The sequence below is a fragment of the Onychomys torridus genome, chromosome 3 (assembly GCF_903995425.1).
Source record: "Onychomys torridus chromosome 3, mOncTor1.1, whole genome shotgun sequence".
In the NCBI taxonomy this organism is placed as follows: Eukaryota; Metazoa; Chordata; class Mammalia; order Rodentia; family Cricetidae; genus Onychomys; species Onychomys torridus.
Genome location: NC_050445.1, coordinates 132,842,868 through 132,903,815, shown reverse-complemented (window position 1 = coordinate 132,903,815; position 60,948 = coordinate 132,842,868). Strand labels below are relative to the sequence as shown.

The 60,948-nt window shown below is 50.0% G+C and overlaps 1 protein-coding gene across 1 annotated transcript; it reads right to left on the bottom strand.

Moving 5' to 3' along the window:
- Window positions 1-2,341: 2,341 nt before the first annotated feature.
- Window positions 2,342-35,659, bottom strand: Rasgef1a (RasGEF domain family member 1A). Its single transcript, XM_036180937.1, is given in 14 exon segments — window positions 2,342-4,021; window positions 4,215-4,287; window positions 6,630-6,753; window positions 7,612-7,803; window positions 8,647-8,726; window positions 8,805-8,907; window positions 9,338-9,430; window positions 9,783-9,857; window positions 10,226-10,429; window positions 10,431-10,448; window positions 11,213-11,350; window positions 13,097-13,219; window positions 15,536-15,742; window positions 35,383-35,659. Coding segments are annotated over 14 exon segments (1,515 nt in total). The 5' UTR covers window positions 35,443-35,659; the 3' UTR covers window positions 2,342-3,996.
- Window positions 35,660-60,948: the final 25,289 nt, after the last annotated feature.

Here is a 60,948-nt window from a genome sequence, read left to right as displayed (position 1 = left end):
ATTGGACCATTTGTTTACTCGATTCCTTGTTTTTGAGACTCTGCATATTTTAGTATATTGTATTCAATGTTTTGCATATACAGTTACTAATCTGAATGTCTAATTTAAGAAACATTTTCTTATTCCAAAACGTAAAAGAATTTTTTATTTTCCTTTTAGACTATTGCAATGATTTTCAAGCTTACATTGGTAGTCCATCTGGAAATTATTTTTACATGTAGACTATGTTAAAGGTTAAGACTCCTTCTTTGGAGTTTCTTTTGATGAAGATCTGCTGATAGCAAACTCCATTTTAGTTTGTATCTTATTTTCTCTGGTTTAAAAACACAGTTTTAAAGGGTAGGCAATTCTAGGCTTCACTTTTTCTTCAGCCACATGAATATTGTTCTCTGTGTGCTGGTTTTAGTTCCCTCTGTTGTGAACTGCCAACTTAAGGGTGCCCCCCACCCCAGTCCCCAGCCCCGATACTCACCAGCTCTTCCCTGGCTTTCTTCAGATCTGTTCTCCATCTCTGTTCTCTGTCTTTCTCATCTTCTACACACAGATATGCTTTTTTTCCTGACCGTGTATGAGCTTCTTTAGACTCCTTGGGTTTTTGTCTTTTATCAGGTGTGAAAAATTCAAGCATGATCTTTGCCCCATCCTCTCCTCCTATGATTCTGCTAGCCTGTGCTAAAATAACCTCTGCGTCTCATGACCTTATTCTCCAACTTTGTCCTCTCTGAGTTGGATTCTGCTAATTCCCTCAAAGTTATGGCCAAACCAATTTGAAAAAGAGCCAAATAGAGCATCTAGACGTGGGACTGTTGCTCAGTGGTGGAGCACACACACGGCCCTGGGGTCAGTCTCCAGGGCTACAAGATAAACTCAAATAAGGCATCCAGCAACGAAAGCTACAATAATCAAATGCACAAAATAACCAAAAGGCACATCTAGCAGAGGTTTAAATAAAGGTTAAAAGTGAGCTTAAAAACCGAGTGTATGTCAATGGTTTGGGTCTTTGGCATGGCGCCATTTGAGGGCCACATTAAAACTACATTCTCGGCAGAAAATTCATTGGACTGGTGTGATTTGTACTGCAGAACTTGGGAAAGTTCACTGAGGTGTAATTATAAATTATCAGCAGAAAGTTTTCCCTGGCTCCACTTAGTGACAAGCCTCAAAACAGTTTTCCTTGACTCCCTTGATCAGGGTAGAACACTGTTTCAAGGCCAATATTACACGGCAGGGTGATTTTTGTCTGTTTTGGCAGGCCAGTCATATAGGCTAAGGTCACACGTGCCTTGAGTTTTCTTCACCCTCCCATGCACCTGAGCATGAGGTCCCTATCTTCAAGGCAAAATCTGGCTTCAACATCATCCTGTCTTCTCCTGAATCCACTTGGATTTATGGCTTTTCTATAACTTTATTAGTCATTTTCAGCAGGCAAGAGCTTCACTTACCATGCTGCTAGAAACAGAAAAGGACATAATCTGCCTTCTTATCCCCTCTACAGAATCGTTTGCCCAACTTTGTTGACAATCCATACCGAGTGTCCTGGTTATATTGGGGTTGATACTTCTGGAATTTTTTTCTTGCTGATGGGGTGGGAGAGGACATCCTCACCTTACTTACAGTATCATGGGTTCCCTTTAGAGAACAGTGATAGAATTATGTTAACATGGTCTAAACCGACCTACAGATGGGTTACAGAAGTGTGTTTTAAATTCTCCCCATAGGCTGTACAGTGGTGGGGCTTAACAATGGAGAGGCTTCTTCATAGTGTGCTTTTGTTGGGCAGTGCTGGTCGTGTGGGAATGAACAGAGTTGGTACTGAAGGTGCAGGGTGAGGCTCTTTGAGAGCTGTAGAGAGTCCCTCATCCAGCCTGGGTTGTGTTCTCAGTGGGAGCAGGCAGGCTGGGGAAACAGGGGCTCGGCTTCCCATTCAGGACCCACGTTCTTCTCTGCCCTCCAGTGTAATCACTACAACAAAAGGTCCCACCTGAACGTGCCTGGCAAAGTGCTTCACAGGAAGGCAGGGCAGGTGCCTGCAGGACATGGCAGCCCCACAGACAACAGATTAGATTATGGTTAATATTATTAACGAGAAGTCCTTAACTTACACGATCATACACTACATCCTTGGGCATGTTATTGCGGAAAAAAAAGCAGGACGTCGCTGCTCATCCTGATCATCTTTTCCCTGTCTCACATTAACCACCTGAAAAGTCATTTGTCAGAATGTGATTCAGCTGCAAACAAAACTTACTGGGGTCCCCTGCTTGGAAGTCCCCATGGTGTCCTCCTCCCCTGCCCCACGCCACCAACTCCAGGCTCCTTAGCACACAAGACAGGCAAGGGAGAAGATCAACATGTTCTTTTATTGATGCAAGTACATCCAGTCACACCACAACTGACATCCTGCATATGGTACAGCGTTATACTCAGAGATCAGCTCCAAATACCAAAACATCAAATGAAGGATGTATCCAATGGGGGCAATGAAATAGCAATGTAGACACTTTCTCAAAAAGGTACTAGAACCGGTGACCCCAAAGCACACGTGGACTGAAGGCCCTTAACACATGTACAGAAAATGTTCTAACATTATATTCCAAATATATATTCTCAAGTGTCCAGCCTTTATCTCAAAGACATAAACAAATCAATATGTACTATCAATATACAATCTGTACTAGCTAGAAGGTCTGAAAAGTGCAAGCACACTGTGACAATACAGTGTAACTACTCTGTTCCCCAAGGCTGAGGGTGGCCACCTAGCCCACCTCCCTATGGCCTGGCTGGCCATCTCCAGGCTGTCCACAGAAGCTCTGGGAGTGGGACCAAGCATTCCATACCGGGCTTCTTGACAGACGCTCCCACCCAAGCCAAACAAATCAGTGCAGATATCTCCAGCTGTCGGAGGGACAGAGTCATCCCACCCATGACCAGTAAGATCCAGAGTTCACGCCAGGGAATCAGACATGGAAGATGAACCACACTCCCCTGTTTGGATCAGAACTACACCGCTCCGTGTTGGACAGGTTGATCTGGAAGTGCTCCAGCATGGGGGGCTGCCTGGCTAACTGTCTGAGTTTCAGATTACCCATGGGGGGCCTCCTACCAGAGGGGGGGCGTCTGCCACACACTCACTTTGCTTTCCTTGCCTTTGTGTGGCAGCTTCAGATGCCGCCTTCTTCACCGCAGCACCGCGGCTCAGGTGCAGCCCGGGAGACTCACGATGCTATGGTACCCTCCCTATACAGTCATAGATTTTTCTCTCTTCTAAAACACAATTGAAGAACAATTTGCCAAACATATTCTCACGGAAAATATGCTGTCAGGCATCCCCTTGCCCCTCCCAACCCCATAAATCCCTGATAAAGGAAAATGAAAATGTAAACTTTGGAAAGCCCGTATGTAAAGGTTCCCTTCCAGAAGTGTGCACACGAGACCTCCTGGCCACTCCAGCCCTTCCTGTGGGAACCTGGTGGCCCAGGCTGCTGAGGGTGGGCTCCTTGCGGCACAGGACAGAGCTGGCTGCAGCTCCGACAATGGAACAGGAAGACTGGACCCCCAGCACCCTGTAAGGCACTAACCCCAACATCAGAGACACTGGCTGGAAAGGCGTCCGAGCAGGCAGGGCTCACATTGGTTTTGGTTGGGTTATTTTAAATTTTTTTTCATAGGATGTTAATCATCAAAAGTAGAAAATAAAAATCTACATTTCATTAGAATAAGATGTTACCATGGTTACCATCTCCCATGATACTCTTTCCCGCCCCTCCCCGAAAACAGGGCCCTGCCCTGTTTAAAATAAATAACAACAACGAAAGAAAAAAAACTTCGTAAGTGCCAAAGGCTGATGCATGGAATAATTACCATTTTCTTTTTCATAAAAGTTATATACAAAATGGACCCCAACCAGTGAGGCCTCCTCCTCTCTCATCCCACATCTATCACCACTTGAACTTGGTTCGTTTGTTATGTTTCATCCAGCATCTGCAGGCTGTATCCTCAGGCTCTGTTAAGGAGAGTGGTCCTGCAGATGGGCAGAAGGGGCTGCATCAGGCTCCCTGAGCAGGCAGAGGGCAGGCCCATATCTCTGGGAGAAGAGAGCCCAAGTCCAGCCCAGTCATCAGCATCCTACCAAACCATCCACTGGGAAGGCCAGCTCTGTCCTTGTCATGCCCACCCTCTCCCTCCCAGGCCCAGATGTAACTAGCACACCCTACCTGAGCGCCTTCCAGCTGTCCTTCTCCATGTGGTTCTCAGGACCTTCGCTTTCAAAGGAGGCGATGAAGAGAGCTGAGGGATGGAGAGCCCCTGAGAGCCAGCATCCCCACAGGTGGGTTATAACAAGTTACCCCTTCCAGGGTCACAGTGAGGCCAGGGACAAAAGGACTAGAAACTCTAACTGGGCCCTGACTGCCTCCTAGGGCCACCTTAAGAGGTCAAGGGATGAGTATGAGAACAACTGCTATGTACCCGGGGAGATGGGTATGCTATGCAGTGGGGAGATGGGTATGCTGTGCACTGGAGGATGGGTATGCTGTGCAGTGGGGAGATGGGTATGCTGTGCAGTTGGGAGATGGGTATGCTGTGCAGTGGGGAGATGGGTATGCTGTGCAGTGGGGAGATGGGTATGTTATGCACTGGGGAGATGGGTATGCTGTGCACTGGAGGATGGGTATGCTGTGCAGTGGGGAGATGGGTATGCTGTGCAGTGGGGGAGATGGGTATGCTGTGTGTACACTGGGGAGATGGGTATGCTGTGCAGTGGGGAGATGGGTATGCTGTGGCAGTGGGGAGATGGGTATGCTGTGCAGTTGGGAGATGGGGTATGGCCTGTGCAGTGGGGAGATGGGTAGCTGTGCAGTGGGGAGATGGGTATGCTGTGTGTGCACTGGGGAGATGGGTATGCTGTGCAGTGGGGAGATGAGTATGCTGTGCACTGGGAGATGGGTATGCTGTGCAGTGGGGAGATGGGTATGCTGTGCAGTGGTGAGATGGGTAATGCTGTGCACTGGGAGATGGGTATGCTGTGCAGTGGGGAGATGGGTATGCTGTGCACTGGGAGATGGGTATGCTGTGCAGTTGGGAGATGGGTATGCTGTGCAGTGGTGAGATGGGTATGCTGTGCACTGGAGGATGGGTATGCTGTGCAGTGGGGAGATGGGTATGCTGTGTGTGCACTGGGGAGATGGGTATGCTGTGCAGTGGGGAGATGGGTATGCTGTGCAGTTGGGAGATGGGTATGCTGTGCAGTGGGGAGATGGGTATGCTGTGCAGTGGGGAGATGGGTATGCTGTGTGTGCACTGGGGAGATGGGTATGCTGTGCACTGGGAGATGGGTATGCTGTGCACTGGGGAGATGGGTATGCTGTGCAGTGGGGAGATGAGTATGCTGTGCAGTGGGGAGATGGGTATGCTGTGCACTGGGAGATGGGTATGCTGTGCACTGGGAGATGGGTATGCTGTGCACTGGGAGATGGGTATGCTGTGCAGTTGGGAGATGGGTATGCTGTGCAGTGGGGAGATGGGTATGCTGTGCAAGTGGGGAGATGAGTATGCTGTGCACTGGGAGATGGGTATGCTGTGCAGTGGGGAGATGGGTATGCTGTGCTCTGGGAGATGGGTATGCTGTGCACTGGGAGATGGGTATGCTGTGCAGTTGGGAGATGGGTATGCTGTGCAGTGGGGAGATGGGTATGCTGTGCAGTGGGGAGATGAGTATGCTGTGCACTGGGAGATGGGTATGCTGTGCAGTGGGGAGATGGGTATGCTGTGCAGTGGGGAGATGGGTATGCTGTGCACTGGGAGATGGGTATGCTGTGCAGTGGGGAGATGGGTATGCTGTGCAGTGGGAGATGAGATGCTGTGCAGTGGGGAGATGGGTATGCTGTGCACTGGGAGATGGGTATGCTGTGCACTGGGAGATGGGTATGCTGTGCAGTGGGGAGATGGGTATGCTGTGCACTGGGAGATGGGTATGCTGTGCAGTGGGGAGGTGGGTATGCTGTGCAGTGGGGAGATGGGTATGTTGTGCACTGGAGATGGGTATGCTGTGACTGGAAGATGGGTATGCTGTGCACTGGGGAATGGTATGCTGTGCAGTGGGGAGATGAGTATGCTGTGCACTGGGAGATGGGTATGCTGTGCAGTGGGGAGATGGGTATGCTGTGCTCTGGGAGATGGGTATGCTGTGCACTGGGAGATGGGTATGCTGTGCAGTTGGGAGATGGGTATGCTGTGCAGTGGGGAGATGGGTATGCTATGCAGTGGGGAGATGAGTATGCTGTGCACTGGGAGATGGGTATGCTGTGCAGTGGGGAGATGGGTATGCTGTGCAGTGGGGAGATGGGTATGCTGTGCACTGGGAGATTGGTATGCTGTGCAGTGGGGAGATGGGTATGCTGTGCAGTGGGGAGATGAGTATGCTGTGCAGTGGTGAGATGGGTATGCTGTGCACTGGGAGATGGGTATGCTGTGCACTGGGAGATGGGTATGCTGTGCAGTGGGGAGATGGGTATGCTGTGCAGTGGGGAGATGGGTATGCTGTGCAGTGGGGAGGTGGGTATGCTGTGCAGTGGGGAGATGGGTATGTTGTGCACTGGGAGATGGGTATGCTGTTAAAGAGATACCCTTACCTTCCTCGCTGTAGATGGGTGCCGTGAGCAGGTAACTCTGAATCTTCTTATCCTTCTCAAAGGGACACTCTACCTGTGTCCATGTCATGAACTCGTGGATCTGTCTGGAAATTTCCCAAAATTTCTGAAAGGACAAAAACACCAACAAGATGTTCTCTATGTCACCTGAATGAACTTAAAGCCAACTGTCAGAGCCAGAGATGTGGTTCCATATCTGTGTAACTGCTTATGTTGTTAGTCCAAGCAGGAGGAAGATAACAGTGCCAGCCTGGCAGAGACCATGGCAGTTTGTAGAGCATCAGAGATGGCAGAAATCCCGGAAGCCACTCTGCCTTGCCCTCTGCATAGGCAATCAGGCTACATACCTCTGTACAGGCCTATACCTCTCCTGCCCAGGGACCTAGGAGGCTCCATCTGTGACTCCAACCTGAGGCATCCCCTAGCCACAGGGGCACCAGCAGGACAAGCTACTGTCTTCCTTACCATGGCATTGGTATGAATGCACAGGACCCGGTTACCCCTTACTTATATACCTTACACTTCCCCGACTTCCTCTGTTCTGCTCCCCACCCTTGGCCAGGTACCCTCAGCCCACTAGGCTGGTTCCTCACTTTCTCTGAAAGTTTGCTCAAGTCCCTTCTTACATAAATCCCTCTTCACCCCCAAGTCCCTAGGGATGGCTCCTCCTCTGCCTCCTTAGTGGAGTCAGCACTGGTACCAGGATCCTGGGTAATACAGGCGGTGTGGCAGCAAGCTCCACCATCTGATGGTGCCCCCCAGAAAGACAGGAGCTGCACCTTACATCTTAAGGCTGAACAGCAGCCCTGACCCACCTAGTGCATCCAGCCCTGAAGGACCTTCTAGACCTTGGGCAAGGCTTGAACACCAGCCCCTGCTACAAAGCCACTGTCTTGTAGCTGTAGAAGCCCAGGAAGGCTCTGCCTGCCCCACCCATGCTGGGACCTCTAGGGGCTGGGCTCACTTTGAAGTTAATATGCCCATCGGGCATGTGGTTGGTGTGGATTTTGTGCAGAAAGTAGATGTCCTTCACAAAGAGGTTGAACACAGGTATGACAATCTTCTCGCGACTGCTGTTGGCTGTCTGGGACCTCTGTGTCGCCCCCTGCAGGGCTGTCCGGTAGTTGCAGAAGTTGCTGGAGGGGTCCATATGATGCTGCAGGCACAGGGAAGACAGAGTGAGCCCCTCAACCCGGTGCACGGTGCCCCTCTGTAAGTAGGAGACGAAATGGAGAAGGCATGGTCCTGAGGGCGCAGCAGTCAACATGAGGAAGAAAGGCCCGAAGCAGCCCTCGGCCCCCAGGCCTTGGACGGCTACACAGGAGTGTCACAGCCCTGCCTGCCCGGCTGGTTTCATGGTCCTGCCATTAAAGCAGTGCTTTAAAGTCACGACCCCCGAAGGGAGTCAAATGAGCCTTTCACAGGGGTCGCGTAAGACCATCAGAAAACACAGATAGTTACGTTGCAATTCCTAACAGTAGTAAAACTACAGTTAGGAAGTAGCGATGGAATTAGTGTTATGGTTGGGGGTCACCACACCATGAGGAACTGTATTAAAGGGTGCAGCCTTAGGAAGGCTGAGAACCACTGCCTGAAAGTCTTCCTTGGCTCCACTACCCAAATGGACACCACTTAGACCTCACCGCTCCACAGGCCACAGGACTGGTGCCTTCTAAACACAAAGTAGTCTGTGACCAAATACATCAATGGAAAGCTTCAGATGGTGTGTCTGCCAGCCACCGGGGTCCCAGATGACCCAGGGTCAGGAGATATTGACGACTCAGTGGACAGTGTCACTTGGTTCAAACTTTTGCTATCACTCTCCAGGGCTCACTTTAGGTGCTGACCCCACCCAAGGCAACAAGGGCAAAGGAGAGCTCAGGTGCCCACCACCAGCAAGGCCGGTCCCATGTGTGTGAACGACAGGGAAGATGCCACCCCCCGCTGCTGAGGACCCTCTGGACAAACCCGAGCTGAGAGAGGGGTCAGACGCCAGTACCTCCAAGACATCAAACTTGGCTGTCTTGACTTTGGACCACGTTTTCTTCAGCCGTGCCACTGGACTGAGGTTCATGCCAGCTGGGGGGACATGGAGCACAGGTCAGGGCAGGGAGAAGCAGGTGGTACAAGCAAGCCCACCTGCACCTGGGCACTCACATATGATGGCCATCATGGAGTTGAAGTTGCCGATGTTGAAGCATTCTCGGGCCACGTCAATGAAGAACTCCAGCATGCGGGTCCGGTGTTTCTTCTTTACCACCTGGAAACAATGAGTCTGCCTCGGCATGGGGCCACCAAGGGGCCAGTGGGCAAAGATGCGGGGAGGCCATTGGATTGGGCTGCCAGAGACCTGAGGCTGCATCTTCGGGGGCTAGATCTATGGCTTAACACTGCTTCGTCCTTAGCCACAAAAGGAATGAAGCCATCTGCCTCAGGCTGAGGATGATGGGACCCACCATAACTGACTCAGGAGTTCTTGGTACAGGGCGAGCACCCCAGGGATGGGGTCTTTTTGGTCATGCAAACCAATCCTTGTTGTATGTGTGATTCTGCTGCCAGGGGCAGGCTGAGGTCCAGGCAGCTGAGCATCACATGCATTTACTTGGGACTGCGAGGGTAGGAGTTGGTCAGCCTTGCAGAGACGGTGGGAGAGGCCATCTTAGCCAGATCTGCTATGGTTAAAAACTTACCCGGCACACCTCTGTAGCCACCAGCATGCTCAAGCAGTTGAACCAGTTGTCATAGGCCTCTAGACTGTAGGTCTTAGTCATGTCTCCTCGGCACTAGAAACACAAAGCATGTCACAGGGAGCCCTGGGGTCCCTGCCTGGACAAGCCAGCCACTGTGGTTGGCCAGGTCCCAAGACCAAGGCATACCTGGACCATGCCTGCCTGCTCCTTAGCTGTTCTGACAGGCTAACCCATCAGTCCAGTGACATACCGCCCTATATAGTCATCACTAACCCCCGTGTTAAATCCCTGGAAAGCCACACTCATACCTATTGGATGGCATGGTTCAGTACGCCAAAGCGCATACCACATACTAAGTGAGACCTGCACCCAACCTGTGGGGGGAGGGGAGGGTGCAAGTGTCAGGCCAACCACCAGCCATGGCTCCCATGTGCTGCCCACTCACCCTGTGGTTGTCCAAGGAGTCCATGTGGCTGATGATCTGCATCAGGTCCTCAGGGCGGATGCTGTTGACCCTCTCCTTCAGCGGGAGACAAGGAGAGGGGTCAGAGCTTCCAAGGAGTGTGACAGAGACTGCAGGAGCAGGAAGAGCCTCCTCCCAGGACTCTCTTGTATCCTGGGGCCACCACAGGCCAGTGTTACCTTCCCCTTCCACTCATACAAGGTTGCCACACTCTTACAAACCCAACACCAGACATAGAAATACCCATTGCTCTAGAGGATACACAACTAGCCTATGGCAGTAGTGGCAAGAACTAACAAACCAGCTTCCCTATCACACCCCAGACTGACCAGCAGGGAGGCATCTTTGCAGTACCTGCTGGCTAAGCAATGCCAAGTACGACCCAACCCCACCCTATACCATGCAGAGCATGCAGCAGCACTGACCAGTTCGATGTGAGTCAGCTGCTGGGCCAGCACCAGGGGGTCACTGCACACACCCAGGATGTCTTTCTGGGCGGCTGGTGGCTTGGCCTTGAGGATAGGCCCTTTGTCCACAACTGGTGACCGGAGCTTCTCTCGAAGCTCCTGGAGCTGGCTTCGGGCAGCCAGGGACAGCAGCAAGCTTTGTATCATTTGGGCAATGGCCTTTCTTCACTGTGCCATTCTCCTGTGGGGGTCGGGGCTTCATCAAGGTGCTGGAGTGGGTTGATACCATGGCCACCACCACCACCACAGACAGCCCATCTCCCTTCTAGGGTTACGTCTGACCTTCAGCTCCCACCCTCCTATCCAAGCCTGCATCTCCCTTAGGGCCCTGGATGGCAATGTAGGCCACAGAGTGGCTCCTTGGGGCTGCAGGGACTTTGTAGGCTGTCCTGCTAGGGGAGGGGCAGAAGGTGGGGCTTGGTTTGTAGGTCTGAAAGCAACTCTCCCAGAGGTTGACAACATAGCTGTTGGTCCTTGCCTCCCATAGCAGGAAGAACCCAGAAGGAACCAGGAAGGGTTTTGTCCCTAGGTAGGGTGTCCTAGGTGCATTGGCTTCTCAGGAGTCTCTCCCCAGGCTTGTCTACCCAGAAAACAGGAACTGTTAAGCATGGGGTTCTCCATTTTGGGGAGAGGCCATACAACTCCTCGGCCTTGTCTCTATTAAGGCCAAGACACGTTCTGGGATCCAGGAAGAGCAGACAGGTTCCTAGAGCTGCCCATAGATCCCACCCAGGCATGAGGGTTCTGAAGGCCAGGATATAGAGTCAGGCAACTGTTAGGATGACGCGGGTCCATCCAGCCCACTGCTGGGCTGCCAAGCTGCTGTACTACCCTCTTGGAGGTCACAGGGAAAGGGGCCTCATATGAGCACATTCCTGTACAAACTGTTTCCCCACCACCAAAAATACCCAAGAAGCCTGGCAAAGGGCCAAGGGAGGACCTCACCTCGTCACACTGAGTCACACGGTGTGTGATGGCCTTTAGCTCAGCCATGGCCTTTTCATCCTGGAAGTCATAAGGGAAGGCCTCTGTCCACTCCTTCAGCAGCTGCACAATCTTGGCAGAGAAGGACTTCAGCTTGGCCTGGGGGAATACGGAAGACTCACGAGTCAGAGGGGCCCGGAAGGTGGTGATGGTACAAGTTACCCTTTGCTTAGGGCCATGCCCCTCCCCAGGGCCTGGGCTAGGCACGCGGCCCCCGGGGGCATCCACATGTTTGCCGTAGCTACACTACAATGTGTGGCTCTCGTTTCTTATTTCTCGGAATTCATCTTAAAAAACAAAAACAACAACAACAACAAAAATACACTACTACCACAACAGGAAAGTAGTTCTACTTACTGTAGTTAAACATCACCCACATAAAACACACAACCAAGAAGCATCACACTGGATGCAAAACTGCCCTACCCCTCTCTGCCAAAGGCGAGTTTGGCAAGTACCAGGAGGGGGTGCAGCCCTGAGGAGGAAGCCAAGTGGACCCTGCACCCAGCACTGGGGCTGAGGTGGGTGTGTGTGTGTGTGTGTGTGTGTGTGTGTGTGTGTGTGTGTGTGTTCTGGTGTGCTGCACAAGGCTATTTCTTTTGTTCAAAATGCCTGTGTAACCTCCGCCCCAGGGAGGAGATCAGAGGGACTCAAGATAATCAACTGTGCCCACACGGGCCAAAGCCCTCTGGCACTGCCATGGCTTCTCCCAGGCCCTCACTGGCTTACCATCATCAGCACTGCCCAAAACAAGCCGTAGTATTGGCTTCAAGATCCCGATTGCTATTAGGACTCACTCTCCTCAGACCCAGCTCAGCCTAGCCTGGTACCTGTCGGGACACTGGAGCTAGCAAATACTCTAGGCTGGGCTTACCAGGCCAGAGACTCTGACAAGCCTGATGGGATGTATAGGATGTTGAAGGGCTCCCTTCACAAACTTCCAGCAGGAGAAGGCTGGACCACAGAATATGGGTCAGGCTGCAATCTGATGCAGACCTCCCAGCTCCTACACAACAAACATACTACCCTTTCTTCTGTACTAGACCCTGAACGGGACCAGGCACCAGGGCATCGGAGTGATGATGACTTCCTAACCAATTTCTCAATCCTGAAGGGCCAAACAGTTCTACTGTGACTACTGAATGTTCCCATGTGAGCAGTTGCTATCCTGAGGGAACAGCTACCTGACGCCCACAGAGGTGGCAGTGACTAAGACCCCTCTGATGTTTTTGTTATAAGACCTCATAGAATCGGGCACTGACCAGGAGGCTAGCTATCTGTGGGGCCCTGCCCCATGAGGAGGCATATAATGGGTAGCTGTTGCAGCTTTGACCTTGAAGCACTGCCTCTAGTGAGGCAGCAGGTAACTGCCACACCTGCCTATGACCTGCCCGAGGCGTGGCCAAGATGGGACCCCTTAAGACCCAAGATGCATATGTGCCAGCTCTCTTGGCTCCTCGTGATTCTGGATGCTGGATTGCAGACCAAGTCAGAGTTCTCCAGAGAACCACACTGGACTGTACCTCATCTCTCCCGGACCCTGTAACTGACTCCTGTATTGGTTGTAAGTTACCCTGAAATAAACCTCTTTTAATTACCAGATAAACTACGTGGAGTTGCCTTGTTAACTGCCGCAGTGGGTACAAGCACTGTACCAGCTATCAGTCCCAGCAGCTCTAGGCTACACCTCTAGATCTGAGGGGCCACTCCTCAGGGCTGCAGCAGGGCCAAGCAGCTCTGCCCACACTAGGCCTGACCCATACTCTACCCTGCCTACTTTCTCTGCTCACTGACTCTCCCCAAACTAGGAGACAAATCTATGAAGCCACCCCTTCAGCGGCTTACCTTCTCAGGCCCAGCCTCCAGCTGTTGCCTCTGCTCCAGGCAGATCTGCCCAACTCGAGCCAGGAGGTCATGAGGGGGCATGAAGACTCGAGAACTCAGGAGAAATGTGAAGATGTATGTCCTCTGCAGGAAGGAGACGGGGTGAATGACGATCAGATCGCTTCCATGGGTGTGCTCAGTTGTACTTGGCCTGGCTTCTCCCAGCCCATCACCCTGCACCTTTGCTTACATGGTTTCCTTTATCTCACACAACCCTGTTTCTTTCAACCTATGTCCACACACCTAGGAGACACAGTTCTGCCGGAATTCTCCAGTACCTGCTGTCCCACCCCATGATGGGGGCCTTTGGGCCTGATTCCAGGTTCATGATGCCTAGTCCATTAAAAGGCTTAGGGGACACAGCCTGTGGCCAATGGCTCTCACATCTTGTGTCCCATGGATCAGTTGCTTCAGGATCTTCATAGGCTCCTGCCTGTGGGCAGCTGACACTGTAGGTTGGGATGCCCTATGGGACTCTACCCCACTTGGACTTGGTTCACCCCCATGTGGTTGCTGTAGGTTGGGCTGCCTAGGTCCTTGGCCCCAACTCCAAGCCCGCAGGGCAGGAATTTACCTGCTCTAGCTTGAGGCCAGCAGGGAGTGCATGCAGCCTGAAACAGGACATGTTCGTGCCATAGGAGCACGCAAGGCTACTAGATGTAGCTCTCCCTGGGACACTGAGTGTTCCTCTGACCCCGTAAACTTCCTGTGACCTGTCCCCCACCTGTTCAGCATGAGTGCTCAGGTATCCCAACCAAAAGGTGAGACTCTCAGGGTCCTCCTTACGAGCAGATGACTCAGACATGTAAGGAAAAGCATATTAATGTCACACCAGGGGTTCCTAGCCATCTCCAAGGAGTGGGGATCTTCTGGTGTGTTTTCATGGTATGTGTGCGCTCAGCATGCACGTGGGAGGGAAGAACAGGAACTCTGAAGAGGAGCTAATTAATGCACTGCGGGCCTCCCTTCTCTACTTCCTGACCTGCTAGAACCCCCCTTCCTGGGAACCTGTTGCGGGGGGCATCCCGGGGCACAGTGTCCTGAGAACTGGGTGACAGCATGCTGAGATCCTCCGTGATAGCCCATAAGGGGATCTTTCCTCGCTCTGGCACAAGACTATGGCTCCATAGCATAGTCAGGGTTGAGGGACTGTGGCCCTGCCCTGGGTTTCTTCAGGATCTAGGACTGTTCCTCTCAGCTCTGTCCCAGCCTCTCAGCAGCCATTTCTGTACCACCAACGCCATCATCAGCCCTAACTAGACGGAGGGAAGGACAGGGAAGGTTTGTCTTCACAGAGCCCAGCAGGGATGGCCTTGCAGGTGGAGAAGCCAGGCTGGCCCAAGCTTCAGAGGCAGCTGGAGGGGCTGGAGCAATGACCAGCATTTAGAGCACCAGCTCTTCTTCTAGAGGACCCAAGTTCAACTCCTAGCACCCACTTGGCAGCTCATAACTGTCTCTAACTCCAGTACCAGGAGTTCAAGACATACATGCAGACAAAATACCCATATACATAATTTTTTTTTTTTCAAAAAGATAGTCGGGCATAGTGGCACACACCTTTAACCCCAGCACTTGGGAGGCAGAGGCAGGTGGATCTCCATGAGTTCAAGGCCAGTCTGGTCTACAGAGTGAGTCCAGGACATCCAGACCCACATGATGAGACCCTAATTTAAAAGACTAAAAACAGAAAAAGAAAAAAGAAAAAAGAGGCAGCAAGAGAGCACCTATGCCTCCTGTCCTGTATCTGACCACCAGGAGCCTGAATATCTGTCCTGGGACAGACAGACAGGGGCTGCTCAGCTGGGACTAGCCTGCTGAGCCACTCTTGCTAAGAGATGTCACTCATCAGAGGTGGAAGGAAAGCCAAACATGACGAGATACTGTCTTCTCTGTTCCCAGAATGCCCGATGTCACTTCCAAACGGCAAAGAAGGCTTTGAACTACTGATGAGCAGAGAAAGGGCTCTGGCGTTCACACGCCTCAGAGAAGGGTGGGTCTTCTTCCTTTGGAACTCATGCTTCAGCTCAGGGATAGGCTTTAAGAAGTAGTCCTGGCTACCAGGTCACAGGACCTACGCTGGCCTTACCCTTCCAACTCTCCCTCCAGGGGTAGTCCTTTGTATGTCTCTGTTTCCAATGTGCCTTCCCTTAGTCCCCCCTGCTTGGGGCAGCAGGGTAGTCACTGTAGCTTCCTCCAGACAAGACTTCCATTGCAAAGTAGAAGGTAATGAAGGCCCAGGAGGCAGAGCTGGCCCTGCTGCCCATCCATTCCCAGCTGCTCTGTCCAACTCTACAGCCCCGTCCGGGCCTCCCTCTCCTCCCAGAAGCAGTCATCCTTGGAGCCCAGGCTACCCCTCCCTGTTACTTGCCACTCCATCTCCCCCAGACCCAAGTCACTCACATCAGGATAATAGTCCACCGTTGGGACCAGGTGCTCCATCAGGGCCTCCAAGGATCCAGAAGTGAGGCGTCCATCTTGGAAAATGAGGTCCCTGGAGCCGCTGCTGGCTCCACCTCCTCTTTCCCCCATGCCGGGCTGCACCTGTCTGTTACAGTTGGGCCCAAGGATGCTGGAGAAGACCACAGATGTCTGGGGCATAGCTTCTTCCTGGGGAAGAAGAACAAGCATGTGAGCTCTGTCCTAGGTGGCCTGCGGCCTCTGCACATCTGTCTAGTCCATGTGCATACAAGGCTGACGAGAAGTCCCAAGGAGAGATTGTTGGGCAGCTGGGTAGTCCCCCAGGCATGGCAGCTCTGATGAGAATTTCTTCAACACCTGCTCCGCGCACACCAGATCTCACTCCAGGGACCCTGACTCAGTGTAGGTTCTCTGTGTCCTAATCATGGGCCTCCTGGGAGTATATCCAGGAGGAAAATAAACTCTAGAGCAAGTACAGGGAGCCTGTGGTCAAGACAGCCTGAGCGATGAAGTGTGAATGACAGATGTGGTTTGGCTGTTGGTCATTAGCTGTGCAACTCCTGAGGATAACCAAGGAGCATCCTTCGGGGCAGCAGATGCCAACTTCCATGATGCATGTGGAGGTTAATGGATTAGTAGGGACAGTGGTCTGAGAACTGGGCTAATCAATGCGTGCTGTAGGACCTGGGTACTGTGTGCTGCTGCTGGAGCTGAGAGGGGCCTTTGGAAGCTGATTGTCTGGTTTCGTTGGAACCCTGGGGGTGGGGGGGAGGCCGGGTGTCTGGTCAAGAAGCAGCAGGGAGGAGGGGAGTGGAACCAACCTTGGACACTGTGAAGAACTGCCAAGCCTATGTCTTGTAACAGTGCAACACAGAACAACAGACAGGGTCTGGGGAAACACCGGTAACTTGCTTTTGGACACATGAAATCAGATGCTGAAGCAGGCAGAGCAGCATGCTGGTAGGATTGCTGTAGCCTAGGACTGCTTACTATGGATGGCCTGCCTGACAAGATCCCTACCTCATAAGCAGCTAAGTCTCTGCTGAGGCAGTGACCAATCAAAAGCCCCTGAACTTCATTCTCCCCATTGTCCAGAGAAGCCAGCTGTGGCAGTTTGAATGAAAATGGCCCCCATAGGCTCATATGTTTGAATACTTGAACCCCATTTGGTGGAACTGTTTGGGGAGGATGAGGAGGCATGGCCTTGTTCAAGGAGGTGTGTCCTGGGAGTGGGCTTTGAGGTTTCAAAAGCCCACACCATTCCCAGTTGGCTTTCTTTGCCTTGAGGTTGAGTCTCAAGATGACCTCTCAACTACTACCCCAGCACCATATCTGCCTGCCTAAGGCCATGCTCCCCACCATAGTGGTCATGGACTCACCCTCTGAAACTGTGAGCCCAAATAAACTCTCTCTTCTCTAAGTTGCCTTGGTCATGGTGTCTCTTCACAGCAATAGAAGAGTAGTAAGCACACCAGTCAAACAGAGACCAGGACAGTGCAGTATCTGCCTGTGAGGTGCGTGTGAGGCCTGATCCTGAAGGCATAACCTCCCTAGGTCCGCTAGATGGCGCTATCCATAGTGCTAGCCTCTTCTCTCATCCCAGGGGGCAGGTGGACACAGGTGCTGGCAGCTGTGGACAGAGGCAGGCGTCAGATCAACCAGTCATAGTGGAAACCTGCAGAGTTGGGAGGTGAGGCTGCCTCCACTCCAGCCCCAAAGCCCCTCCCTTGACCAGGGGGTCCTCATGCTGAAAGGAAGCCTGTTCAGAAAGCAGTATAAAAGAACCCCTTCTTTTCCCTTGCATAGCCCAAACACAGGGCTCAGCACCTGCAGTACAAGCACATTACTCTGCAGAGCCACACTTGCCTCAGTTTCTCCACTATGCAAAGCAGATAATAACCATGACTTCCATTAAACCGTTAGCTTTACAGAGGGCTGCCGACCCCCCATCTCTCTCTCTCTCTCTCTCTCTCTCTCTCTCTCTCTCTCTCTCTCTCACACACACACACACACACACACACACACACACACCACTGTACAGCAATAACCTCTCCCAAGGGGCAGCGGGAAGTGGGCAGTAACCCCAGCTAACCTGATAGAGAAACCTGAGGTTTCCTTGGAATTCTTAAGAAGAAAAAAAAAAATCTTTTGCCACACACAAGTGTAGGAACTCAAGCAAAGAAAGCCCCAAGACCAGGGGAGAGGAGCCCATACCAGAATGTACCCCTTAAGTTTTAGCTAGCCAGCAGCCCCATGGCTGGGCTACCTCACACACGTTAGGTGCATATTATTTTCTGGCCCAGCCTGGCTCCGCTGCATCAGATATTTTGCCAGGGATCCCTGGGTCGAGTCTGTGGACCCCTGACTTGAGAAAAGCCTTCAAAACAGAGGCCATCTGAGGTAGAGTGCAAGGAAAGAAATCCCAAGATCTCCAGTGCAGCCTGGGTGCTCCGGCTCCGAAGCCTCCCTGCCTTCTCCCCCAGCCCACCCATGAGGCCAGGAGAGGCTGGACGTTGGCTTTTGTGTCCTCCCACGGGTCCAGCATGGTACTCAGTGACCATCTGTACAATCAAACAATGCTGGTGGGCTCTTGTCACCTGCAGTGGCCCTGCGGGCCTCAGGGTCCCACAGAGGACTGGGTGGACCTCAAGTTCATACAGTTCTGAATGATCAAAGGTGACTGGCAGGTGGTAGGTAGAATCGGCCAATAGCACCTCCATCCCCCACACCAGGGGCTCTGGACAGGAGGTGTTGGTGAGGGTAGGTTGAGGAATGCATAAGCTCTACCTTCCTGTAACTCACATGGCCCCTGTTGAGCCCCTTCGGCAAGGCTGCTACATTCAGCCTGCTGGGAGAACCAGAGCCAGGGGTGGGGGCTGCCTGGGTCTCCCTTTACTGTGATTCTGCTCTTACGGAGGGGACAGTGAGATTTGCTGCCTTTAAAGAGAGAAGTCAGAGGAACCGTAGGCGTCCCTGGGGCAGCCACAGTTCCCAAAAGGCCGAGACTCCGCACTCTGGGGATCTGAACTCTGCAGGAATCACTTGGAAGGAAACTCGAGGTTGAGCAAATGACAGTGAGTGGTGGCACCAAATCAGCTCATTTATTCTGTCACACCACTCTTCCCTGAACGCTCGCACAGGGGTCAAGTCCCCACAGATCCCCAGACAAGTGAAAGGGTACGCTGCAGAGACAGCTAGCAGTAATGCAGGAGGAGACAGGCCCGAGTTGGGGTTCTCAGCCCCTGGGAGGCACCAGGCAGAGGAAGCGCACTTCTGAGGTCTGCTAGGAAGCCAAAGAGCCCCTTAGAGGGGGCCCGCACTAAGCCCCCATTACCTGCACCACAGGTGCCACTGATTGGTACCACTTGCAGGCCACGTGTGCACCAACGACACAGACAGCCCACCCTGCACGCATCCTTTCTAACGTCAGACACGGTCCCCCACAGCAAGAAGAGCACCCCTGGTCTTGTTAACATGCAAGATCTCATTCCAGGCCTGGCCTGCGGGTTGAATCCGGCTCAATCAAGACACGTGACTCTGTGCGAGGAAACAGAAGGCCGGGGAATCTGCCCCCTGAACATTCCAGCCTCCAGTGCCTTGCGCCGGCTAAGGGAGGTTCCCGCCTCCGTGGCTGCACACTAGCATAGCCCAGGGACTTTTCAAAGCCATCTTGCTCAACTCTCACCCCATCTGGGGGCAAGCTTGGCACAGGCATTTCCTGAGGGTTTCCAGATACAAAGGAGTCTCAGGAAGTCCCCTGCAAGGTTCCCGGCTGCACCCAGACTCCTGTGAGGCTATCGCCATTGCCAAGGGCCCAAGAAGCCCATGGGCCAGCCAAAGGAGCTCTAGGACAGACCTGGACTGGGCTGGCTTCTGAGGCCCACCTTTGCCTTTGCCCCTAGTCCAAAAGAAGTTAGTCTGGACCTCACTCCAGTCCCTACATGCATGGGGAATAGGTGTACCTAGCTAGTTCCACCCTTCCTCACCCTTCTCCATTCAAGCAAGAAAACAAACACCTTCTAATTACAGACCTAATCAACTTAGCAAAGCGCCTGCCTCGCAGCCAGACAGAGCAAGTGACTCACTGTCTCCTCTCAGCCTGCCCTTGAAAGCTTCTCAATTCCCACGTCAAGCCAGGTGGTGTGAGGGCAGGCCCAGGGATCCAAGCTGCAAGTCTACTGGAAGGTTCTCTCCTGCCCAGAGGGGAGAGAAACTATTTCCATGCCTGGCTTTCTGTGGAGCCACCTGTGAGGAGTTCTCCTGGCCTGAAAGGAATTGAAGTTGTGTAAGCAGACCATACCCACTGCCTTCAGAGCTATCAAGACCTTCAGGGTGAGGGTGGGCATGGAGGGCTGCCTGGCAGAGGTGAGCCCCAGAAGCCCTTTGCCAGCCACTTAAATGGATAAGTTTCAGGCTGGCCAACTGGCCAGAGGTGAGACAGCCAGAGTGACCATGTGTAGGAGCTCCCCTGCCACTGCACCTCACCACAGCCTTACCCTTCCCTCGAGGCTCAGCCACGGTGTCCACTCAGCATTCTTCTGTTTCTGACTATGCAGTGCCTCATCCTGCTGCCAGATTCACACTGTCTGTCCCTCCCGGGCCCAGCACAGATGGCACTGCCTTGGGATGTTCCCATGATGTGTCTATACCCCACCTATGACCATCCAGGCCCCATTTCCCTAGGTTCTCTCCCGTGGCTGCAGGTCCTAGGTCCAGGACATGGGAGACAGCTTGGGATGTGGATTCAAGAATATGCTCTGTCTCCCATCCATAACAAAGCTCCTAGGCTTCTCTAAGCCCATTCCCTCAGCCATAACCAGGTGGGTTTCTTCTCCCTCCTCCCTGTAAGGTTGTGTCAGGACTAAGTAAGATGGAAACACTAATATGTGTTCATTCCTGGAGCAGTACCAGATATGGCCATGTGACCTGTGACGTACCCCTGCCAAATGGTTCAGTGGTGGTCCCTGATTCTGACCATGGTCTCCGACCTAAGGCTGCAGAGCCAACAGCACACACTAAAGCTCTTGCTGAGGTGTGACACAAGCAGACACCAGAGTCTGGGGCTGTGACAGGTGACACCGGGCAACTTTCACACCTTGTGTGCACATTTCGATCGGGGGGGGGGGGGGGACACAGAGAAAATTCCAGCCCCTCATTCCAGCTAGTCAAACACTTCACAGAGCTCTGCCAAAGACACCGTGTGGTGTGCAAACACATTCTCTTATCTATACACTCAGCCTGCTGTTCCCCTTGGGACCATACTCCCCCAATGAAGTGTTCACACGCAGGCTTCCATTTCAGCTTTGATCTCTGGGGAATCTGGGCCCAGAGGAGAGAAGTCATTGTTTCGCTTCTGTGCCCCTCCAACATCCAGAACATGCTCATGTTGACAGCTCCAGAGTGTCAGGAGGGAGGGGTGAGGAGCCCCACACCTAGCCAAGAGCCAGCTCCCCTCCAGCTGTTGATAGGAGCAACCATTCCGTCTTTGTAAGCCTCGGGACCACAACTGCAGACTGCAACATGGACACCTGGCTGTAGGAAATGTAGGAGGATGCATGGGGGTGGGGGCTTCAAGCTCAGAACAAGAGCGTGAAGATGCGAGCCAGGTGGACTGCGGAACAGAAAACGATAATGGACCTGGATGTGGAGATGCCTCCAGCAGGATGTGCTGGAGTTTGGCCTCAGCATAACACAAGAGCAGTGGCAGGCAGCCAGGCTGAGAGGCTCTGGGGATCTGACATAGTTGAGAGAATAAGATATTTAGCAAGTTGCCTATGGCTGCAAGACACCCTGGGAAAGGACAAGAGGGTCGGCAGATTTGGCAGATGATCATGAAGAAGGCCCCCTCTTCCAGTCCCTGCAGGGAGTTTGGTGCCACTGTATGCGTCCGGTAGCACCAACAGCGCTGGTTCTTGCCACTATGGCGTCCTGGCTACTTTCCTGTCGCTCTGATACAATGTCTGAGAAGAGCAACCAAAATGAGAAAGGGCTTTCTTGGCTCACAGTTGGAGCGCAAAGTCCATCACGGCAGAGAAGACAAGGAGGGCATCAGGGGCTTGAAGCAACAGGTCACATTTCGTCCACAGCAGAGAGGCAGTGCTTGCAGAATACTGCCCTCCACTTACAAACTCCAGACCCCCACCCGGAAGTCCCGGCACTGAGAATGGCCTGCTGCAAAGGAGAGAGGCTCCAGACCTGCGGCTTTGCCTCACCGCACTCTGCATGCCGTGTGGGTCTCCACGTCCACTCCTGCACTTGTGCAGGCCAGGGCCACTGCTCTGTCCTTTCCCGCTCTTGTGTGCCTCTCGTGCCCTGTTCTGGCAGTGCCCAGGGAGGACAAGAGCGAGGTGGAGCGGCGACGCTGGGGTGTGGTTTGGTCCTACAGTGGTCCCCTTAAAGACTCAGGCCCTGGGTGCCAACATCAGCCTACCAGGTCTGGGATAGATGCTGGCTGCAGAGCAGGGGTCAAGTCACTGCACTATCCATGAGCAGCTGGGCTCTCAGGAAATGCACCCTCCTCATTTTCCTGTCAGGCTCTAACTTAATGCCTCAGAGGCGCTAGACAGCAAAGCGGGGTGGGGACGGGAGAGCAGAGCGAGGTTCCAAATGGTCAGCTGGGACGGGAACCTTATCCTTCAGGGGCCAAGGGGGACAGTGAAGCCTGTTCCAATGGACAGAACCAGATCCTCAGACGTCTGAGCCCAGCTACCTGCTCCCAGCACCAGCTCTCTGGAGTTGGCTCCTACCCAAAGAAGGGGCAGGGGTCAGAAGAATTTCTCACCCCAGTACACCTTGACCCAAAGGGACTCTAAAGCATAACTCTCCATCCCAGAGACACTAAGTGGGGAACTTGGATGACAGTCCCAGAGGGTCAACTGGCCAACCCTTCCCAGCAGAGCACAAGACTATCTGTTCCCGAGGAGGGAACAGTCTCATGCACAGCTGGGAAGCAAGAGTCAGGCATCCTCTCTATAACTCTCAAGGAGAGAGCTATCTCGGACAGGATCGCCAAGCACAGAATTCTAGGGCCCTTCCCAGATTCTGGAGTCCATAGTTCTAGGGATTTCTGAAGAACGCAAAAGTAGCTTTCAACTAACCTTGCTGAACTTTAAATGTTTGTTATTAGAAATCAGAGGAAGCCACAGGCTAGGCATCAATGTAACTCGACTCATGTAAGCCTGGCTCTCCTATAATACAGAATGCTCCTTTCTCAGATGAGGATACCAAGTCCTGATCCCCGGGACCTGCATTCAACACTCAGGCTGGCAGCGATGTGCAGGTGAGCCCCGGCCTGCCTTCCCCCACAGCCCTCCAACATCCTCTCTAAGTGTTCTAGCAGGAACAAGACCCCCTCAAGAGCATGAAGGACAGGATGAAGGCTGACCCTCTGCCCACATGGACACGTGGGCAAAGGTACGTTCCCGAAGCCGTCTGCACATGGTTTTAAAGGCTTGGGGACTCGCAGAGGGTTGTCCACGGTCCCCAGGCAGACAGACCAGGACTTCTGAAAAACTAGGACAAAAATGGCCCCTGGGGGTGCATTTTGCATAAGTACCCAGGGTTCTGTCAGAAGGTGTAGGGGAGGCATCAGCCGGCTCCCTGCCTCTGCCAGTTTGGGGAGAGGGGTCTGCTTTCTGAGCAGTACCAGGCTTCTATTTTTTAACCTACTCAACAAAAACGGAGTCTATTTTTAGCTCAGCAAGCTGCAGGACATCACAATTAGCAACTGAAAATTACACATCCTGCCTGTCTCTCCTCTGCCGGCTGGGCAGGAATGCTCCAGGATGGAGCTGGGGCCCAGCCCTGTGCCCCTACCCTCAAGAGCACAAAGCCAAAAGGGAAGATTCAGAGGCCACAGTCGGGGCTATGCTGGCTGCTTGGACTTAGGTAGAGGGCACAGGAGTCCAGCTCTGCCAGCCACCCGACGAGATGGCTCCCAATTGCTCTTCCCAGAAATCGTTTGCTCTGGGCTGGGGCAGGGAGGGAGGTGTTAGAGCCTTTACTCCTTGCTCAATAATGAAAGGCTTGCTTGAATGCTCACTGCATACACAAGCAGCTTCCTGGTGCCAGTACAGACCTTTCTGTAAGCCTTCAGTGGGCCAGAGAATTTGCATCAGAGGCCTTGGGCCTCTGTCACATCTCCCAGAAGGCTGCCATCAGGGTGCTGGCAGGGCCACCACTCTCTAGAATACAGTGGCTCTAAATTATAACTAGGAATCTGAGCTGGGCACTGTGAATGCGCCAGGAATAAAAGGCTTGGTGTGTCGGGTAAGGCAAGGAGCACACCTCACCTACAGGCTCTGCCACTCAGCCTTGAAGGGAGGGGCTAAGAGCCAAGCATCTCCTGGTTTAGAAACTACTGGGCACTCACTGGGGACAGTCAGCCCCCAACACGCACACACCCTTCCCCACCTTCTGCCTATCTTTAGGGTCAGTTCCTTCCTGCCAACAGGAGGCAAAAATGAGCCTTATGCTGCCAGGCGGGGGTGGGGCACACCTTTAATCCCAGCACTCAGGAGGCAGAGGCAGGTAGGTCTCAGTTCTGAGTTCCAGACAACCTAGTCTACAGAGCGACGCCCAGAGCTACACAGAGAAACCTTGTCTCGAAAAACCAAACAAACAAATGAGCCTCACACCTACTCTCCAGCCAGAGATCCCTCAGGACAGTGCAGAGGCAGGGCCTCTCCATCATCTCACCTGTCCCTCATTGTCATTTACTATTCCCTGACTGGGTTCACAGACCAGAAGAATTAGGGAAAGGAGGCACTGGTCACAGAGAGATCACTCCATCATGGTCTGAGGTACCATTTGCATTGAGAGGCAGTGGGAATCTGACTGGCAGAGAGAGGCCCCATGTGTGCAGGGTAGGAGCTGGGGAATCTGCTGAGGGCAAACAATCCACACAGGGCTTGGGCTACCTCCTGCTGCCCTGTGCTAACAACAGCTTTCTCATCAGTTCCCTGCCCCTCAACAGGCACATCCTCATTTCCCACTGGCTGAAGTTCCCATCTCCACTGGAAGCAGTGGCACCTGGGGAGCCTAGCCCAAGTCCTGAGTGAAGAACCCAGTCCTCAGCCTCTCAGGGTGTTACACAAGCTACTGGTAAGCTATAGCTACCTGAGAGTCTTCGCCTCAGGCTCTACCCAGCCCAACAGACTCCCTGACTCAGTTTCCCCTGAAGACTCTCTTCCCTCCTTCAAGCTCCAGCCCCAGCTCAGGGTCCCTAAATTTGAGATGAAATGTCTCCCTTAAGCTCTCTTATTTTCTGATTTGTTTTTCTTTTACTGTTTAAGTGTATGCGTGTTCTGCCTGCGTGTACATATGTGCACTTCCTGTGTGTTCATGGAGGTCCGAAGAGGACATTGGATCCCCTGGAACTGGAGGTACAGACAGTTGTGAACCATCATGCGGGTGCTGAGAACCAAGCCCAGGTCCTCTGCAAGAGCTTTTAAGGATCCTTAACTGCCTAGCAGAGCCAGCTCCCCAGCCCCTCCCTCCCTTGAGCTCCTAACTGCTGTGATCCACAGGGCAGACGGGCAAGGTCTAGCTACAAGCACAGCCTGGGCCTGAGCTAGCTAGGAGGAAGCAAACACCCCACTCTGCTAGGAGTCAGCACCTCCCCTTGTGACATGTGACAGTGAAGTGATGCTCAGGCTGCACCTGGCTGCTTTAACAAGAACAGTACACAGACATGGTTGCGGTACTACAGACCGAGAGCTGGTACTCCCCTCCCCCTGGCCACACCTCCTGACACCCTGTGTGGAAGGCAGCCAGTTGGCCTATGATGCAGATGGAGAGAACAGAGGTCGCCTCTGATTCCTGGCAGGTGGGCCCCTTGACCTGTTAGACATTCTGTCCCAGGCATGGGGCTCAGAGTGGCTGTGGCCTAGGGTAACCACTTGGCTCCTGTCCGAGTCAGGAGTACAGAAACAACACATCTCCTTCTCTGCTCACAGGCCTCTCAAGTTATCACCTTCTAACTTTGACCCCCTGTGGTCGCGACGGCAAGGAAGTTCTTGGAAGAACAAGTCTGGCCCTCAATCCGGTGACTGGGCTGTGGGAACTCCATGTCCAGTGGACATGAGATAGCTGTGGGCCAGGCACTGGTTCTCACGTAAGCCAAGCTTCAAGTAGTCATATTCACAATGCCATAAAGAAATGTTGCATTTGGGGCTGGTGAGATGGCTCAGCAGGTAAAGGCACTTCTGCCAAGCCCAAGGACCTGAGTTTGGTCCCCGGGACCCACACAGCAGAAATAGAGAACCAACTCTCGCTAGTGTCTGACCTCCACATGTGTGCCATGACACGTGTGCCTCATACATGCACACAAAAATAAATAAACGTCATTAATTTGTTTTTTTAAAAAAGAAGGGTCACATTTGCCTTCACATGCTCTTAGAACAGGCCAGGGCCTGGCACAGGGGCACAGGCTGGGTTCCCACAAGGAGGCGGCTGCCATGGGAACCAGAGTGCCAGCCGCAGCACCCAGTGCCTTCTCCACACAGGCAGGGCCTGAGCACAACACTGGTAGTTAAAGCTTTGTTACAGGCACATGGTTCGTTTTTCCTCCTGGAATCCTGTCTATTACCATATTTACTATGAATTAACTACAAGACTCCTACCGTCTCCACACTCCTAACCACAGAGTCTGCTACGTCAGAGATTCTCCTCTCCTTTCTCTCCCCCGCTTGTTCTTTGTGTCCATCAGCTTCTTTTGGTGGCCGCTCAGGGGACAGAATGTCATTGTCCACAAATAACTACCTCATTGTTGAGGTTTGAGAGGCGTAGGGTGGGAGCAGGTGGGATTTCAGAGAATCTCTGGCCTTTCCCAGCAGGCGGGGTGGCTGCAAGCTTGCCTCCCACTACCTGGGGCTTGAACAGTAGCAATTCTTGGCCTAGGACCTCATCTCCTCTTCAGCCGAATCTGCAGGATTTAACTCCGTCCCTTGCATGAAGTTTGGCTTCCAGGACTCGGAGTTCTGGAGCCAAACTGGCCAAGACATGGACAACAGGCAAGCAGGGAATCTTAACAACTGGCTGTTCTCTCTCTAGGCGTTTTTTCCAGGGGGCTATGGAAGAGGGAAGAGAAATGATGGGCGGGGCATCCGTATTGAGTCCTCTTTCCTAAACAGTGTCCTCTGAGGAGTGCTGGAACAGGATGCCCTGCTGCTGGTCTGAGCCTAGCGTGGTGGCTAGACTCTTGCCTGGATCCAACAGGAAGATGCCCGTGCACACTACTGACAGCTTGGCCCAGACCACAGCCCTGAACAAGGATCATGGGTGGCATAAGAGAGAGGCAATAAGCTGCCTGGGTCAGAGGTAGGAGCCCTAGGGAGGCTAGGCCAGAAGGATGGATGGGGTGGGGTAGGGCAGGTGCTTCTGGGAGCTGTTAACCACCCTCGATGACTGCCTGTGAATTCTGGATATGTAGAAAAGGAATAGGGGGTCCTTCCCATTTTAAATGACACATAATTAGACTGAGGAAAGATTCTTTCCCTTTGTGTTTAAAAACAAATCATTCCACTCACTTCCATTTTCATCTTGGCAGATGTCCAGAGACACATCCCTGAGACCCATATGGCTTGGGAACAGGGAGCGTTCTGTGTGTCGGTGAGTGGGAAGGGTGCTGGAGGGGCACCCACCTCTCTGCTGGGCCCTTGTCCAGAGGCTGTAGACTCTGAAACACATCCAGAACACGTGTCCAAGTCTCCCCATGCGGCACACACAGCAGCATTCCTGTGTGTCCAGGCCCTGGGGGGTTTATCTGGGGCCAGTGGCACAGCCGCCTCTGTCCTTCCCTAGGGCAGCTCACATCTTGGTTTCCAAGAAAAAGAACAAATGTCCAAAGGGCTGAAACCATCAACCTAGGACTTACAGCTCACAGGCGATGCACAGGGTGTTTAAGACTTGTGAGTGTGACTACCAGAATCAGGCACCCCTCACCTGGCCAAAACTCGTGGGAAGGGTAGGGCAGCCTGAGGAGAAAGCAAGATGGAGTGGTCAGATCCTGGGAGGCAAACCAGGTTGGGCAGCCCTCCCTCATAGAAATTCTAAATAAAACGTAATTACGTCAAAGGAAACCATGGGAAGGACTTGCCAAAAGGTAAATAAATAGATTTAATTGAAGGGAGCAGAACTTCTTAAATCCAAGAGCTAACTCTTTGGAACACAACTGAAAAGGGAAATCTTGCAACGGGGCACAGTGGTCCACACCTATAATTCCAACACTTGGGGGAGGAGGCTGAAGCCCCCCAGGAGGGTTCTGAGTTCCAGGTCAGCCTGGGCCACACAATGAGACTCAAGTCAACAAAAACAACAAACCAACTTTCCTGGGACTAGGGTGGAAGTACAGATCAGTGGCCAGTACTTGCCTAACATGTACAAGGCCCTGGACAGGGAGAGAGCTCATCCACCCCCTGAAAATTCTAATCAACAAAAGGAAAGGAAGATGAGGAAGGGAGAGAAGGGGGAGAAGCTTTTCACAAACTCCACTGTGTAACTTTAAATGACCTGAAAGCCTCTGAACTGGAATCTTTGTAAAATAATAATAATAATAATAATAATAATAATAATAATAATAATAAAAAGAGACTAACCATGTTTAGAACTTTAATAGACTAACAGCCACTGTCCACGTTTGTAAGTCGATGGCAAGCTGAACCTCAGGAGGAAATAAAGGTGGGTCCTGGCTGGAGGTTCTGAAATTAATTTTTTCAGGCCTTTAAGGATAAGAGAATTTTGTATGATATTTAAACTACTTGGAGCCAGACATGATGATGCAAGTCTTTAATCCCAGCACTCTGGAGGTAGAGGCAGGCAGATCTCTGTGAGTTCAAGGCCAACATGGTTTACATTGTAAGCCCAGAATAGCCAGGACTAAATAGAGAGACCTTTTTCTAAAACAAGAGAAGGAAGAGGAGGAGGAGGAAGGAGGAGGAGAAGGAAGAAGGAGGAGGAGAAAGGAGAAAAAGGAGGAAGGAAGGAGGAGGAAGGAGAAGGAGAAAGAAGGAAGGGAGGAAGGGAGGGAGGGAGGGAGGGAGGGAGGGAGGGAGGGAGAAAAGAAAGAAAAGATAAGTAAATAAATAAACTGCTTCAGTTACACAATCATACAGAAAAGCTTTTTTGGTTATCCTATGAAGCTAACATAGCCAAGACCTCCAGATGTGACCAACATCTGTAGAATGGAATTGTGGAGGACCTATAAATATAGGGGGAAATACCCCCAAGAAACAGCACAAATCGACAAAATGAACTCAGTAATTTTAAACATTTTAAAATACAGTAGAGCCTGACCCGGCAGGATTTATTCCAGGAAGGTAAGTCAACACATTAATACGCTCAGGAGGAAAGGCAGTTGGTGGTTCTGCTAGACACAGGGAAGCTGTGATGATGCTCACATCCGTTCTCAGTGAGTTCGTCGCCAGTGAGTGCAGGGTTGGCTGATGACAAGCAGGAGCATGTACTACAGAGCCAAGGGCAGTCTTGGGGAAACACTGCAGTCCTCAGTACAGAGAGGGCAGATCAGGAAGCCCCACTGCCATGTTGCTTCATGTCTTTTGGGAAACACAATTTTTAAAAAACTGGAAGGTACATTAGAAATGGAGAAGTTGCTCTTTCTTATGAATAGATAATATTCATTTCCTTGTTTTAGAAAGTCAAGTTAAGAATTTATTCAAAATAGCCAGGTGGGGAGTTGGGGATTTAGCTCAGTGGTAGAGCGCTTGCCTAGCAAGTGCAAGGCCCTGGGTTTGATCCTCAGCTCAAAAAAAAAAAAAGAGCAAAAAAATAGCCAGGTGGTAGTGGGTAGTGGTGGCGGCGGTGGCGAATCCCTGCCCTCGGGAGGCAAAGACAGGCAGATCTCTGTGAGTTCCAGGCCAGCCTGGGCTACAGAGTGAGTTCCAGGAAATGCACCAAAGCTACACAAAGAAACCCTGTCTTGAAAAACAGAAACAAAAAAGAATTTATTCAAAATAAAGCCGGGGAGGGGGGTGGCAGGGCACACCTCTAATCCCAGCACTTCGAAGGTAGAGGCAACTGGATCTCTTGAGTTCAAGGCCAGCCTGGGCTACAGAACAAGATCCAGGACAGCCAGGGTTACATAGAGAAACCCTGTCTTGAAAAACTCAAAAACAAAATAATTAAAATAATAATAATAATAATAATAATAATAATAATAATAATAATAAAAACGAGTTCGGTGATCAGTTAAGCAGCATGTGTTTGTTAAACATCAAGGGCTTGCCTATTTCCAGTTCCTCTGAGTGCAGGTTTCCCCCCCACAGTAGGACAGGCATTGGGTGTTCTAGCCACGGTGGAACAAGGGTGGTATGTACATTTACACGATTCTGTGTTGTGGTTTGTCTTCGGGTAACTATGTTTGTTTGTATGTGAATCTGTGTTTATCTCTGTGTGTACCTATGCATCTATATATCTGTCTCTCTGTATCTGTCTGCATACTTCTAGTGTATCTTTCTGTGTATCTACGACTATGTATCTCTGTGTCTGTGTGTCCTTGTCTGTGAGTCTGCATGTATAGCCCTGTGTCCCTGTCTATATCTGTACGCATCTCTTTGTATGTGTATATTTCACTGTATCTGCATATCCTTATCTCTGGGTCTGTGTGTATCTCTCCATGTCTGTGTATCTGTGTCTGTTCATATATCTCTATGTCTGTATGTCCCAGTTTGTATATTTCTGTGTCTTTGTGTATATCTCTCTAAGTATCTATGTATGTGTATATTTCTATTTGTCCATGTATCCCTGTCTATGTATATGTGTCTGTCTGTTATCTGTCTGCATACTTTGTGTGTATCTCTCTCTATGAATCTATCTGTGTGTATCTTTGTATCTATCTATGTGTGTGTATATCTGTGTCTCTCTGTGTCTGTGTGTGTATTTCTGTGCCTGTATGTCTCTGTGTATGTGTCTTTGTGTATCCATCTATGTGTGTTTCTCCCTTTGTGTGTCTGTGTGTCTCTTTATGTATCTGTGTGTGTGTGCATCACTGTGTTTGTGTGTCTGCATGTGTGTGTGTATCTCTATGCCTAGTGTCTCTCTGTGTATCCATGCATCTGTGTATCTCTGTTCATGTGTGTGTATCTGTGTTTTTCTCTTGTGTTTCTGTGTGTATGCCACTACATCTGTGTATCTCTGTGTCTGTGTACACATCACTGTGTGTGTCTCTTTAACTGTGTGAGTCTTCCCCCAGACCTCCCAGTTTGTGCAGGTTCCACAGCCACGGCTCAGAGACACACTGTCTTCAGTAGGCCTGCACTGTTAAGCAACTCAACTACCCCTGGACACAGATACACACACACACACACACACACACACACACACATACAGAGACAGAGAGACAGACAGACAGAGAGACAGAGAGAGAGAGAGAGAGGGGAGGGGGAGGCGACCACCCTAGCCCACCTGGCTGGGTTCCAAGCCTCCTCTGAAGGAGGAAGGCTCCTCCTCTGTGGGATGTAGTGGGCAGCCGGAAGGGCCCAGGGCTCCTTTCTCTCAAGGCTGCTGGTGGAGTTTAATTTCTTCAGTCAGTAACCATCCTTGAAGAGAGAAGCTGAGAGAGCTCCCTGAGACCCCTCACTGGCAGGCCTACTCCTTAGAGCTTCTCAATCACAGAATTCCTCTGACTCATTCTTGTAAGCCCCACACAGGCAGGGACAGTGTTCCAGGCAGCCACACTGACATTTGGGAAATGCCGGGATCCAGTCCCAGCAAAAAGGCACACTACACGGGGGGTGAGGGGGGGGGGGGGTTGTGGAGGGGGCGCAGTTCTGCAGAAGCCCATTAACCAAGAGCACCCAAGAGGCCACAGGGCCAAGAGCCTACAGAAGTTCCAACTTCTGTCCCTCCCTCCCCCTAGCCCTACATCTCCATGCTTTCCCCCATCACTCACTCCAGGGTCACTTGGTGTTTTCTAGGGTCCTTAACCATGTCTGCCTCTGGGCTCCCATTGTCTGGGGACCTCAGACAGATCTCAGGAATGCAGACAGCCTAGAACCTGATACAGCAGAACCGTGGAATAGGAGCCAGTTCTGACTCTTGACCCTCTGATTAACCTTAGGCAAGCTTTGAGTCCTCTGGGCCTCAGTTTCCCTGAATATAAAAGCAGGATATAGGACCAGACCATTTCTAGTCCTTGGGTTGCTTCTTCCGTCCCCCCACATCTGATGCTTACAGGTCTGTGCTGCCAGTGACTGAATGGCTAGACCTCAGTGTCTGCCACAGAAGCAGACTTTATTCCCTAAGTAACAAAATTCCCTCAAAAGTGAGGGTCAGTACCGGGTGCCAGGGAGGCAAGGGTGTCAGAAGCACACTGCAGAGAGAGATCAGGGTTTCCTGAAGATGGGTTTTGAGATGCATTTCCAAGGATCAGCAGGGGTCTCCAGTGAGGGAAGGAGAGGAAGGCAGGGAGATAAACAGTTGAGTCTTATTATTGAGCCTGCAGTTCAGACAGACCCAGGCGGCCCTGGTCACCCTCAGCAGTTCCTGGAAAGGGTGATAGCCAGAGTACAGACAGCTTCCACAGGCAGACCAGCTGCCTTGCCCTTGGACATGACTCTCTCCTAAGCAGCTCCCTGACTGCCCTCCCATACCCACCTGTTGTCTTCACAGGGGTCTTGGACTTGTTACCCCATGGAGGTGCTGTACCACAGCTCCTGGGCCTGCCTGTCTTGGGCTCCAGCACTCACAGGACATCTGTCAGGAGTGCTGTGTCTACTTTCTCCCAGCCTAGGCACCCTGGGGCCACCGCACCCAGAGGCTGAAATCCTCAGCTGCCTCTAATGAGAAGCACGCATAGAAAATCAAGAGGCTTGAACAGGGTCACGGTGACTTGGCTCAGCAGAACGGGGGCAGGAACCACAGCTGGAGGGCACCGAGACCAAGCAAAGCCCTTCAGACTTTCTTGAACTCTAGGCTGCACACAACCCCCAGCTACATTCCATGCCCCCCACACCATCCTTGCAGGACTACAGAGTTTATGGTCTCTGCTGAGGCTAATGACCCCCATACCCCAGCCCAGCCCCTAATGCCACAGTTCTATCAGCTTCAAGGCCTCTTTGTTGTAACATCGAAACACGCTGAATCACACCTCTCTCATCTTCCACTGTCTCTGTTACTAGAGTCTGTGCTCCCTGACCTGTTTCCTGGATGACCCTGTCATGGCCAGCTCTTTCCTTGGCCCCCATGAAGCATCCAACAATGGCCTGATGGCCCCAGACATAGGTATCCCCTCCAAGACCACAGGGCCATAGCCTGTCATGCTGGTCTGTGGCGCTCCCATAAGCCCAACCTCACACTCAGGTGGCATTCCCATCTAGGCCTGCCCTCCTTTCTTGAGTGTTCCCTTTCCTTCCGCTTAGCTCTTTCCTGCTCTTGTCCAGCAGGGTCCGTCTATACACAGAACATCTCTGTGTCTAGAAGACGCAGACAGCACCCCACAGCGGTAGTCAGCCCTCTGGGCAAGTGTGCCATATATCCTCTTTCCTAAGCAAGCAGTCTGTTATCCCCAGTCCTGGTGAGACTGGGTGGGACCATGTAACCCACTAGTAGTTAGGAGAATGATGTGTGTCATTGAGCTAAGCCACCAATGCCTATCTGTTCCCTGTCATAGGACCTCATCAACCTGGTTCCTTAGAAAGGAGTGTGGGGCAGAGCAGAGGCAACCCAGAGTGGATGCCAGCGGAGGAAACAGTACCTGTGCCATGAGCCACTGACAGTGAACATTGTTTCACCCCTGGGAAATAACCAGAGCCTTCCCTCCTGATGCACTCCTGGTATGTGCCGATCCTCTGCCTTCATCTTTAATCCGTATCACCAGAGCAGTGGTTCTCAGCCTTCCTAACGCTGCAACCTTTTAATTCAGTTCGTTCCTCATATTGTCGTGACCCCAACCATAACATTATTTCGTTGCTACTTCATACCTGCAATTTTGCTACTGTTATGAATGGTAATGTAAATATCTGATATGCAGGATATCTGCTATGTGACCCTTCTGAAAGGGTCCTCCAACCCTAAGGGATCAAAACCCACAGGTTGAGAACCACTGACTTACTGAAACCCAGATGAATTCCATGACAGCAAGGGTTGTGGCCAACTTAGTTCCCTGAAAACCAACGTGCCAGCACACAGCAGGTGCTTAATAAATGTGTGTTAGATGTCCTGCGTCTTCAGTCCATTGGTGCTGTCTCCCCAGCTCTACTCTTCCACAGCACTGGTCTGCCCTGGGCCTGGTCTAGGCAGGTCTGCTCCAAGCTAAGGAGCCCTGGGACACTACACAGCATCCTGCACCTGAATCTCACTGACCCTCGTGGTTTAAAAGAGGCTTCTACAAAACAGCTGTGAAGGTGCAGCTGTGGCTCAGGCTCAGAATTAATTTTAGGGTAATTCTCTGCCTTCCCTACCCTGGACACTCTTCTCTTTAAACACATAGCATTTGAGAAGGCACAGGCACAGCTTTGCCCCCACACTTGCCTCTTAACAGCTCTCACTTAAACCACACATATATAATAAACACGTCCTCTCTCCCGCCCACACATCGCACATACAAGCACACACCTCCCACATGATCAACCACTCCATCACAGACCGCCCCCTCTCCAAGCACTTACTTAGTAAACAGTGGTTCTGAGCCCAAGGGCAGGGAAAATTCCAGGGTCGCCACTGCTCTTTACAAGTCTGTCCCATCCTGGACAGCCTTTGCTTTCTCCTGACCCCCACCCCTCAGGTTTTCAGGTGGCGCTTTGCACCGGAGTCTCTGGAGTCAGCACAGGATAGGAAGGAAGGAGCCCCAAGTGGCGGCAGGTGTCCGGGTAGGGACAGGAGAGAGGTTACCCTGGGTGTCGTGGGTCAGCGCCCTGCTGATCTGATCCCCACCCCGCTTCCCAAGCTGGGGAGCGCAGAAACCTTAGCCTTGCGATCCTGCTGTGGTCAAGACATTGCCCTGGAGCGCTCCTGACCCGCCGCTGTCCTGCACTGCCACAGTCCTACCTGGGGCTCCAGAAACATCCTGGCTGCTGCTCCGCTACCGACCCGCAGGCGGTGTGGAAGCCCAACTCCCCTCCTGGGCTGAGCCAGCGCCGCCCCTGCCCGGGACTTCCCTCCGGTGGGCCCAGCCATCACCGGGCCAGGGTGGGGCTGGCCGACCTCGTGGACAAGACCCTGGGAGGGGCAGCTAGCAAGGGAGGACAGGGGCGGGGCGCGGTGAGGCGTGCCCACTTGGCAGGGCTCACGGTGCTGGGTTTGGGAGTGGCGTAAGGGTCGAGGCTCTGCGTGGGGTGGGTCATGCTGGTGACTTAACACTACAGCAGGTGCCCGGGCCTCCCCTGACAGGCACTCACTCCACACAGCTCTGTTCCGAAGCGCCTTGAATTCTCTGTCCTTCCATCTCCCCCAACACACACCAGATAGAGCAGCTGCTCTGGTAGAAGGGCTAATCTGAGTCAGAAGGAGGAGTGCGCATGGCCTATGGGGGAAATAGTGAATCTCACTCTAGCCCCAGCACTGGGAAGGTGACTGTCACCTTCGCCTTGAGCCTTTGGATGGCCTCCCACCACCGCAGCCCTAGCTCTGAACGTTTAGATGCCAGAGATAGACTGGAACCAAGAAAGCCCTCTCTGGGGATCTAGTACTGGGACGGCAGAGGCTGGGAAGGAAGGGAGAACGAGGGGAGGGGCCAGGTTCTAGAAGTCAAAGCTGGTCACTTATGCCACACCAAGAAGCTGAGGGATGCTTTCGGCGGGAGCCTGTAAGACAGACGCAGAGGATCCCCAAGGGGCTGAGACCACCCCACATGAGCACAAGAGCAAGCACCGTGCCTGATGGATACGGATGAGCCAGGCTGTATCCAGTCCAGTCAAGATGCCTACTGTCGCCATCCGGCCTCCTGCTCTCTGCACAGCAGCCTGGAGGATCACCCTTCTCTCCTGCGGTCTCTCTTCCCCTCCTCCTTCATCAGCTCTCTCACCAGCACAAACATCAGTCAGCAGGCTGCCCCTTGGGTAGTGAGTTCTGTCTTGAGATTCTGCATGCTGGGCCCCTTCACTGGCTCCTCCTAAGAGGACACAAAGGCCTGGAGACAGGGAAGTCTTCTTGGGCTCTACCTCCCTTACTTCCCTCCCAGCTTGCACTGGAGCTGAGCCTCACTTTTCTCCTCGGGGCCTCAGAGTCCACAGTGTTCCTTACCTCCTAGAACAGCTCCACAGATGGGCAGTGGGGGGGTATGCCAGCTTTCATCCTGCCCCCTCTCCCCCATCTCTGCATCTTGTTCTAGAGGATGCAAAGCTCACAGCGACCTCTGCTGGTGATTCCTGGTGTCCAGACCCACCTAGACCCTCGGGTGCTGGGACCTTGGAGACACTCCAACAATCCTTCAGGTTGTTCTAATACCAACAGGGATGAAACTGGAGTCCTATCTCTGGGTAGGTACCTGTCCCGCCTTCTTTACCCCTTTTCCTTGACCCAGCAGCATATCTGGGTCCTAAGAAGGGGATGGCATTTCTCAAGAAGTCCACATGCACAGTTAACAATCCTATTGCCACCTGCTCCAAAGCAAGTTTGCCCCTCTGAACATGCCAGTTCTCAGGCTAGAGGAGGTCACTGGTGGAGCTCCCAGTACTGTCCCAGAGTCACTTCCTAAAGTGCTCACTCACAAATGTCATCAGCATTGTCCAAGACAGCCAGTGAGGTAGGGCCTCCCCCATTCCCGGGAGGAGGGAGCCCATCTAGCCCCATCTCTGGCAGACATGGATGAAATTGTCTTTGTCACAAGTCTGACCTTAGCATTCATATATGCATCAATCCACATCCTTCCCAGTGCCCAAGGAGCCAGGGAAACTGGTGGGCCAAAGGCTGACTCCAGTCAGATGTCCTGCTTTTAAAGCTGTGTGTGAGCCTATCCTGCAGCAAGGGCTTGTGGGGCCTGATCCAAGACATCATTGCCCTTACTGGGTTTAACTCTGGGAAGAGGAGGTGTGATGTAGTCTATAGACATTGGCTGGGGTTGTTGGGAAGTCAAGGCACAGAGGAGGAGATATCATCTCCTTGCTCCAGACAATGGAGGCCATACATGAGGCCTGGAACAGTCCTTGTCTATAAGAGACTATCCTGTGGGTGTCGGAACAAAAGGTAAGGAAGCCTGATTCTATGATGACCGTGACCTGGGCTACCCTCATACGCACAGGACAAGATGCTAGGCCATAGCATTTTGTTTGCCCTTGCAGGTGGAGGGACCCCCATTAGAACCCAGGTCAGTTCCATAACCTGCAATGTCTTAGTGATGACCATAATGAGAACCAGAGTCCTGGAGGCCTCAAGGTTCTGGTGGATCTGTCTCCACTTAGGACCCCAGCTCCTCTAACCTGGCTTGGCATGGAATGCATCCCCAGGTGTGGGACCACTCCTCCTTAAGAGTCTATATGTCACCTTCTTAGTGACATATTTAAAAGGTCACCTTCCACCCTGGCACTTTTCCCTCATCATTGAATTTCCTCCTGGAGTTATCCAATCCAACATAATCTTTCCATTTATTTATTGGTCCGTTTGAAAAACAAATATGAGCACCATGAGTAAGATCTTTATCTGCTCACTGTTCAACCAGTAACTAACATGTCTGTACATAGAGGCATGGGGGAATCCATTTGTGGAACATATATATGTATATACTTGTGTGTATGCAGATGTGGATATGGAATTAGATATGGGTAGTGATGTGGATCTAGTGATCCTGATATACAGATACAAACAGAAATGGATTTGGACATAGAAATGGATAGATATATAGATACTATCATGGATATGGAATGTGGATAAAGATATAGATCAACATGTATATAGATATGGATACATGTAAGAAATAGACATGGGTAGAGATATAAATATAGAGATGGGATATAGATGTTGATGCAGGTATAGATAGCCAATATAGGGCTTGAATTCCTACTATATAAGAACTTAACAAGTCAAAAGAGTCAGAAGACCCTGTTAGTGTAAATGAACAAAATTATGGAATAGTTCTTCATGAGAGGGCAGTAAGTGGAAGTCGTTGGAGTTTATTAGTCATCAGCCAGCGAGAAACTAAAAGCACACTGTGAGAATCCTACACACCCACCGCACTGGTAAAAATGAAAAGGCAGAAAATGCCAAATGCTGGCAAGGAGGTAGTAAAACCATGACTCTCAGCAGCTGGTGGCAATATGGCTAGGGCAGCCATGAGAAGGCGAGTCTTCTGGGAGCCATGCATGTCTAAAAGCTCCACCCTGGGAATAGAGACTTGGCAGAAATGCTCACAGACTCACACCTAGAGGCATGTGAGCACTGTCTGCAATGGCTTCCAACTGAAAACAACCCAGGCATTCTTCACAGAGGCCTGGATTTGCACCTGCCTCCATGCAGTGTATCCACTCAACAGAACTCGGCATGGCATTGAGAACACAGAACAACCACAGTTGGATGGGTCTCAGCACCACGATACAGAGCAAAGGAAACCAAGCACACCCATTCTGAGCTAGGATCCCATGCATGCCCAGCACAAACCTGGCAAAGGTCCCTGCAGGGGCAGGAACTGGAAAGGAAGGGGGCTGCTGGAGCTGGGGGCCCATCACCCACATGTTTACCCCCCAGGAAGTCAACACGCTGCATTCTCTGACTCAGACACTACCTACATGCTCCACTTCATCTTGTAAGCTACAGTAAGAAGGCTGGAGGAGAAGAACTGAGAAAGGCTGGCACAGCAGGGCAGGTGGAACTGCCTGAGCCCCAAGGCCCTTCATCTGCTCTTGTGACTGGAAGGCAGGATCATGTCGGGAACTGGAACCCTGGCTGCCTCTCTTTGTTCCCCCAAAGCTAAGGAAGAAGACCTTTCTTCTCTCCATTTCTCCCCCCTTTCCTCACCCCCTTCCTTTATCCCATCCACTATTTACATACTTGCCCTAAACATTTTCCAGCTTCACAGCAGTAGCTTCGCCATTCTCAGTTTTACACTCACTGATGATGTATCAGTGGCAGCAATAGGTGTTAAGTATATTTCCACGTCCTGCACAGCTATTTGTTTTCTCCTCTCTGAATTATGCTGAGGAGTGAGCCTTCAAGAACAGTATGTTCAACAAGAAGATCTTCAGATAAAACAGGAAGCGATACCCAAGTCAATACACATGCAGTTGCAACAGAGAAACACAAGAAATATAAAGAAGCAAGACAGCATGACTCCCCCAAAAGATCACAACTCAGTGATGGAACTCAAGCATGTAAAATGCTAGATGGAAGTTTCAGAGGCTTGGTGGTACAAATGACCTGAAGGATGATGACCAGTAGTTTAATTCAATCTAGGCCCTGGAGAAGAGAGTCAGCAGCACTGGGGGATGTTCAGCAAAGCAGATGAGGAAATCAGCTTTGTGGGTGAAGAAGTCAGCAATATAGGCAGAAAAAGTCAGCAAGAAAGTTGAAGGAGAGGGGAACATATAAATGCTGAAGATTCAAAGCTCCATGAATCAAACAAGGCCAATATGACCAATAGGCTCAACCAAGGAAAGGAACTAATATGAGGGATGGCAGGAAAGGATAAGGAATAGTACACGCAAATATCAAGAGGAGGCTTTGACACCAATGTCAAAGAAATCTGAACTATGACCACAAGGTCAACCCTAAGAATCTATAGGATCAAAGAAGAAACTGAGACAGACATTAAAGACACAGAAAATTTATCCAATGACTCTAGCAGAAAATACCCCAAATCTAGAGAAAAAAAATTCACATCTAAACACATGACCAGAACCTCCCCATGACATGTCACAGTCACGATGTCCAAGGCACAAAGCAAAAAGATCAGACCAGGAGCTGTAAGGAAGGCCTGCTGCAGTGGTGCATGCCTTTAATTCCAGCAGAGGCAGGCAGAGCTCTGTGAGTTCTGAGGCCAGCCTGGTGTACATATGTACATACAAAGGAGAACACAGAAGAATAACATCAGATCTTTCATTAGCAACTTAAAAACTAGAAAATTGTGAAATTTATACATTTCAAGCCCTAAAATTAATTGTCAACCAGAGGAGCTATTTCTTAAAGTTGACAGAGAAATGAGGACATTTCAAGACAGGTACAAACCAAGGCAGTTCATTACCATCTAGTGAGCATCTCAGAAGATTCCTAAGGGGAGACTACACACAAAGGAAGAAAGACAGCCTCAATGACAAGGGCATAGGAAAGAAAAACCTCACAAGAGGAATAAACAAAGAAATGCTAGACAGGGATCGTTCATGTCCAACATGGTAAACTAGCAAATATCTGGGGAGAAAAACAAAAAACAAAAAAACAAGTATCCAGTCAATTAGATAAGTAACCAGCAAAATTCCAAGGGTTCAGTCTGGGGAATGGCTCAGCAAATAATGTGTCTATTGTGAAAGCATGAGAACTTGAGTTCAAATCCCTAGCACCCACATAAAAGTTGGGGTAGCAATGCCTGTGGACAGACACCCAAAACTGACATCTGACCTCTACATGTGCATATGCAAATGCACACACAGAGAGAGACATACTCTAATTACTGGACATATCTTTTTTTTTTTTTCCTGGAACTCACTCTGTAGCCTAGGCTGGCCTCAAACTCACAAAGATCCACCTGCCCCTGCCTCTTGAGTGCTGGGATTAAAGGCGTATGCCACCACCACCCGGCTGGACCTATCTTAATAATACCCTTAGATATAAATGGTCCTAACTCATCAATATTACAGAGATGTAGGAGTAGGTGACTGGATTAACAGGTGGGGAATGGTGGGGATCCAATTATCTTTTGTTTCCAAGAAACACACCTCATTGGCAAAGACACCACAAAGAGTCATAGGATGTAAAATGATTTGTCAAGTAAATGGAAGCTGAAAACAAACCACTATGAGGTTATTGACAGTTGGTAAAGAAGACTTCCTATCAAAATTGATCAGAGGAGATAAAGAAGGTCCCTACTGCTAGTAATGGAATAACTCATCAAGAAATTGTAAATATATAGACTCCAAACAAGGCTCCTGATTTCATAACCCACTAGTGGACATAAAAATCAGACACATTCTGATAGAATACTATTGGATGATTTCAATATTTCATCCTACTCATCTCTAGATAGGTGACCCCACATGAACACATACATACATGTAAATATAAAAAGAGACAGAGGGGAGACCAAATTAATAAAATTAGAAGTAAAAAAAAAAGTGAGGTCTCCAACATATCCCAATGAAACCCAAAGATTAATTAGGACATACTTAGAAAATACATTTTTAAAACTGAAAATCTAGAAGAGATGGATGCATTCTACACACATATGATCTACTTCTTAAGTAAAATGGATGTAAATGATTTAAACATATCCACACTAATCAACAAGACTGAAACAGTAATAAAGTCTCCCAACAAAGCAATGCCCAGGGCTGGAGGAAGAATTCACTGCTAAATTCCACCAGAGAGAGAGAGAATAAATTAGCACCAGTGTTACTGATTCATAAGACAGAAAGGGAAGGAATGCTATCAAATTCAACCATCACAGGACTTGCCCCTTGAGGAAACTGATTCTCTTTCTCTTAGCAGCCACTGGTGGTCTGTAGGTCTTCATCTAGAGGTAGGGCTTTGTGAAATTTTCCCCAACCATGTTGGCACATTGACTAGTATGGTCATTATGCGAGTCTTGTTTTGGCAAGCCAACGTTGGATTTCATGGGCACAGCATCCTTGTCTCATCTAGAAGATGAGATATTAAGCTGGAGTCCTTGTCTTCTGGCACTTATAATCTTTGCACCCCTCTTCGGTGATGTTCCCTGAGCCTTAGGTGTAGGGTCGCAATGTAAATGCACCAGTTGGGGCTGGGCACTCCCCCATTCACTCATCCTCTGCATTTTGACCAGCCGAGCATCTCGGTAATGGTCTCCATCCGCTACAAGGAAGGAAGCTTCTTGATGAGGGGTGGGACTTATACTTACCAGGCTGGGTGGCTGCACAAGCTGCAGGACCCCAGGTAGACCTGGCTGTGCAGGGACAGCACAATCAGTGAGGACCTCCATTCCTACTCTTTGCAGACAGGGACTCATTATGCAGCCCAGGATGGCCTGGAACTCTTGACTCTGCTATTTCAATCTCCTGAGTACAGGGATTATAGTTATGTGCCACTGAGCCTAGTTCTAACAATTTTTTATACACTAAAAATATCCCAAAATAGCCAGGCGGTGGTGGCGCACGCCTTTAATCCCAGCACTGGGAAGGCAGAGCCAAGCGGATCTCTGTGAATCTGAGGCCAGCCTGGACTACCAAGTGAGTTCCAAGAAAAGGTGCAAAGCTACACAGAGAAACCTGTCTCGAAAAACCAAAAAAAATTTAAAAATAAATAAATAAATAAATAAATAAATGAGAAAGCTGGCCATGGTGGCACCTTCCCAGCTGTACATCTTTATGACTTTAAGTTAGGTAATGTTTTCTTAAACATGACACCCAAACCATAAGCAACAAGAACAAAAACAAAACAAAAAACACCCAGGTAAAATGGACCTTATCTCAAAGGATGCTATTTAGAAATTGCCTGAGGCATGTTGGCACATGTCTCTAATTCCAGCACTCTGGTGACTGAGGCAAGAGAATTATGGGTTTTGAGGCCATCCTGGGATGCACAATGAAATCCTGTTGCAAGAGAAAGAGAGGAGGATGGGAAAAGGGGATAGGAGATGGGGGGAACAGAAGAGAGAGGGAGAGAAGGGAAGAGGAGAGGCGAGGGATAGAGTATGGGAGAAAAAGATGGGAGACAATATCTGCATACTACATATTGTTAAGATTCTGCCACTCTTCCAGCTGCATGACTACACATGCGCAGTTCAATAGTCAAGCAAGGGGTCTTACGTCATCCTCGCACAGCGTGGCCACGCAATCTGCACATGAGTGGCATAGCTCCATAAGCCCACATGTGCATGTGCAGGGAAATCCTTAAAAAGCCAGTCACAGGGGTTGGGAATTTAGCTCAGTGGTAGAGCGCTTGCCTAGCAAGCTCAAGGCCCTGGGTTCAGTCCTCAGCTCCGGCAAAAAAACAAAAACAAAACTTTGTTCCTAACATTTTTGCCGGGCGGTAGTGGCGCACACCTGTAATCCCAGCACTCGGGAAGCAGAGGCAGGCAGATCTCTGTGAGTTCAAGGCCAGCCTCCAAAGCTACAGAGAAACCTTGTCTTGAAAAAACAACAACAACAAAAACAAACAAACAAACAACAACAACAACAAAAAGCCGGTCACAGACTTCTCTTTTCTCTTCTGCTCCCTCCTCCTCCCCCACTCTCTCTCCCCCTGCAGGTGTCTTTCATGGGCCTGGTCACTCTCTTCTGTCCTCCCCCCCACAATAAAGCTCTGATACTGGGTTCTGTGGTGCCTTATGACCTTTCCTCACAGAGTAAAAGCGCCACATTTAAAACCAACACGTATGCCATAAAACTCTAATATCCGGAATATAAAAAGAATTCAGACTCCAATGACAGAATCTAGGGATCCAACAACAGAAGACAGGGTTTTGTTTTGTTTTGTTTTTTGAAGCACAGTGTGTACACAACGGATTGTTTTCAGACGTAAAGAAGAATGAAGTCACTTGGTTTGCAGGAAAATGGATGCAACTAAAGAAATTATATTACGCTAATTAAGCCAATCTCAGAGAAACAAATACATATTCTGTTGTTTGTTGTTTCTAGGTTTTATATAGCAACACAAAATCATGTGTGTACATATGGCATAAAAGTAGAAGCAAAGCCACCTAGGGAAACAAAGTGGGGTACGGGAGGGGCAGGGAGAACATGCTCACTATGTACACCATGTATCTGTGTGGACCGTCCTTGTGTGACACAATGCCATGTGCAATAAATAAACATGCACAGTGGAAACTTTTGATTATCTTAAAAATAACTTAACAATAGATATCACAATTAAAAATGGGAAAACCGAGCTGAAAGTCTATTTCTCCAAAGAACATACCTATGTGCCTGATAAATGCACGGGAATTGCACAGTAGCATTAATTGTCGGGAAAATGCAATCCCAAACCACAACGAGGTGGTAGCTTGCAACCACTGAGACAGGCATGGTCAAGAGACAAGCCCAAGTGCTATGGACAACGCTGAAACACACCTTCTGCTGGGGAAGATGTGAGGTTGTGCAACGGCTTTGCAAAACAGGCGTGAGTTCTTTGCACCATTAAACAGTTATTAAAGGACTTGGCAAGTCCGCATCTACATATATATCCAAGACATTTGAACATACGCCCACACAAACACTTGTATACAGATGGTGGGGGCTGCTGGGTATGAGAAGGGGCGGTGGCTGCTAATGGATACATAGGTTTTTTTTTTTTATAATAAAAGCATTTGGGAGTGTGGTGATAGTTCCACAGCTTGTAGATATGCTAAAAAATTAAAAAATTTTAAAAAATATCACTGAATTAGTCACTTAAAAGATTTGTGTTATATAAGTCCGTATCTGTATCAGTTGTTTAAAACAAGCAACGAAGACAACGGCTGTCAGTACACTCCCAGGATAGAACCCAGGCCCCTTCACCTTCTCCATGATCTATCTCATAGTTGACAAGGGCCTGCTGCAGACTTAATCTGCACTTACTTAGTGATGCCTGAGAGCCAGCTAAAAAGGCATTCTTTTTCTTAAGATGCCCTTTATTCAACTGGCTTGTGGAGGTGTTGTTTTTCTTCTCTATTTGGTGATTATCTACCTAGTGAAGATGGGCCTTGAACTGTTTCAGGTAGTGGTGAGACTTTGTAAATATAAACACCAAGCCCTGGTCACAAGGTAATTTACATGGTGAAAGGAAGCCACAAATACTAAGAAATATGTAGAGCAATGAGCAGGGAGTGCTGTGAAGAAAACAAGAGTGGGCAGGGCAGAGCAGAATCTCTGTTTACACAGACGGGTTCAGAAGACGTATCTGCACGGAGCAACCCTTGTAGGTTGAAGGGAACATCAATGCAAAGGCCTTGGGCAGGAGCACGTTGGTCTATAAAGGAACAGTGAGGAGGCTATTATTGCTGGAGTGGACTGGGGGAGCTAAGAGGTGAGAACAGATCCTGGTGAGACTTAGAGGCCAAGATACAGGTTTGTATCAGTTTCCTAAATTATGGTGGTACCCCCTGACATATCATTCCCAAACTCCAGTGAACGCATGGAACCATGGCCAGTGCCAAACTCTATGTATATCACAGCTGTCAGCTTCTCTTTGGCATATCTGAATCGGAGGCCACTACACCTGTGATTTAGGGCCATTAACTAAAGTGATTTGAACACGAACATTGTGATGTGAGACAGGCAGTCTGGCAACTGGGATGCCTACTAACAGGCCAGGAGTATGTACAGTGCAGACACACGGGACAAGGAGATAACCCTCCTCCCAGGTAGAAGAGGGGCGTGATGGCAGATTTCATTACCATTCTTAGAGTGGCGGGCAATTTAAAACAGGGGCATTTCTCAATTGATGTTCTCTCTTCCCGGATGATCCTCACTGGGGTCAAATTGACAAAAACTAACTAGTGTACCATCCCAAGAAAGGGCCAACTATTGGTGAGTCATAAAGCGATTAATTAGGTCATGGGTCTGGAGGAGGCCTCTGGTGAGGAAGGCTAGGAGGTGGAGAGAACCAAGGTATGACCTTGTTAGGATCAGGCAGTGCGTCTGGGTCTACCCTGCTGGGAAGGTAACCCTCTCCCAGGGTGCTACTAGTCACCTGTCCCGAATAGCTGAGGGAATCTGTAGTGGGTAGCTGTTCCAGCTTTGACCTGGAAGTACTATCCACATTGAGGCTTCAGTAACTGTCACACCTACAAGGCAGGACCAAGACAAGAGCCCTTAAGACCTGAGATCCAGATGTGCTGGCCCTCTTGGTTCCTGTATCTTGGATGCTGGAGGTAGACTGAGCAGAGTTTTCCAGAGAACACCGTTGGACTGTGCCACACCTTTCCCAGACCCTGTAACCTATCCCTTTACTTGTAAGTTACCCCACAAAATAAACCTCCCTTTTAACTACGTGGAGTTGCCTTAAAACTACAACCAATAGGAATCACTGGGACAAATGGCCTTTCCACCTCTCCTTAAGTCTCAGAATCTGTGACCTTGCACAGGCAATAGCTGGCAGGCCCAGACTGTTCCATTAGAGCTGGAAACACCCAAGATAGCACCATGCTCTACACTAGGTTTCTGAGGTATGCAGTATTTGGTCCCAGGGACCAAATAGTCCTCAGGCACACAGCAAAGTGGGGTCCTGTCCAAGCCCTCCAACTGCACAGCCAACATAGAATGGGAAAGTCAGCGTCTACATACAGCTCAGGCTGGCAGGGGCTGGCAGGAATTGCCAGCTGGGCCAACTGGTTCTACATCTCTCAGAAAGAGCTTGCTGAGGGAACTCTGGCATGTGGTATTGGGCTACACTACCCAACCGTGGTGTCCATGACAAAGGATACTGTTGTGAGATATTTTATTATGCTATATAAAGATATGTCACTGTGATTGGTTTAATAAAAAGCTAAATGGCCAGTAGCTAGGAAGGAAGTATAGGCAGGACTTCTGAACAGAGAAAGCTCTGGAAAGAAAAAGGGGAAGTCGCCAGTTGGATGCAGAGGAAGAGGTAAAAGCCACAAGCCACATGACAGCACATAGATTAATAGAAATGGGTTAATTTAAGTTATAAGAGCTAGTTAGAAACAAGCCTAAGCTAAGGCCAAGCTTTCATAATTAATAAGAAGTCTCTGTGTCACTATTTGGGAGCTGGCAGGACAGAGAAAGACTTGTCACAGGATACTCCTGCAGCTTCACCAGCCTCCACCCCAGGGTCTTGGCACTCCTTAGCCAGGTGATGATGCTCTTTGGGAACAAGTGTGGGTTCCATGTGTATTTTTAAAGCAACTTGACTCACTGCCCTCTGCAGATGCAGCCCCTGAGGGAGACAGCACAAAACCTGTAGCAAGGTCTAATAGGGTAATGAAAATGAGACTTTGCCTCTTGGAAAATGTATCTTGGGGCATGTACCTAAGACACCCAGAACAGCTGCCAGGCAGGTCTCTCATCCCCATTTACAAGGATGTGTCCTGGAGGGAGGAAGTCAGTCTTCAACCCAGGTTAGTCTGAGCCGTTGGGGAAGTGGGGTGATGCACTGAGGATCCCAGACCAGGAGGAATGACTGTGAATACACGGAAACTCAGAAATGCCACAGGAGAGGCCGTGAGGAGAGGCCAGGTCTACAGACTGGGTCCACTCTCTGCACTCCAATTTCTAAGAGTCGGATTCCTTTACAGGTCCAGTCCTAGCGTGAGGACCAATCAGCCAATGCACTACTGAGCAGTGTCCCTGTGCATCTGGCAATAGATCCCTGCTGTCCCCTGTCACCCTCCCTGTAGTGAGGAGTCTACATGCAGCTCGCCTGGGCCTGTCAAAACAACCCTACATCTTGAGGGGTCCTCTCACCATTCTGCAAGCTGGAGCGATTCAGGAAGTACCATTTCTGTAGCAGCTAGAACGCCTTCCAGAGCACACCTACACACATGAAAATAAAAGACCACAGAGACTGACTCAGTGGTCTGTGTTTGTAGCTGAAGGAGACATTGGTGTGGGTGAGGGATGCAGACAAGTGTGAAAACAGACATCTACTGGAGCCCATGACAAGCTACCTCACATCTACAGCAGTCAGGGGACCACACTGTCCTTTGGCTGTGGGAGCCCTGAACAGATGGTGAGGGGTGCTCAGTGTGGTAGCTGGGAAGTGTCATTCCCACCAAGATAAGCAGGCATCTCGATCACAGGCCCAGACTCTGGCCTAACGGGACACCAGAACTAGGCTCCCTGCTGTTGGCTGACATGAACAGGGTGATGCAGGACAAGGACTCAAGCCTGTCATGCCCAGAAGTAGCCATGGGTCAGCTTCACTTTCCTCAAATTCCTCCTCACTCTTGTTGGACCCAGAGGTGGGAGTCCCCACAATACTCACAAGCTGACTAGAACAGACAGATGGGGAGATCCTTCTGGATGACGGCCATACCAAAGACATACAGTAGAGCACTGAGCTCCGACCTGACCTAGGCCATGGATATACAGAGCTCTGGGGAGGGCACCATGACTAAGGCCAGTAACTAGCCCAGATCAGACCAGAAGCAGGAGCTTGGAGTTCAGCAGCTAATCCAGGCACCCTTCTTGTACGTGAGTATGAAACCAATACCTCATAGTTAGCGGACGACACCTCCAGACTTGAAAGTGTCAGGACAGGCCACACAGAACAAGGAAGCCGTGGTGCTATGAGCGAGAATGGCCCCTATAAGCTGTTTGAGTACTTGATCCCCATTTGGTGAAACTGTTTGGGGAAGAGGGGGAGGTGCAGCCTATAGCCATGTTGGAGGAGGTGTGTCACGTGGGTGGTGTTTCAAAAGGCTCCTGCTGTCCCAGTGCACTCTCTGCTTCCTGTTTGCCGATCAGGATGTGGGCTCTCAGCTGCTACTCCAGTGCCATGGCTGAATGCTTGTTGCCATGCTCTCCGCCATGATGGTGATGGACTCCTGACCCTCTGGAACTGTAAGCCTCAAACTAACTCTTCTGTTGTGGAATATTACTTTGACTATGTAAAGGTGTGTTACATTTGTTTATGCTGAGAAATATTAGTCTAACTGTGTAGAGGTGTGTTACATTTATTTATGCTGCATTTGTTTAATGATGTAAAGATGTGTTACATTTGTTTCACCTTGCCTAAGTTACCTGATTGATCTAATAAAAAGCTAACTGTCTAATAGCTAGGTAGGAGAAGGATGGGCAGGGCTGGCAGGCAGGCAGAGAAAAAGCAGGAGGAGAAATCTAGGCTTGGGAGAGAAAGAGGAGGAGAGAATGAGGGAGAAAGAGAGGGGCATGTCCGGGGCCAGAAGCCAAGCAGCCACCAGCCAGCCAGACACTGGAGGAAGCAGGAAAGGTAGACATAAAGTAAGTAAGTAAGACATAAAGTTAGAAAGAAAGTAAGAAGCCCAGAGGTCCTGGGCAGTGGTGGTGCATGCCTTTAATCCCAGCACTTGGGAGGCAGAGCCAGGCAGATCTCTATGAGTTCAAGGCCAGCCTGGGCTACCAAGTAAGTTCCAGGAAAGGTACAAAGCTACACAGAGAAACCCTGTCACGAAAAAACAAAAACAAAAACAAACAAACAAACAAACAAAAACCCAGAGGCAAAAGGTAAATAAAGAGAAACAGGTTAATTTAAGTTAAAAGAGCTAGCCAGAAAGGCTAAGCTAGGTCGGGCATCCATAACTAATAAGAAGTCTCTGTGTTGTGATTTGGGAGCTGGTTAGTGGCCCAAAAGAAACCCAGTATACCCTGCTATAAGTTGTCTTGGGGCCTTGTCGATGATGTTTTATCACAGCAACATAAAAATAACTATTGTCAGTCCTTAAGACATAGGTGAGGGACCGGCAGGTCCAAGTCTGTAGGCCAGACCTGGGAAGTGGGAGAGACCAGACCTGGAGAACAGAGGCTTTGACCTTGATGAGCACCAACAGGAGGAGGCTGGGCTGCAAGACTTGTGGGAATCAACATCTTGCAACCATTTCTAGCAAGACTGCTTTGAGAGGGAAAGAGAGCAAGAGGCCTCAGTACTAAGCAGAGTATGCTTGTGTGTGTCATGTGGGAAAACTGTGTCCACTGGAGAGGAAGACCTTACTTACCACGAGGCCTGCCTTCTAGTGGCTTCAGACGGTCACTGAATGGGTGATATGGCCTGTGTTTGAAGAGGAATGGCCCCACAGGCTCATAGATTTGAATGTTTGGTCCTTAGGGAGTGGGGCTACTTGACAATGAGGAGGTGTATCACCAGGGGTGGGCTTTGAGGTTTTCAAATCCTCAAGCCAGGCCCAGTGTCTCTTTCTCTGCCTGCTGCCTGTGGATCTGGTTAAAGAACTCTCAGCTACCTCACCAGCACCATGTCTAGCTGCATGCCTCCATGCTTCCTGCCATGATGACAATGGACTAAGCACCTGAACTCTAATCCCTTTATAAGAGTTGCCATGGCTATGGTGTCTTTTCACAGCAACAGAACACTGAATAAGACATGGCCCATCTGTGACTCCCCACAAGACTCTGTACCCAGGAAAGGCAGAAAACGTGTCTGGGAGGCAGGCACACAGCAAAGGAGCCATAGTGTTCTTTCTGGAAAACCATTCTCTCCTCACCTGGCCAAGCTCAGTGGCTTTAGCAGTAAAGGAGGGCAGGGGCATTCTTCCAGGCCACCAGTGTCATGAAGGAGGCTGAGCGAGTTTGTGTGGGCACTTGCCAGCCCCATCCGGCTCTTGAGATGGAGATGATCTTCACTGAACTGGTGGGTTCAACTTTATCATGGAGGCGCCCTCCTAACTGCTTGGGTAGACCTGATGACAGGTGAGGGTCAAGACACCTGTGTGAGAGAATCCACCACTCTGCTGCCAACTCTGAGGTGTGAGTCACTGGTGAGGTTAGAGAGCTGTCTGGGCTGAGGGGCCCCCAGGTGGCAGCCCACAGGGACTAGGCAATAGGAATAACCTCATGTTAAACAGGGTTTAACTGAGCACCCCGCTGTGCTTGTGAGCACACGGACTGAGATGGCCACAGTGGCAGGTAAGAAAAAGCTGGGATGCCCCCCCCAGGCTCCATGCCCCACACACGCTCACCCTGATGGCTACCATGCTGAATTGGGGGGCTGGGCTCAGGACAGGTCTCAGCATCTCCATCCCAAGAGGCAAGACTCTGGAGCCAGAGTCAGGCTTTGCTCAGAGGAAGAAGTCTTTCCAGAGAAGCATCTCTGACACGCCTACCATGGGGGCTAGGCTGCGCATGACCCCAACCGCTCAAGGAAGAAGCTACCGAGACAAAGCCATCCAAGGTCGGGACTCCGAAGGGACTGCAGAAGACAGGACACCGGGCTCCATCGGGCACCAGCATCATCACTGTGGCACCAAGACCACAGTACAACCATCCGTGAGGGATGGACGGACCACAGAAGTACTACAGCACTCCCTCCCCAGCGACAGCTTGTAGCTACGGCCCCTTTAGATCTATGGGCTACTTGGCTTGCTTAGCCTTGCTTCACTGGAGCTGAGCACAGCAGAAGAGCTGGCTTTGACTCTGGCACATTCCTGACGGCAAGCATCTGTCCTGAGGATTGGTAGCCTGAATCAGACTTTCTCCTCTTCCCGCCCATCTCCGCTATTCTCAGTGCCTCCGGGCTCCCGAGTGCACTCTTCCCACCCACTCACCCATCTGTCCTCACCCAAAGCACAGTCTGCTGCTGCCAGGGAGACCTGTAGCTGACCCGTTACACCAGAGGTTCTCAACCTGTGGGTTGTGGCCCCTTTGGCGTGGAATGACCCTTTCATAAGGGTCAATTAAAACCTGCGGAAAACGCAGGCATTTCCATTGTGATTCATAACGGTAGCAAAATTACAGTTGTGAAGTAGCAATGAAAATAATTTTATGGTTGGGAGTCACCACAACATAAGGGACTGTATTAAAGGGTCACAGCATTAGGAAGGCTGAGAACCATTGGTGCCCACAAATCTATCCTCGTGACATCTGAGCCTCTTGTGCCCTCCTACAGGAGGGTGCTAATCCAAGTGAGTCAGTCACACCACTGGACAAAGCTGTGTTTGCCAAGTGTCAATGAGACAAGCAAGTCTGGAGGACATTGCCGTAGCTCAGAGCCACAGAACCAGTGCTATGCCATGCTTTAGGTGGAGGCTCTCCTGAGACTTCTGGAATCCTTGGCAAAAGAGGGAAAACGAAAGAGGCAGCTCCTTCGTGGCACAGGAGCAATCATGTGAGTGTATTTAGACATGTGTCTATTGGATCTGATCACCTGAGCCCCTTATGTAAGCAAGCACTGGACCATAGAGAAAGGAGGGCCTGGGCCCAGCCACCCCACAGCGAGGTGGGGACCCATCTATTGCAGTTCCTCACACAGCTGGGAAACCCAGAGACTTTCTGGCTGGCCAAGAACTTTCAGGCATCTCAAAGGAAACAGAGCAGCACCAGTGTCCTTCAGGGAACTCTTGGAAAGCCCCCAAAGGCCACTGCCTGGTCACTGCCAGGCAGAGGTGAGCCCCACCCTACCCAGCCACCCAAACCAGCTTGACCGAGGCTTAGTGGAAGTGGAAATGCCTGGGGGAAGTACACCGGATCTGGGAAGCTCTCCAAAGTCACTGCCCTGTGTGGCCACCTTCCAGGAGCCAACACCCTCTTGTCCTCTCACCCTCCTGCCCATCATAACTCCTTCCTGTCCAACCCACAGCTGCTTCTTGTATGACTTCCCACCCTGCACCTAGACCCCTTCAGGGATGTCCCAGACAGACAAACAGGAAGAGGTAGGAAAGCTGATCTCAGGCCTGGCTGAGTCTCAGGGCTGCATGTTTGTGGAAAGGCTGGGGACAGCCACACCATCTCTTAGACTACACCCATGGGGCAGGAGAATGCTCAGTGGGCCTCCCACACCTTGCAGCTCTCACCTTGGCCCCAGGGGAGTTGACTAACGATCAAAACCACACAACACAATCCATTGCCCCTTACAGTAAGTCCTGTGAGTAGGGCCACTGGCCCACTTTCCAGAAGCACAAACTGAGGTTGGAAATGTAAAAGTTACTGTCCAAGGACACGGGCCTGGAATTAAAACCAACCCAGAGCCTGATGCAAGAGCTGGGCTCAAGAGGAAGGCTCAGCCTTTGGCTAAGGACAAAAGCTGGTGGGCATATGGCCATTCCTGAGAACTCAGGCACATCACTGTCCTGGGAAGAGGTTCTGGAGGGAAAGCATGGCTCCGTCCACACCCAAACAAGTCTGGACCGGCGTTACACACCAGGAACAGCTCTTTATGGACAAGACAGTCAGCACCTGCCATCTATCCTGTGGGAGCCTTTTCTGTCAGAGTTTCCTGGGCAAGGAAGGAACAGCATCCTGTGGCCAATCTCACAGAGACAAGGAGAGGGAAAGGAGGAAGGCCACCCTTTCCACTGCAGCTTTTCCTGTTGCTTGGCAACCAGAGGAAGCTGGAGTGGGTCAGAGAAGAGCCCAGACCACATGTGTAGCATCTCCTCTGTGGAGTGGGATGTCTCTGTGGAATATCTGGACCTAGAATCTGGGGGACAGAGCTGAGAGAGTGCCTGGTAGCCAGGAAGCATCAGACAGTTACCCAGGAGACCACAAACTGACGCCCCCAGCCATGGCTTTGCCCTAGAGCATATCTGGTTCTACAGAAGCCAGAGAGGGGGCAGCCCATGCAGAGGGCAAGGGGCAGCAAAGCTGGGCTGTACCTCACCACCAGTGTGCCTCCTAATCGCCCATTGGGAGTGACCATGTGGGCAGGTGGTTCTCTGGCCCTAGACAAAAGAGGAGGAGTTGGAGTCACCACATTTTCCAAAAGAGACGAAAGAAGGGCAGGTGCACCATGCTGGAAAGGCTCTGGGGTGCAGGGGGATGGTGAGACACAGGCAAGGGCTGAACCTCCCTATTGGCAGCCCCTGGGCAGACCAAGGTACTGGTAATCGGCAAGGGAGACACTGGCCAGGCCTCACATGACCACTTGATGCCTCCTAATCAGCACTGTACACTGAGCTTCTTTTATCCCTTGGGGGAACCACTAGGGCACCCCCCCTAACCTGATGGTCCACTTTGCAGATGGGAACGCTGAGGCGGGGGATACTCCACTGCTTTTGCTAGGCCCAGATAGTCTGTGAGCTTTCGCTCTGGGCTGCCCCTACCAAACAACCAGCCAGGAAGCTTAACTCTAGCTCTATTAGGGTGCTAAAGGCAAATTCAGACACCAACCTGAAGCCAGGGCCTTGGAGCAGGGAAGGATGGAGGAGAGAGAAAAGACCTTTCCCCGTGGCATGTTAGCAGAGCTGTGCCACCACTCCTAAACCAAGAAACAGGAAAAGAGCCCCAAGGAACTTATCGTCTTCCTGGGAAGGAAGGATGGGAGAGGGCGGGTTCCCCACTTGGTATGCTTGGGGAAGGTCCGTGGGGAGAGCACTCCTCTGCCTCCTCACCCCATGCTGCACGCTTGAGCCCTAGAGCTATGAATAGCTAAGTGTGGGTTGTCTGGGGGAAGAAAAGACTTTCTCAAGTCTCTCCTGTCTCTCGAGCTGTTCCAGCACACAAGCAAAGCCTGAAGAAGTCCTGACGTTTCCCAATGCAGAGGAAAGAGAGTGACACCCAGCTCGCTTTGAGTTCAAGGTGGGAACTGCCTGAAATTCAAACAGAGGTGGCTAGGAGTGGGCTGGAAGAGAAAGTTCCATCTCTGCCTGCAAAAGCTTCCTCAGGTGCTGGCAACCCTGAAAGGCTTCATCTGCCTGTCTGGAACCCACCTGGCCGCAGGAACTGGTCCTTGTTTTCCTTGGAGCTCTCAAGAGGAGAAGTGCCCCAAATATTTGTCCCCATATGTGAAGTCTGAGGCAGGGACTAGAGTGGCAAGAACAGGGTGTCCCTTAGCTGGACAACACCTCTGACCTGAAATGCCCCCTTCACACACAGCTGGAGCGCTGGCTGTGGGCGGGAGGTGAGGCTCTGTGGTCATAGTTTGGCTTACATATGAAGCCCTGGATTCCATCCTCAGCACTGCAACCATCGGACCATGGAGAAGACAGAGAGGACCCCCTGCCTCAGCATCACAGCGTTTTCCAGGTGCCAGGAACAGCAAGCGGCACTGGAGGGTCAGCTCACTGGGGAGGGGCTGGCACTGAGGGTGCTATGGGGGTCTCAACTCCACCAAGCCTGTCTGTCTCTCTTCTTCCTCTCTGCTTCCTGCCTTTGTTTCTGCGCCCATTGTGCTCTGGGTACCCTCCACTTCTGTTTTCACATTCTAGTTGCTGGGACATAAACAGGCTAAGGAAAAGGAACATCCCATTGTCTCTGGACATGAGAAAAGTATTTACTGAGTGCCTATCATGCTTATTTACAGATTAAAAATTAAGTTAAGGGGTCAAAGGGAACATTCACTCCAGAGGATCTGTTGAATGGCGGATCTTGCAAGATAGAACTGGGAATCAAGGACACGGGATATTGAAGAGTGACACAGGGCAGATATTCTGAAGAGGACCCCCGCCCCCTCTCATGGTCACTAGTGAGGAAGAGGAGGATACAGGTACCCATTGGAATCTCTTCAATTCGCAAGGATCACCTACTATTTATTTGCATGCTTGCCTTGCCTAAATACAGAGTGGAGGATTTTTAAAGAGTGGCCTTGGGTCACTCAGTGTATGTGAGAAACAACAAAACAGAAGGGCTCCACAGCTGGGAGCAGATCCTAGCTGGGCTGAAGGTGCTCGACGGGATGGCTTCTGGATGGGTAAAGCTTGAAGGGCTGTGCCAGGTCCCTGTGTTTCCCATGTACTTCACAATTTCTGCCCACTGTTGTCAATAAGGAAATCACCTTTAGGAAAGTCCCCAGAAGGAACAGAGGGGTGCAGAAGGTGCAGCAGAAACTATTTGCCGTTGTAGGATCAGCAGAACAAGAGATGATGCTGTGGAGCACTCAAGTCAGACCGCCATGTTTGTGTTCTAAACACCTGGGGCGATTCTCTAGGTTCTTACTACCCTTGGTGCGGGGAGAGGCACCAAGAGTCACTGCTCCCACCTCCTTGGCCTGTCCCTGGCCTGGTCTCCATGGCCAGGGCATCTCTAGGAAGGCAGAAGATGTGGTATCCGAGCAGCCAAGAGTGTTCTTGCAGATGGCCGTTGGTTGTACCCTGGACCCTTCTATCCTGACCGTCTTTGGGACTACAACTGCTTTCTCTCCCAGTTAGGCAACCTCTGCCCCACTGGGATGGCTTCAGGCTTCCCGCTGTGCTCCATGAGAATGCTGTCCATGTTACGAGTGCTACTTGTTACAACCTTGAACCCTCGGCTGCACGATTGTCTACTGAAGCGTAATAGGGAAAGCGGAGTGAACAGCCCAGCTTCTGCTGAAAACAGGCAAGTAGCTGGCAAGGAGGAGCGGCCTGAACGTAGGCCCAGCAAATGTTAGAAACCCTGCTGGTAGAGTCTAGATTGAGTACTCATGAGCTGCATGTGGTCTGTTTCAGTTGGGTGATATTAGACTTGAGGCAAGTCACAGATGTGGATCTTGAATAATCAGGAATTGCCTGCCCAAAGGTCTCCAGTCTGGTCATCAGGGTACCTGATAGGAATGTGATAAGCACCAGGAACAAACATTTGAGAGAGGACCGAGCTGCCTGTCAGCTGCAGCTAACAAAGGGCTAACAGTCTTGGCTCTGGGATTTCTACAAATGACTAACACTTGGGAAATTCCTGAATTGGTAGGTGGTTGGGTCCCAGAATGGAGCAGATAATACTTGCCTGTGGGACTCCACAATGGACTAAGGTTCTGGAGCCTATCTGCCTCCTTTCTAACCTGGCTCTGTCTCCAGCTCTGTGAATTTGGGGGAATTACTGTTCACTGGGGAACTTGGGTCATAGGGTGTGTGAGGCTGGAGCAGCTGCTCCATGAACTTGGTAAGTGGGGCTCCTGGGGCCTCCTGAAGCTTTACATAGAAAGTGGCTCTTATGGCAAATCAAGTGTTTTGAGGACTGGTGGCATTAAACATCTTCAAATACAGACAGAACATAGGAGACCTGGACCTGAGTCCCTGTGGCCAGGAACAGGATGGCAATATAGCCTTAAGGAAGGCTAAAGGAGGAGAATGGAGATGGCACTGGACTGAGCCATGGGTAGGTGTGAAAATCCCACCACTTGGTCTATCCTCTCCTGACTAGACCACACTAGCTGCTCCCGTTGACACACTGGACATGCCCATCCAGGGGGACTAGGGAATGTAGGTAGAGAATGAGCAACCCTGACCCAAGACTTCTCTCTCTCTCCTTCAGATCCTTGCAAATGAGACAAACTGGTTCCAAGATTCCTCCTAAGTTGACACTTACTGCCGTTTCAAGGATGAGATCCTTGGAAGGATTAATATAGTAAAAATTGCCATTCTACATAAAGCATCTGCAGTTTCAATGCAATCCCCATCAAACCTCCAACATAATTCATCACAGATCTTAAAAGAACAACTTTCAGCTTCATAGGGAAACAAAAAACCCAGGATAACTAAAACAATCCTGAAAAATAAATTAATTAATTAATTTAAAAAAATACTGTGGGAAGTATCATTGTCCCTGACCTCAAATTGTACTACAGAGCTCTGGTGATAAAAACAGAATGGTATCGGCACAAAAACAGGCATCAATGGGATCAAATTGAAGACCCACACATAAATCCACATACCTATGGACACCCAATTTTTAATAAAGAAATACACAATGGAAAAAAGAGAGCATCTTCAACAAATGCTGTTGTGCCAACTGGATGGCTGCGTGTAGAAGAATGCAAAAAGATCCGTCCTTGTCACCCTGCACAAAACTCAACTCCAAATGGATCAAAGACCTCAACAACAACAACAGAAAAAAAGCAGATACACTGAATTTGACAGAACAGAAAGTGAAGAATAGCCTTGAACCCATTGGCACAGGAAAAGACTTTCTGAACAGAAAGCCATTAGCACTAAGATCAACAATAAATAAACGGAACCTCATGAAACTGAAAAGTTTCTGCACAGCAAAGGACACCGTCATTCAGACAAAGCAGCAGCCTACAGAATGGGGAAGGATTTTTTTTTACCAATTACATATCCAATAGAGGGCTAATAACCAATATAGATAACTCAAAAAACTGGATATCAAGAAAAAAACTGCACAACTTAAAAATGGGGTACAGATCTAAACAGAGAATTCTCAAAAGACAAAAGTCAAATGGCTGAAAGACACTTAGAGAAATGTTTAACATCCTTAGTCAACAGGGAAATGCAAATCAAAACTACTTTGAGATTTCCTCTTACACCCATCAGAATGACCAAGAAGAATAAAATGGTCAGAGTGTCACACTGAGGGAAGCTTGAGCAAAAAAGATCTCAAAGCCCAGCCCCATAGTGACACATCTCCTCCAACAAGGCCACACCTACTTCAACAAGGCCACACCTCCCAGCAGTGCTACTCCCTTTGGGGGCCATTTTCTTTCAAACCACCACAAGCATATCCCCAAAGGACAGTTCATCCTGTACGACAGAAACTTGCTCAGCCATGTTCATTGCTGCTCTATTCATAGTAGCCAGAAATCAGAAACAATCTAGATGAATGGATAACAAAAATGTGGTACATTTACACAATGAAATATTACTTAGCCATTTAAAAAAAAGAAATCATTAATTTCAAAGATAAATGAACTAGAAAAAATCATCCTGGGTGAGGTAACCCAGACCCTGAAAAAGAAATATGGTATGTATTTGCTTATATGTGGATGTTAGTTAAGTCAATGATAACCAAGCTACATTTTGTAGAACCACGGAGGTTAGGTATAAGGTAAGGGGCTATCAAGTAGATAGAGCTCCCTAGGAAAGGGAGATAGAATAGTTATGGGTGGACAAAGGGAGAGGACTGGAACAGGAAGAGTAGAAGGGGAAGGGAAGAGGGAGACGGGGAGGAAATACAGGTAGAGACAGCTAAAAACTAAGGGCCAGTAGAGGGATAGTATGGAAACCTAATACAATAGAAGCTTCCTAAAATATATACATATATGAAGGTGATATAAATGAAATTTCCAAGTAACAGAGGAGACAGAGCCCCATCTGGACATCTCTTGTCACCAAATGAAGCTTCCAATACTGGCAATGAGTCAAGTCTAATTGAGTTGTTGACCAAAGGGGTCCAATGGGAACCCCCAAACAACCCAGCTGTTGCCAAGCCTATAGGTTGTTCTCCACAAAGTGTTGGCAAGGCTGTTGCTGAAGTCAACACCTGCACAGCTCACTGAATGTGGAGAAACAGAGCTGGTGTCTAACTAGAGCCTTCACCATTACTGCCAGTGTTCTTGGTACTGGAAGGCACTCTGCATATTCGCAAAGGAGAAGTCTAAACAGCAACCCAGCTACAAATCCTTCCATCTACAATGGTGTCCTACCGGCAAGCTATGCTAGGGCAATTGTGGTGGTACTGTGTTCCCCAAAATATTGTGCACCCTAATAAACTTATCTGGGGTCAGAGAACAGAACAGCCACTAGATACAGAGGCTAGAAAATGGTAGCACTCATGTCTTTAATCCTAGCATTCCAGAGGCATGGATCTCTGTGAGTTCAAGGCCACACTGGAAACAGCCAAGCCTGGTGACACTAGCCTTTAATCCCAGGCAGTGATGGCAGAAAGCAGAAAGGTATTTAAGGTATGAAGACCAGAAACTAAAAGCTTTTGGCTGGTTAAGCTGTTAGGTTTTGAGCAGCAGTTCAGCTGAGATTCATTCTGGATGAGGACTCAGAGGCTCGTAGTCTGAGGAAACAGGATCAGCTGAGGAACTAGCAAGGTGAGGTAGTGTGGCTTGTTCTGCTTCTCTGATCTTCCAGCATTCACCCCAATAACTGGCCCCAGGTTTGTTTTTATTAATAAGAACTTTTAAGATTCATGCTACAGGCAATGGTGGCACAAAGTCTATGGGAGCAACCAACCAATATCTGATTTGACTTAAGGCCCATTCCACAAGATGAAACCCATACTTAATTCCATTTGGGTGGCCAAGAACCTGAGACCAGATAGCCCAGAGACCTAGGGCAAAACCAAATAATACTGTTCTACTAAAGGAATATAGCAATGACTCCTAATGACATTCCACTAAACTCATAGATCAGTGCCTTGCTCAGCCACCATGAGAGAAGCTTCCTCCTGCAGCAGATGGGAATAAATACAGAGGCCACAGCCAGACAATATTCATCCCTAAAAGGGATGCCTCCATCAAATTCCCCTCAGAGCTCAGGGAACATTGCAGAAGAGGTGGCAGAAAGAGTGTAAGAGCCAGAGGGGATGGAGGACTCCAAGGACACAAGGTCTTCTAAACACAGTAGGACTGACCCACACATGAACTCACAGAGACTGAGGCAGCATGCACAGGGCCTGCATGAGTCTGCACCAGACAGCCTTCTAGAACTGAAAAGAGGAGTGGACACGTGCCTCCATCCCTAGCCCAGAAGCTATTTCTAACTGATAACCACTTGCAAATAAAAATTTAGTTTTCTCTAAGGGAGTGTCACTGGGGAAACAAACTACTCTTAAGGACAGGCTGCATGCTCAGTACTAGATGCCAAGAGAAAACTAACTCAATGTCATCTTTGGAGTTCCTCATCTCATAATGTTATGTCAAGACTTTTTTCTCTAAAATTTTTTTTAAGTTTTTCAATTCTCTCTCTCCCTCTCCCTCTCTCTCTCTCTCTCCCTCTCCCTCTCTCTCTCTCTCCCCTTTATGTCTTTTGTATATATATTATGGCTTCTGGTTTTGTGTTTTTATGGTCTTCCTGAGTGTGTGAATGAAGGGTCTCTGTGTCTACATCTGTCTCCTGTGCCTTCTCTTGGGCCCTTTTCCTTCTGTTTGTTTATTTTGTCCTACTGTGCTGTGCTTGTTTTTTTGTTTTATCTTGCTGTATTTTATTTAATTATTATCCCTTAGAAGCCTGTTTTCTAAAGAGAGACAGAAGGGGGATAGATCCGGATTGGAGGGAAGGTGGGGAGGAGCTGGGAGGAGACCAGGGAAGGGAAACTGTAATTGGGATATATTATATGGTGGGAAAACTGTTTTCAATAAAAGAAAAAAAATAAAGAAACAACTGAATAAAAAGATCTTCTGATACGGCTGTTGAGTCTACCAGCAACTGTGGATGGAAAAATTTGGAAACAGTTATCACAATCCATATATCAAAATCTCCAAAGAACTAAGAGAAACAACTTGTAGTTCCCAGGTCACTCCGCAAGGGAGTTAGTGTATGAATGGGTATTATAGTGTGAGCCTTGGCTCTTTAGAGAAAAAAAAAAAGGATAAAAAGTGAATTTAAACATAAAAATTTAATAGTTATAAAAAATAAAACAAAAAATGTATTTTTTAAAAAAAAGAATTAGATCTTCAGCTATTTAAATAAAAAATAGCCTGATTTTCTATTTGTCGAGAGGCAGGGCCCCAATATCCCTTGGGATGTTTTCCTTATAAGAGATATGTAGAATTTGGACCCGCCTGTACTCAAGGAGACTTCTCATTCATTCTAAAGATACCAGAAGGTCTTACAAAGCTTCCAAGCCATTAGTCACACCCTAATCTGGCCAGGTCTCAGATTAGGTATTGGTAAATGCAGATACTTCTGCCAGCTTGATCCTTCTTGATATTGGGTGCTCCCTGCCACTCACCTATGATCTTATAAAGCTTAAATACTCTAAAAGGAAAGCTTGTAGTCCCTGTTCCCAGTGCATGCTCCAAGAGACGGCAAGACTCATCTGGACAAATCTATACTGCTCAGACAAGTGCTTCTCACTAAT